This window comes from Ischnura elegans (genome assembly GCF_921293095.1).
Source record: "Ischnura elegans chromosome 13 unlocalized genomic scaffold, ioIscEleg1.1 SUPER_13_unloc_4, whole genome shotgun sequence".
Classification (NCBI taxonomy): domain Eukaryota; kingdom Metazoa; phylum Arthropoda; class Insecta; order Odonata; family Coenagrionidae; genus Ischnura; species Ischnura elegans.
This window is the reverse complement of record NW_025791660.1, coordinates 448,901-520,989: the sequence shown is the minus strand read 5'-3', so window position 1 is coordinate 520,989 and position 72,089 is coordinate 448,901. Positions and strand designations below refer to the sequence as shown.

Here is a 72,089-nt window from a genome sequence, read left to right as displayed (position 1 = left end):
TTATTCTCAGGGTAATTACAATTTAGCATGGTCTTTGCTTTCGCTGGCATAGTGAAAAGAATCCATTCAGACGGTTAAAGTTGAAATATCAGGGTTCTCGCAGTAGAAGCCACTTTGTTAACAGTTCTTTATGACATTAAAACATTAGTCTCAACCTCAATTAACTCACTTACGAAAGATTTTTCTTGAAAATGAGTAACTATTTGGAATATGTCGAAGAATAATAGCAATTAATAAGCTGTTCTAAACATAGCCATCAGTTGAACTCTCTCCTATCATTATAATTTAGCCATTGATTTGTGCTTTAGTACATTTTTTTGCAAATGCCCATGTATACATCGTACATTTCTGCCAGTACATTTTTAACAGACATGTTGCACTCAAGGGCATAAGTAAAACGTTTCTAAGCTATTTCTGTGCAATAAGATTACAATCCTTAAATTTTTTGTTATGTAATCAATTACTCGTGTTTTTTGATAGAAAAATTAGTAGTATATTAAAATCTATTGTTAGCACCTGTTTGATAGCCATGTAGGCAGGATTTATGATGATTAAGTACCAAGTCTGCTAATGTAGTAAGCAAATCAATCGGTATTAGTGTATTTATAACAATTTTATATTTACAGGTTGCAGAAAAATTAAAACTACAGAATAGCCAGCTCCTCATGTGGATGGGAGAAATGGCACCTGGGTTTTCACACTTGGAGAGGAAAGTAGATGCTTTATTGGCTTGTGACCCAAAGCGAAAGGATGCTACTGTGGAGGAGATGAATTTCAGCCAATTGCCTTTGACAGCGGATGAGGATTTCATCAAACTCTGCCATAGGATAGGTGGAGATCCCTCATTTGAGCCAAAGTTGGTCAGTGAATAATGATAATTTGTGTGCTACCATCCTGATTCAAACAATGTATGATTTTTTAATGAAAGAACAATTAAGTTTTTGCAAGAAAGTTTCAAAATCCATGTAAATTTGGAGCTCGCCAGACATTCGTAGGTGTTTGGAATTCAAAGTGCTATAAAAATGGTCAAGTACAACATAATTTTGAAGTGCATATGGATTATTATCCAATGAAATATTAAACAGTTTTGGTATGATTGGATTTTTGTAATTTCATATGCACTTGTGCACACATACTACATGTGCATACTAACCATGACAATTGTGTTAATTATTTTGGTGAATATTTCTTCTGGCTGTAAACATGATTTTTGTTATTCTTGTATTAGCTGTTAACTCTTAATAGATCTGATCTTTATTTATCTCTAGATGCAATGTTTGGTAGCAGTTGGTAGAAGAAATGAATGAGCAATTCTACAAAATATGTTGCGTCGTCTTAGAATGACAATGTAGCAGAGCTGTATTCCCTAACAGGCAAACTTCAGAAGAATTCGGTCAGTATGCACACGTACTACAATTTTATGAATTTTTCTTCTGGCTGTGAACATGATTTTTTTATTCTTGTATTACATGTAAACTCTTCATTGATCTGGTCTTTTTTATCTCTAGATGCAATGTTTGGTAGCAGTTGGTGGGAAAAATGAACGAGCACTGCTTCAAAATATAGTGCGTCGTCTCATAAGTGATGATGTGGCAGAATTGTACTCTCTAACGGGCAAACCGCTGAAGAATTCAGCAAAGAAATCTTTTTACAGCACATCTGTGTGTCCTGTTATTTTTCGTGAGTGCATTCAATAAGATATTCTAAGATTATTATAATAATTGATCATTGAAATGAACTTTTAACATATTACATTAAGTGACATTAAGTATGTTTTTTATTATTTCATAGGTGTATGCAGAAGGATCTACCCTGAGGCGTCGGATGTGTCGCTGAAGGGTTGTTTAAGTGATTGGCTGAACCAGGCTAAAGTGAGGAAAATGAGAAAGTAAGTTGTTGCTTCTCATTTCTCTGCCACATTAATTCGATCATCATCAGACATTTTCTTCATATTTTCCATTCCCTCTTATGTTAGGTATACACTAATCTATAATGTTCCATGGAAGTTGAATCATATACAGCCATTATGAGAATGTGGGGGTACAATTGGCATCTTAAATATTAAATTTGATTGCTTATTCATTTTGGAATATCAGTTAATAATTTCTCAATGTACTATCATTTGCAAAAGTCTTGCAACAAAGCGAGCGGCGCCACTTTTGCACCACAAAGATTGTGCCCGGAAAATGTATGGTTTTAGGGTGTGTGCAGCAATCCAACACTAGTCTTCATGGTTCAATGTATGGAGAACGGGTCATTGTGTGGGTGAGGTTTTTTAAAATCCTTTTCAGTCTCGAGATTTGATCGCTTCCATTTAAGTGAATTAATGTTCATGATATTCCCCCAAACACATTATAGCATTTTATGCAGGAGAAAAGATCGAGGGTAATTCCTCGGAGAGATTTTGAAAAGTTTGTAGCTTGGCTCTTTTTGAGTGATCTTAGCTCTTTTCAGAGAGCTGGAAATCACGAGTGGCTCACTGTGAACATGGCGGACTTTTGTTAACATTTATTGACTCGAGTTGATTTTTAAAATACTATATCTATGACATAAGATATGAGGAAGCTTTGATATTCCAAATGTTTCATCGTATAAATATCTGAGCAAACACGAAAAATATGAAATTAGTGAAGCTAATGGGCTTTAATCGTTGCATAAATAACAACAGAGTTCTCGACCGTGACGTGCATAAATAACAGAGTTCTCGAGAGTGACGTCCGTCAACCGGTAGAGAGGTACTCCTTTCCACGTATTCAAGATATGACGACGAAAGCTTAATTCCTGCTGAAAGTCTTTTTCAATGATTTTCGGATTTCAACAGGTATTGTTTGATAATATGTTGCGCTGCTAAATAAGTGTGAATGCATATAATAATTCTAAGCTGCTATATCGTTGATGATTAAGTTATTACGTTAACCTGCAATCTTTTAAATAATGCTCTGATGAATTAGGGATAATTATGATACTTACTTAGCATCATTAATTAACTTCTCTACATGTATTAAGTAGGTTATATGGTATTAGGAAATGTGTTTGTTGGCAATACGTTTTATGTTTAGGGCAGGATTGAAATCGGTGGAACGGCAGCTCATTTCATAAAACCTTTCAAGTAGGACGTAAGCAAATCTTAACAGAATTTCTGTTTGAAATGAATGTATAAGCTTGTTCATTAGATTTACAAATACCGATTTAGAAACATAATAACGAATAATAATAACTTATAAGGACGATACCATGATACCGAAGCCGCAGGCGACTCGAGCAACAACATCATAATATTCCTATACTAACCAGCGGAAACGTAAAGTATGTGAAAGCCTCCGTATTCAGGCTATAAAGACATAAACAAATGATAGACTGAAATACTGAGAAAGTGATTATTTTGTTCAAAAATCTTTCAATTGGGAAGCATATGACAGCAGCTCATGTTACTATTAAGATAAATTATCAGAATCACCATCCTCAACAATTGAAGTCTGAATAGCGCAGTGGAAGAGTTCTCGGCTTGTAATCGGAGGAGGAGCGTTTGATTCCCTCCAATTCCCAAATTTTTTTGTCCTCCTCAAAGCTGTATTTTGTTTTAAAGTTTTTTTTATTTTTTACATGTGTGTTAAGAGAATACCAAATATTGAATTTGAGCATTTTTTAATTACAATTTCTAATTTAAATGATCGTTCGACGGGAATCCTACGTTGTTAGCACGGTAGGACGAATCATTGCGTTTCCCTTGAGGGAACTCCAATCAGAATCAGTGGTGAATATGATTCCCAGTGTTATAAAGTTTCCTTTACAGGTCCGTAACTGCTCATCATTATTAACGTTTGGGATGAGAACTATCGTAGTAATCTATGGTTCCATATACGTAATTTCTTCAATATTTTCACTTCTCTAATCCAGTCAAATACGAGTATAAAAATAATCTCAAACTTTCCTACGTCTCCCTCCCGTGTCACGATGACCTGTTTGTGAGTCCTTCTGAGCTACCATTAAGGTTTATACCCAGATAGTGGTCATTCAAATTTAATGGTGGCCAGAAATCGACAATTAATAATTCAATTTGAGAGGAAATAATCTCAAAAACTAATGTCACAACTTGGCTTGCCCCCCTCCCTCAAGACCATGGCTTGACCCCCACCCCCCTCAGTTATGATCCTGAGTATGCCCTTGGCGAAGTGGGCTAGTCTCATATCCCTCGCTTCATGTTACATTTGACAATGCTCTCGAAGCGAAGAATTATTCTGGATTCCGTACGATGTCATCATGAATAACTGCTAGCATTCACACGCGCGATTAACACGATGCATCACTATACCGGTTGTATTTGATTCATTGTTTGGAGAATAAACAAGTTGGGAGTTGCGGTCATGTAGGTACTAACTGCAGGAAGAGTTCGTGTCTTTAGACGTTCGGCATGACGTAATTAATAGTTGAAGGTGGAGAAAATTTCGGATCAGTGCGAAGCCACCATGAATATAGTTCAGTTGCTGGATAGCCCTGTGATGACAGTGTTGAATTTCATTTCTGAGAGGTGTGCCTTTTCCATTTCGTCAAGTAATATTTCTCGATATCCGATAACATGAAGGAAGTGATTTATGCATCTAAATCATATAAATTGTTCTGTGTGCATAGTGAAGAATTGTATTTGTGTATGTCATGTACATAATAATAATCTGAAATTGAAAATCCCTAGACCAGCGCATGTCATAGTGCTAAGTGTGTTCCATTGTGTATGTGCGGAAGAATCTTGTGCTGATTGGGTTGCATTGTGTAGCTTATTGTGTTACCATGGAATATACGGAAGATGAGTGACATATCAAATGACACTCGGATCTTAGGATTTGGCTTCAATCTTGTGGAAAGAGTCATAAGGGTCTAAATCCAATAAGATAACCATGTAACGAATGGAGCGAAAGTGGTGCCACTCGATTTGTTGCAAGACTTTTGCAAATGATAGTACCTCCCTGCTTTTGTCAAATGACACATTATACCTCATTTCACGTGGAGTAATTACTATTTTCTCTTCAAGGATTGGCAGGATGAACAAACACGCCGAGGTTCAGGCTGATGAAGATATTTAATAAATCTCTAAATATGTAATTATATGTGTAAATAAACAGGAATTCAAGAAAATGATTTTTTAATTTTACATCCTCAAAGCCAATTTGCATCCTTGTTTTTTTTTAATTTTATCAAAACATTAACAAGTTTGATGTGACAATATGCTGCAAGTTTGATACGACAAGTTTGAGGCAACAAGTTTGCTGCAAGTTTCATGGGACAAGTTTGCGGTAAGTTTGATGCGACAAGTTTGCCGCAAGTTTGATGCTGCAAGTTTGATGCGACAAGGTTGATGTGACAAGTTTGCTGCAAGTTTGATGCGACAAGTTTGCTGCAAGTTTGATGCGACAAGTTTGCTCCGACAGGTTTGCTGCAAGTTTGTTGCGACAAGTTTGCTGCAAGTTTGAAAAAGCGTAACTAGGAGGTTTGATTCAAGCTTGCCGCAAGCTTGCAGGCTTGTCATGACAAGCTTGCTGCAACCTTGCAACTTTGTCGTGACAAGCTTGCAGCAAGCTTGCTGCAAGTTTAGCATGCTATCTGGGCAATAGCCAATACTTTCCAAAGCCAATACTTTCAATTCACCGCCTTGCTGGCTAAGGCAACCAACGGAAATTAACAAGTCCCTCATACACTCTCCCTGCGTGGCACAGCCGCTATTCGTTGTTGCCCCTAGGTATCTAAATACCTCTTCATAACCAAGAAAAATCTTCCTCGATATATTTCAATTGATACAGCGGGATGCCTCGACGATACTTCCTACCACAGAGTTGTGCTCCTACTACGCCTATGGTATATTCAGAACACTAACCTCGCTGCGTCGGCCATATTGTCAGCGCCTGCAGCGCCGCCAGCGGTGATTTGAGTCTCGAATTGGTGAAATTAAGCGAGTTTTTATAAGGGCTTAACAATTGATAACAGATTTTCCCGTAAATAGAAAAAAATTAATAACTGCCAGCGACCGGCTAATGAAAAAATAAAGCATAATACAAGTACTGTATCCATGCGGCGGAAAGAAAAAAAAAATAACATCAGGGTAGATCCGAACGTACGACCTCCGTAACCGAAGTGCTACACGTTAACCACTACACCACGGCAGTTGTTAAATAAGAGTGGCGTAGTTACCAATTAAATATCCAATTATGTAAAAAAAACTTGTGTGGCATGTGCATGAAAAACTGAAATTATTCAAGGTCCATACATTTTAACATTTATGAATTTTAAATTATGGCTTGATAACCCGATGACTACAGTACGTATATTAGATGTTCCTTCCGGCATTTTTATATTATTCTACGTCGGTATTCCTGTGAAATTGTGTTTTTCTTACGACCTTCGTTTCGCTATCAGTTCATAAATGTGAATGATTTTCAAATTATGGTGGTATGATGTTATTTCTCCTCATAATATAGAAGCGCCAATAATAAAAACATTGTTTTAATGCATAAAGGCCTTAATTAACACTCTGAAACGATGGGATAATAACAGCATCTACGGAAGTGCTGCAAGTTTGGCATCCATTTTGCCATTACTCTGGATGTTTGTCGCCCTGGCCGTAAGAAACCCATAACAAGCTTACTTGAGAAGTGACTTCCTTATTTCTTCCTTTCACCTTATCTCAATGACTTATAATGTGCTAGCTGGGATACAGGTAGATCGTGAGTGAAGGTATGGGTTTGGACGTCATGGGGATGTTTAACTTTAACAAAGGTTGGTGGGTACAAAGTAAAACATCATTACAAAGACCATCCGGGCTATTATCAATTTTTAAATTTTCCATTAAGTCTTATTTGAGCCCTTAGTCAATACCATGTAAAATATCGGTCAAAATTGCCAAAATGTTTATTCAGGCATAAATAGTTAGTAAAACAAGTTTCCACCTTTATGTATGCATAAAACTTCTTCAGTGTTTCTTCACTCCACCTGTAAACCTTCTACCATTCTGGAAAACATAACGAATACCACAGCCTTTACACATTATTTTTCACACTCCACTTTTGCTCATTCGATCACATTTGTCCTTAGAATTAAATAAAATCTTGTCAAGCATCAATAGGTAATGAAACGAAATAGTGCAATTATTTTTAGGGGAGACATTCTAGAGTTTATAGGCAATGACCATTTGTGTGCTTTCATAATGGGTATTACGAATTCCCCGGAGAAGTCATGCCAGAAACGATTTTATATATTTAGTGGCATAGTTTTCGGTAAATTGGGTCACTTATGGTCGCCGCCATCTTGGTCACATGACTACCAACTTGGCTACCATATTGTGGCGTAATGATGATGCTATTAGGTCTAGTCGGCCATTTTACTTCACCATTTTGAATCGTATCCACATACATCATTCTCCCCTTTTTCAGCCAAGGCTAAACCCCCACACCCTCTGCCAACCGAAGTCACCTAACTAAGCCCCTCACCAAACCCTAGCTCCGGCCAGAACGAGACCCTTTCAAGAACCTCGCAACTCAGTTTTCGCTGCGCATTGATTGAACGATTGAAAAAAACTAGCATACACTTTTAGAAAGAAATGTTTATTTCTGCATTTCATTACAATCACTGGTCGTCATCTTTGATTTTCACTAATGATACATCATTTTTATAGTTAGCATACGATTTCATCCACTTCACCACAAAAAAACCTCCTGACAACCATGATCAATTAACTTGATGGAAAATTAACCCTCTTATGGCCGGTTGCAAGAAACTTTCGCTATCGGTTCGATAGCTATGGGTCTCATAAAGTTATGGAACTCATAACTTATTTTGGGTTGCAAGAAACAATCGGTCTCATAACCTAGCTCCCGATAGTTATTGCTTCGAGCACGTAGTTATTATGAAATCCAACAGATGGCGTTACCGTCGCAACTATAGCAACGTAAACAAATTTGAAGAGCGAATTTTGAAAGGTAATAAATAAACACGCGAAGAAGCCACTGAAGCCTGCTCAAATCAACTGAAATGGCAAAGCGAGGGAAAAACTTTAACGATTTTGAGAGAAATCTAGTTATTGAACTGGTCGGTGAAAAGAAAGACATAGTGGAAAATAAGAGGACAGACGCCGTTTTTCTGAAGGAAAAAATCGCGGCTTGGGAGGAAATAACAAGGCAATACAATGCCGTAAGCCAAACGGGGTTAAGGACAACCAAACAGCTGCATGCCCTTTATGATTTTTTGAAGAAGGCACGAAGTGATCAGCACGATGACCGGGTTATTATCAATTTCCTTATACTTGAAATTGTATGCTATTCTATGCTAAGTTATCCTCATTACTAATGTTATTGTTCCTCAGTAGATTGAACTATATAAAACTGGAGGAGGAAGTTTTACAAGAAAACTCGACAATACAGGAGAGAAAATTATATCAATACTGGCACTCGAATTCAAACCATTGGAAAATGCATATGATTCGAAAGCAACTTTTTATGGAGAAGGTGATTCATAAATTTTCCATTCATGATTAAATTGTTTTAGTATGAATATTTACACCTCATAAAATCTAACTTGCCAGATGCTCATTGTATACCAAATTATGTCTCTACTTAACATAAACCATAGCACACAACCTGCAATCATAAAATTCTAATATTTTAGATGGTGCAGGGACTTCTCAAGAAATTACCGAGGAAAGTGACCAAGTTTTGGAAAATGAAAATTGTCAACAAGACTTCCAAGAGCCATGCACGCATGAGTTGATCCAAAATAAAAATAATTCTGCTTCACATTCAACTTCAATAGGAAACCCTACAACTCAAAAGAAAGCACAAAATAAGACAAAGAAAGGAGCAAACACTTCAGCTGCAAGCTTAAAATTAATAAGTACTAGTATTAAAAAGAGAAAAATAATCAAATCTTCATTTGATAAAGAATTACATACCAAAAAATGCAAAATTCTAGACACAGAACAGAGGATGAAAGACGATATATCGAGAAGAACATTAGTAATCATGGAGAAGGAGGAAAAATTGAAGGACTTGGAAATTGAAATAAAGCGTGTTGAACTGAAGTGCAAAGAAATTGAGCTGGAAAAGAAAATTTTGGAATTGAATAGAACAAAAAGTTTACATGAATTCTGTGAGCATGAAGAGAGTTAAGCATTGTGATATATGTAACATTTTTATTCCAAATTTTGCATTGATATAGGGTTGATATTTAAAAGTATTAAATGAAATTGTTTGTGCTAAATTATTTGATTTTAATTAATAGAAAAGCCACTAATCATTATCTACAAATTTTTCAATTGAATTCCTACTGAATTTCATTCAATATCACAAGTGCCCAACTCTTTTAAGGGGTGGCCCATGTGAGTTATAACTTGAATCATTGTTCCAAGGACTAATCTAGTGACATACACTTTGAGTGGAGGATATTTCCTACCTGCTTCAATGTTTATGGGCCAAGCAGAGTCAATTCATGAAAGTTTCCTATTCTTGAGCTAGAACATAGGGCTGTGAGTGGATCACCTCATTAAGCATGCATTACATTCTTTTGGAGCAATGTTTTAGAATAGATTTCAAAAATAAAATACTATCAGTCATTTTCAATTGCAAATTAGAATAGCCTAATCCATGATAAATCGTGACTATTCCAACCCAATTTCTCCTTAACATTATTTGCCAACCAATTGCAATGCATTTTGAATGCTAATGAGGGCTTTCATATCGCTTTGGTACCTATATGTTGCATTATAACTTTAGCGTGAATCGTTGGGGCTCCAATACAAAGATGCTGCACTCCTAAACACAAATTTAGCAATCGTTTTAGTCATTGCTTGGTCCTTTCTGCCAGGCAATTAGCCCAGTGTACATCTTGGCACACAACCCATGTAATTTTATCATTGATTTTAATTTTTTTCTTCATATGGCAAAAGTAAACTTCATGTATTTTCAGTCATTTATTTTACTGAAAATGAGTATGTAACTCAAACAGTAGTGATATAATTAATTCAAAGCAATATAAGCAAACATAAAATACAATATACTGGGCTGTTAAAATTTATTTATGAAAGTAAGTTCGGGCTGTCCGACCAAAGTTTAATTAAAATAGGTATCAATTATTGTATTTCTGATAGCATTCCCAAGAGCATTTGGGTTTTCTTCATTAGCTTGATCTTCTGCCTCCCCAAAGTCATCCACATCATCAATATGATCATCAGGAATTATAGCCAAATTATTCAGAATGGCTGTTGCAACTATTACAGACAATGTTGTATTTATAGTAGTCCTTAGACCAAGTGATAAGCAGGGGAACCTCCTTTTCCATACCCCTATTGCCCTCTCAACAATGTTCCTTGTTTTTATATGGGAAGAATTATATCGATGCTCTGCAGCTGTGGCTGGATTAACTACGGGTGTCATTAGGTAGGGCCTGCAAGGATAGGCACTGTCTCCCAAAAGATAACCACTACCTAACTCTTTAGCTTCCAATTGAGCACGAATAAAGGAAGCATTGAAAATTGTACTATCATGGGTGGACCCAGGCCATCGGGAAACAATATCGATGATTTTTAGGTCTGCATCACAAAAAACCTGCACGTTGATGGAGAAATAGCCTTTTCTATTGCGGAACAGTTCTGCATTATCTCCCCCTGGAGACTGAATTGGTATGTGTGTACCATCGATGCAACCAATCACAGAAGGAAACCCAGCAACATTAAAAAACTTTGTTTTCACATTAACTAAATTTTCATTTTTAGGGAAACAAATGTACTATGGACGGAGGAGGGCCAATTGATGTGTTACTTTCTTAATAATCCTGCAAACTGTTGATTTATGCACTCTAAATGTATCTCCTACAACTATTTGAAAAGTTCCTGTGGCAAAAAATCTTAGGGTAATGAGTAAATGATTGAGAGGTGTGATTGACTTGCTTCTTCTAGTCAGTGGCTTTAAATTATTTTCAATTTTTTGTAGAATGTCCATAACCAAATTTTTATTTAATCTGAATCTTTCACAAAATTCTTCATCATTGTAGAGGTGATTTGGATTTTGTCGCTCCCTTATGAATCTCATTCTTAGTGCAACTCTCAATATATCAAGTACTTCTTCATCAGAGGATGTTGAGGATGCTTCACTCTCCTCCATTCTATGAAATTATAAGATATTTAGGAAGTGAATATTCCAATAAAATTCAATGCATGGTAGCATGAAAACATGTTACCATATACTATTATATGAACATAGGTCACAATATGTAGGTGCTAAAACAGCTTAAATTCACATTTTAAATTAAATTAAAAAAAGCTTATATTAAAAATTTTTCGAATGTCTATATTCAATGAGAAAAAAACTTGTCCATTAGTGTTAAATTATCTCATTGAAGAAACTTGTTCATTTTTTCTGATCCAATATGTGTAGTATCCATGACTAAAAAATTCTAGTAATACCCCAGTTGTCTACCACATTAGGCCGATGTTGGACCAAGATGGCAATGCTGGCTTTCAATGGTCATGGAATGCCAATGAAAGTCCATAATAGCCCAATGTTGGCTACTCCTTGTAACCCCAAATTGGCTACCCCACGAAACACAATATGGGCTACCCCATCTGGTTACATTGGTTTCCGCATGAAACACAGCATTGGCTCCCCATTACATCTATGATGATGGATCATTGAGTTCATTATAATACATTACGTCTCAGCACTTATGGTTCCATGATAGCTTTCCTACTTACATATTCACAGCCCACTTATTTGAGGCTATGTATGTAAATTTATACTTAAGGACTCTTCTCAGGGAAAAATTTCTGCTGTGTAAGTCATTTGGAACTGTCATCTTTCTGCTTTGTACCACTGATTTGTATGTGCTTTTGAACTGCTGTGGAATTGAAACACGGTACACAGCAGTTCATGACGTCATAGCGTCCTACCATGTCATCAACTCATTTGTAACATATTTTGAACTGCCTTGGATTTCCCTTGGAAACTGCTATGGTACTCATTTGGATTTAAATTTGGAACTCGTTTGTACCACTCGTTCATCCGTTATGAAACTGATTTGTACCACTTGGACACCCATTTGGAACTCATTTGTACACCATGCCACCTGCTTTGTAGCAGTTCAAGATGGCGTACTCAAATTTCTTGAAGTTTATTTTAGTCTGTTTCGGATATTTAGGCAAGATGAATATTACGAATTGAAGTGCGGCAGTGCCGCCATTTCACTATAGCTCCAATGCTTTGCAAAGCATTAGTCATAAACGAAAGACCTTCAAGCTCGACAAGCTGAACACAAGTTTTATGTTTTCACATTGCGGAGTGAGGGGTAAGTCACTTTGGTGGTCAAGAAAGTCCTTATCGAGAGCTTAATTCCGATCTTACGTGGTTGGTGTGGATCATTCAGTGTCCATTTTTGAGTGAAATGCCTTCGTTTCTGGATATTTTTTCTTGAAAACCGTCATGTTAAATATCTGAAAATGCAATGGGAAATGCGAAACAAGGCCTTTCCGGGTAATCGAACTTGTCAACCTCGACATTGAAATATATTTTCGAAGGAGGGATTCATGGCGAAAAAATTCAGCCCTTAAATACGGATCCAAATATGGACATAAACCATTTCCAAGGGATCGCGAAGACAATACATCGGTATGTTTTATCATAGAGTAAGCATATTATATACTTACTCTATGGTTTTATGTATATTAATCTATGCAAAATACTACTTTTCCGGTAATATCAAAGAACGAAAGCAATGAAAGAAAAGGTTGCAAATATGCCGTAAAAATCGCAATATTTATAATTGCGAATTATACTTTGAAAGTATAGACATTGAATTTTTACGATAATAATATACTTGGAAACGCAAAAAAACGCGAGCGCTATGTATTTGTTATTGAATACCTTTATTATACGCAACCAAAATTCTCGGTACGTAGTGAAGATAATCTTGTCGCATTTCAAATCGGACCCAAAGATACGATTTAAGCCACAAGGAAAATAGAATAATTTTTAAACTAATTCGAGTGATTATTTGGGAGTTCCGTTTCTATTAACTGACTTGCGATTATTTCTTATTAAACCACTAATGCATTTTTATTGCATACATTAAAGAATTTTCGTTTTCTCGACCAAACGTATCAGACTGAACCTGGCCATGGTATGTTGGCTCGTAGAAGACAGTTCCAAAACAAATGATGACGTATATAAATCGCATGGATTTGTTCACAAAGAATTACAAACGTATGGAAAGCCGTTATACATGAATCTTCTCAGTACACAACAGTTACAATACGAATGATGACGCAGGGAAATCCTGTCATCTCGTTCAAAGGGAGTTCCAAATGACATTTCTCCGTACACAGCAGTTACAATACGAATGATGACGTCTGGAAATCCTGCCGAATCGTTCAAAAGTAGTTCCAAACGAACACACTCTGTACAAAGGAGTTCCAAAGGGGATCACAAATGAGTTACAAACGTCTTCATATTTCTAATTTTTGGTACAAATGAGTGAAAATGAGTTTCACAGCAGTTCCAATGCAGATTTTGGTGTTCCAAAGCAGTTTCAATAGGGTTCCAAAGCAGTTGCAAAGCAAACATTTTTCCCTGAGTTACACCGTTGCACATAGGTATATAGGGATAACAATAGTTAACGGTGTTTTTATGGCAGTGGAGATATTTTAATTTTTTAAAAATCAGCATTACAAGCTATAAGGGAAAATATTTGGAAATGAAATCCTGTAACTGAGGTGACATGTTCCGACCAGAAAATTCATGAAGCATATCCATAAACTATCACAGCAATTTCAAGAGGCATTAACGTGGTTTATCACTGATATTCTCTCCAAAATTGAAATTATAAAAAGTTATCACAATATTTACTCTTAAAAATATTAAGAAAGTCCACAGGCATAAGCAAAATTGCAGCAGTTGTAGCTACAACTCAAAAGAATGAATACTAATGTCCTCATAGTAGTACACCAACTTCTATGCACACTTTTTTTCCTTCAATCATAAATGCTAAATGCAAGACATATAATTGTATGATCATCTTTAGAAGACCATGAAAAAGTGCTGATAAATTCTAAGGAACATTACAAACCAAATGTGATTTTACCAGTCATCATGAGTATTTTTTAAATATGTTTGACTTTCTTTTAAGGAAGATGAAAACAGAATGCACAACAATTCGGCATGGTGTTAGAAAATACCTCTCAACATTACTATAACTTACACAGAAAATCAATTATTCAATAATAATTGCTATTTTATTCTGAAGAGAATAAGTTCCATGCATCCATGGCATTGGTATATTACGCTAAATTGAAAGTGAAATGCTGATTTAAGGACCTCCAACATTTGTGATAATTTCATCAATGGATAGTATGAAACAAGGTTACTTTCTAATTATGTAATGATCATTTTTTTATTAAGCACAGGAGCTATAGAAATCAAATGAATTCCGATTAGCTGAAAATCACCATATACACCTTCAGCACTCTGTCCTCACAGGTTCTCTAACAACAGAATTATTGTAGCTGCTCCGTCAAACACTTATGAATTTATTACTATTGAAGATACTTCAGATAAGTATATGATTGCTTGGATCTTAGCACTTGCCACTGCCCAAACAAAATACTTTATTATTGTGTAGCTGAGGCAATTACTGTTAGGACTAAATATTGTCACATTTCATGCCAATTGTAACGTGTTTTACAGGTTAATCACTCTTTCATTATTTTATTATTAATTCCATACTCTGCTATTGTAAACTTTATCGGTCAAAAAAGAATTTGAGACAACCCAAATTTAAATAATAAAGGAAGTTTTCAGTGTTGTCCTCAATGCTTCTATCAAAGTTAAGTAATCCCGCAATTACACACAGCTATCACAAAATTCTGCTCCAGGAACATTCTAAAATACACTTTTTCAAGTTTACTCGAGATGACCCGAATAATTTATGTTCAATGTTCGTAAAATAAACGACAACTTTCATACCACAAAGTTTACACTCTGACTGAATTTTACTATTTGCCCTCCTTCATAGTAAAACTTACAGTCGATAAAGTGAACATAAAACACTGCGACTATCTCAAGGATATGTAATATCAATACAAATAGAAGATGAGTGACATCATAATCTTTAAAATATAAAAATGATGGAATGCTAGCTAAATACTGCAACCTTGCCTTGCCCATACCTGATAACTGACGAAGTACAATAAAAAAATAACTCAATTCCACAGGATGAATTTACAATTCAGGACACAGATTACCCCTGTTTCTCAAATTAATGGAAATTACATCCCTTCACGGACGACAAAGACGACAAATAACAGGCGATGCTCGTTGATACGTTCTTGGACACGTCGATTATGTTTTTTTCATAGCGCGGCAGATTCAAGTGTAATATTGCAAGTTACAAGAAGTTCTCACAGTATTTATTTCAAACTGTACGCCACACGCCTTCTATTATGACAAAACTCATTCAAAAGCAAAAACACTGCAATATAATGATAGTTAGAGGTTTTATGAGCATGGTAAAAATCAGTTTCTCTTGCTAAATTCTACTCTTACCTCAGAAATCATCCAACCATCTGATTAGTCGTCCGCCATTTTCAAGAGTTATGGAACTCATAACTATTTAACCCCGCTCATTCGGCCCGATAAGTTATGAAACGGTTTATGGGACTCATAAAGTTATTGAACGTTCCTGCAACGCAAATTGTTTGGTTGCTATGGCTTATGAGTCCCATAACTTTATTGAATACATATGTATCGTTCCTGCAACCGGCCCTTAGAAAACCAACAGATCAGAGTTTTGAGTTCACATTTGACTGCCAAGGCTAAATCTCAGTGAAAAAGCTTCCAATAAATGTATCATGAAGAGAAATGCGAGAAAATCGCAAATGCGATAAATACTATATAGATGCGATGTGCGCAAATAAATGCGTCGTCGATGGGAAGATTGGACTTTTATGATATTTTTACGGAAAATTTGCCTTTTGGACGGCAAAATTCGTACATTTTGTACCAAGCGTAGTTTAAATGCTCCGTCGACACTCACTGCTTAAAGCATGTGAGCGACTGGCCAGCTGCTTTTAGTTGGCTGGGACTCTACGTGGCCTAGAACTACAATTGGACGCGGGCAAGCTACACCTCCGCCACTACGTGTCTTATTCCTTAATTTGTTATTGTTCTACAACATAATCCAACGACCTGATCGCTGGATTATTCTTCCTCATAGAATGATCCTCCAAGGTCGTTAGAACATTAATGGCTTTGCCTGGTTTCGCTGATGGTAGGACCCGCCCGCCTCTGTGACGGCGCGGGATTCCTCGTCCCTTCCTACCCTATTCGCGGGATTCCTCGACCCTTCCTACCCTATTCACTCCCAGGAGGCGTCGTCGGGTTCCTATCGCGGCGGCGCCTCCTTCCTTTCTCCTTCCCGTCCTCCCCCTTCTGGGTGGAGAGGTGACCTTCAATGACCTTTAAACCTCCTGCCAGTCATTATAAAAAAAACTTGAGGGAAAATAAATACTCAATACAGATTACCGAAATTGAGTTCAAATTTGACTTTCAAGGCAAAATCTCAGGGAGAAAGCTTCTAATAAATGCATTATGAATAGAGATGCGTCAAAAATCGCACTTTCATTTTTATTTTATCGCACTTTTAATAACAGTTTATCGCATTTTGTAGCGTGTTTTTTTAATTTTCATAATGAGGTAGGTGACGATAAAATGCAGTGAAATATTTAAAATTATTATCTTGTAGAACAATAACAAATTGAGGAATAAGACACGTAGTGGCGGAGGTGTAGCTTGTCCGCGCCCACTTGTAGTTCCAGGCCACGTAGAGTCCCAGCCAACTACAAGCATCTGGCCAGTCGCTCACATGCTTTAAACAGCGAGTGTCGGCGGAGCATTTAAACTGCGCTCGGTACAAAATGTACGAATTTTGCCGTCCAAAAGGCAAATTTGCGTAAAAATATCACAAAAGTCCAGTCATCGCATATATATCGCATTTATTTGCGCACATCGCATCCATACCGTATCTGTCGCATTTGCGATTTTCACGCATTTCTCATCATGAATCACGTTCCACTCCTGTGCGTGCGCTTGTGCCTGTTGAGGGTGGACTTTAGAGAGAAGCATTTGCCGCAGACGATGCACGAGTAAGGCTTTTCCCCGGTGTGACTACGCTTGTGTTTGGTGAGGTCGGAACTCTGATTGAAGGACCTGCAGCAAATGCTGCATGAATAGGGTCTCTCTCCGCTGTGAGTGCGACAGTGTATGACGAGGTGATTCTTTGTAGAGAAAGACTTGTCGCAAACGTCACATGAGTAGGGTTTCTCCCTCGTGTGGACTCGCTTGTGCACGTCCAGGTTGCTTCCGAGCGTGAAAGACTTACCGCAGATATTGCACGAATACGGCCTCTCACCAGTGTGTCTCCTCATGTGTTTGGAGAGGCTGTTACTCAGAGAAAAACGATCGGAGCATATGCTGCACGCATAAGGCTTTTCGCCCGTGTGCGTCAGCACGTGATCACCGAGGGTTCTAATCTGGGTGAAAGTCTCTGCGCACACGCAGCACGAGTAAACTCTCTCCATTGAGCTTCCACGTGCCTCATCGCGGTTGATTCCAACACCAGAGTATGACTTTGAGGTTAAATTTTGTGCGCACGTTTCACTATCTGCAGTGCCAAATTTCCTATTTCTTTCCTCATTTCCCCCCTTCCCCACTCCTAAAGAATTCTCTTCAACAGGCCCTTTACCCTTTCGTCTTATGCATTTTCTTGTCATATTCAGCCCTTTGACAGTCTTGGAGGTTGTAGGCGGACCAGAAGTATTCAGTGATTCAGCATCACCATCTAAATTTCTGGCACCGAGATGAGTTTCAAGGCCTTTGCTGAATTTGCTTTCGTTGCCCATTCCATCTATGGTATTTAAGCAGTGATATGAACTGTCGTTTGCTACGCAACTAATCCCTGGATTTTTTACTAAGCAATTACTAGTCTCCTCCTTTTCTCTCATGAACGCCTCTGTGCCACTTTCTATTTTTTCCCTGCTTTCGACACAGCAAAGGGTATCCACAGTATCTTCCGCATCACGATTACCCCTACCCCCAACAAAACTCATTCTGCTTCCATCTCCACTGATTGTAGATGCTTTAATATATTTCGTATAATACTGTCCATCATCAGGAAATAGGCACGATGTTAACTTATCAGTACCACATTTTTGCAAGTCATATTCAATTACATTCCTTCCTTCCTCTGCATGAGATGCTCCAGACTCGGATCCAATGAGTGTTCCAGAGGTTGAGTGAGCAAGAAAGTCATAACTTCCATCAATCTTTACATCTCTTTCTCCCTGCAGGTATGAAGCTGATGGTGTTTTCACGTGCAATCTGTTAGGAGCTGCGAGCCCTGCAGGAGAATTTCATATTAACATTATCACAGTCGAATATGAAATCTATAACTAGTTGACATGTTTCTTAGAAGATGTTAGGAGGAATACATAAGATATTTAATTGACAGTGAGGTAGCTACTTTAATGGATCATAAACTTAGTTGGTACGTAGACAAAATATAAATAGAAGTAAAAATGATGCATATACTTTCTGCTCATTCGATACAATTCTGACACATATCTGATATCTGGCTAGTGATTGCTAAAGTAAAATGGAATTCCGGCCCTTTGAAGATTTGCTCATTTACTAGGGAAAAATGTAAGGAAATGATGGTCTTATTTTTTATACTCCAAAAGTGGGATTGAAAATGGCAAATGATACATATTTAACCCTTAACCGGTACATACGGTCTGAGAGACCACTGCATTTCTAAAAATATGGCAGAGTTAATTGCTTTCTATTTAGTCCACCGATATTCAATTTAACACGTTGTGTACCAGGGTATTTAAACTCCTAGGAACGCTGATTCTGGATGGAGGTGTTGAGATTGGAAAAATGTCTTTGGCTTAAACATGGTTAAAAAGCTAATATTTAGAATATAACTTTACACAATCAAACGTAATGATGTATCAATTCATTATGAATAGCGAAAAACAACAGAAAACATACATAAGAATACGTATTGTATGCTTTAAAAATATTTAGGTTGATGCACCTAAATGATGAGAATCCTCGTCATCCGCTGGGAACGTTTGGGAAAAAAATTACGAGAATTCTCGCCATCCGTACGCAATGTGTTAACCGATTTTTCCCATACAATTTACTCATTTCCTGAAGCTGCCCTCACATATCAATTCATCATTGGAATTTTGAATATCTACAGAAAAAATTTCATAAAGCTCAGAACACATTTAAAGTTTCTGGCAATCACAAATTGTTACATTGAAAAATTGCTGATTTGGAAAATAAACAAAATTACTGCTCAAAAACAGATAATTCAATGAATTTTTTTTAACATAAAACATAATCTGTTGCAGTAGAACATGGTGCAGTCTTCATACCTTCAACAATGTATCACAAATCTTACTGTTGACGTATATTCTATCCTTATCACATCATATCAGAGACTGCACAAGCACCTAGTGCACAAATATAAAATCAATTACTGTTACCCATGAAATTGAAATTTGCAATCACTAACACCCTGCAATCATTACACAATCAGCACTGTCGATGATTCTTTCCTTAATATCCATGACAATCAAGGATGTTTTGATTTACATGACAAACACCTAAATATGCCTGTACATTCTGGCATAGCCCACATCAAACCCAAAGACACAACAAAGCTTGAGCTTCATTATAATGTTAACTACTACTGCATAGACAAAAAACTATGGTTTTTACTCACAAACACAAATATACACACCTAAATATATTTCAACACAAAGCCACTAATGTACAAGTAGTTAATGGTAATTGAGAATGTAAGCATTCCTACGCAGACAATTTTGGCAATATGATGCAATAAAAGTCCCACTCCAAAGCTTAAAATCGTATAAAAAGGGTCATTGAACAAGGCGGATAAGCTTAGTCTCAAAATATCTGATCTTTCCACGGATAAGGTCAAATCAAAGCTAGCTTGGAAAGCTACAAGAATATCCAAATTAAAGAATACACGACAGCCAAAAGATGCACTATCAGCCAAATTATTCACACATAATTTCTACCCTCAAATGGGATTGGGTTCCAGAACAATAATATTTTAAGTCATACAATGTTTGCTGTATGTGGGGTGTGGCAAGGAGGATTAAACTAGCTTAAAGCCTTAGCTTACAAGAAAATATTTGTTTGGAACGGACACGCACCATAATTCTGTACAACAGCAAACTGGTGCAACAAAGTTATTGAAATTAAGTTGAGCTCTTTCTTAATTGCACTGATTAATTTTCCAGTGTGTACTTCTCAATTCCAAATTACATCTCCCTCGTTTTTAATGCCAAGGTGGTGACTTCCGCCTTTCACTGTTAGACCTAATAAAGCACAGTTGCCAAGTGCTCAAAAAACAGAATAACACAATGTGCACTTCAGAGTTTCACACAAATTCTCCCATAAATTAAAAGTTGACCAAATCGTAAGACAATATTTGCAGCCATTTGAACTAGTTCCCCAATTTTTTATGATCTGCCATTCACATATGGGTACTGGACTCTCGTTCTAAATGTTCTACATGGATGATATCCAGACAATTTTTTGTGTAAAACCAGCCCCAAAGGCAAAAAATTCGCCATAGTAAGGCGAAAATAATAATTTTTAACAGCCATAATCGTTGCAATTCACAAAACTACAAACAAAATTTTCCAGTCCTTTGCAAAGTGTAGTTAATTACACTGTTGAGGAAATTTCTTAGATATCATTTGAAACGCAATGGACAGCAAAGCATGAGCAAATAAAAATATATCTTATTCCATTTTCATTTGGAAAGTCAGAGAAAAGCAGACAGTATGGATGGATGACTGATTCAGGACCTTCATCCTTCACCATCAGTTACAACAAACCCTCTATCTTAAGAATTATGTATTAGCTAGCCACAGAGAGAGGTATTGTACATTTTTCTTTTGTACTTCACATGGATTTATTTCAGAGAAAAATGAGAGGGACAAGGCTTTCTGGGAAAACCTTATGGCAGAGAAGTTAAAAACATTTTACCTTCTTCTAGAAATATTTAAATTAGAAAAAGTAAGAAATTAATATTTTTATGCATTGGGAGCTATATTTATCATTGACAATTCTACAAGAAATTTTTTCATGCTGAAACAATATAAAGAACTAATGATATTCTCAAAAATGTCAAGGAAGGCACTGGCAATTGACATATTACAAATAAAATTGTACCTTTCAATTCTTACTTGCTGGATCTCGCTACAACATGAAATTGCTTTAATTACTAACCACATCAATTTTCAAAAATTATTTGAATACTTTCGGGTTTTTGATAGCGAAATCTCATTACCCTCTGTGCTCCACATCTCCATAAATAATATCCATTTCCAAAGCTCGAAGACTGCCATGTTGCCTTGAGATACTTCTACTTCCATGCAGCAAAGAAACTATGTATGGTGACACTCGACTGCCTGTTCAACAGTCACAACCCCAAGTTGGTGAGAGGGTTTCCAAAGTTTCAGTCTAACTAATGAAAATAAGATGTCTTTTTGCTATGAAAATATATGAGTGTGTTGGAAGCCAAGGGGAAAAGTGATTTTGTTTTCAACAGAGATAGGTAAGTTATTTGTTAGAATAAATACACACACCTGGTTGCCCAGGGAAAAGAGTGAGTCTCTGTTCTGTGCTGACATCGAGTGGAAAATCAAATGCACTTATAAGTATCTAATTGATCTCGTTTGTTTTCTGCCTTATTTCTGTACCTAACTCGGTATAGAAAAGAGAAATCACTTGTATCCCTTGGCTTCTTACCCACTCATATTCACTTTGGGAAACACGCGGACTTAAATCCTACTTCGATGAAATATATCAAAATTAACTTACTTTTTTTGACATCCTTACAGAATTTAATCTTATTCCTTTCTTATAAACTCGAGAGGAAATTAATTTCTATTTTAACGTTCCCAAAAATAATATAATTTCTCCATCTTCAAGGGGTGTTATAACGACAGTAAGTTTTAGAAATAACCCCTCCCCCTCCACTTTGCCTCCCTATCTTCCCTAAATACTGCCCCCATGTGCCCTCCCTCGAGTCCAAGGCCACTTGCTAGTCGGCTAGGCTCACTAGCCATTAGGCCGAGTTTTTGAGGTGTGGGGGAAGGATCCACAACTCGAAAGTGTCCGAGGCATCCTTAAGAGTTACTGACTAGCCCTAAAGAAAGCTCACCTGATGCTTCCACAGTAGACTCATGGGCAATTGTCCAATTCTCAATGAACTCTCCATTATCAGTAGAAGTAGGCTGAAAGTAAGCAATGGGATTCCCAAAATTCAGTAATGAACAGAGAAGGAACTGGCAATTAACATATTACAATCCGCTAAAATGGTTTCATTTCCTAATAGCAACATACAAAGGCAAAAGTATGCAACTCTGTAACCTTTTTGAAAGTAACATCATAGTCAGCAGAGTAAATATTTTCCACATATTTTCATATTTTTACTGTAACAAAGTAAATTGATGCCTTTTTTACATGGTATACTTGGAGGTTAACATTCCCCTTAGTATTACCTAAAAAATACTTTACGAAACAAATTCCAATTCAAACACTCATTTCCTTTTTGGGACAAATAAAAAAATATGGCAACAAGAGGATTCTCCGGAGCCTCTAGTTACATATGGCTTGTATGCAGTTGAGTGACCGCTTGCTGAAAAGATGGATGACAGCCTGAAACTCACAAAATCCATGGATCACAGCAGAAGTCTTTGATTTTATTGAAGACAGATGGAAGTGCAAGATTAGAAAAACTGAAGAATGACAACTAGACTACAAATAAACAAGGAATAAATTACATTTCAAAGCAAAAAAAGCCCAAATGTAGATGAGAAAGACCTGCACAATATAGTCTCATGAAAAAAATTATAGGCTGTGAGTAGGATAGTTAGGAAACAAGTCAATCAGCAGACCCCCAAATGCAAAGCCAGCAAGAGCGACACCTCTTGATTAAAAGAGAAGATAAATTAAAGACATTGAAGGTGTATTCAGAAGAGAAGTACAGCAGAAATAATCTTGCACGAAAATTAATTGAGAGAGTTAGTCAAGTCAAAAAGTGTGATGGGAATCTCCAATCATAGGATCATAATTTGATGATACAATAAAGGAAGAATCTGGATTTTGCAATGTTCACACAGCTTACAAAAATTGCAATGGAAGAGACACCAGCTCCACTCTTGACTTGGGAGCATGGAGCTCTTGTTGAGTCGATGAAATGCAGAGCTATGAAGGCACCCTTATTCTTATTATTTCTTCAGGTCATCAACGGAAATTGTTACATAGTCAAAGTTTCTTTCATTTACTAAACTTAACATTGGAATTTCCATTAAGCATCACTTCATGTATTAATTTCATGGGTTTTTATTAACTACAATCATACCTTTGCAGCATCACTCTCCTCAGCAGATGGTTCCTTTTTGGCCTCAATGAGCTTCCAGTCGAGGTCTTTCAGGACAGCTCCCCTGGCATCAGCATCCATCTCTTCACCTCGGGAAGCAGTGGAGGTGCGGGGCTGCAAGAGAATCCACAACCAGCATTATTAATATGAGAGAATGAAATATAAAAACAATAAATATTAGTAGTAAGTCAAAAGTATAAATTTGATGTTCGTTTTTTTAAATATGCATCTACACACTACACCACATGCTGCCTTAAATCTTTCCTGCCGGAGCCAACAAAAGGGAAATGTTTTCTATGCTATGAGTAACATAAGAGTACTTGAAACCTCACTATGCGGAGCTCTTTTTTGGGGTGAAGTCACCCTGCTATTTACCTTCCTCGGATTTGGGCCCAACTGAACGTGGTGCCTGGTCCTTGCCTTCGCTACTAGACTAAACCTTCTAACTCTATCTAAGCACCAATCCATACACTACTAATTACATATATTACCAGCATTTTTTATAACCAAATATTGCATTTCCTTTTCAATAATTTACTCTTTTAAAAGAATTACTTCAATTTTTTACGCAATGTGGAATTTTAAATGGATCTCTAGCATTAATAACAAGAAATTTAGCTAACACCAGGTAAAAAGTCAAGAAGTCAGTTGTTTATAACATTAAAATTTCGTTTAAAACTTGCTTACGCACACAAAAAAATAAAGAATTCATTTCAATGTATGAAGTACATTGCAGTATGCAATAAAATATTAACTGAAACAACTTTTGAAAATACAACCACTTACCAACAGATTCCTCCATTGACGATGGTCATTAGGCCGGCCCTTATTTTTCAGAATTGCGAAAAGTTATGTTTTCCTGGTCTTAAAATAATCCAAATGAGGTCTATATTCAAGTGTTAAAATTTGGTTACTTTAAAATAACGGCAACCCGTGCCCCAAGGGCCCTAAGTACTAAGGACCCTCAATTGAGTTTTTTGGGGTCGAAAAAGTGCTATTTCCATGTAAAACGTAAAAGTAAAGCCCTTTAGGGCCAATTTTCTGTTTCTTTTGACCTATCTCTGAGCGTTCAGGAGATATCGTCCGTCGTAATCTAATCCTCCCCAGGGCGCTTCCCCGCACCGCGGCACCGCTGAGGTACGGCCCGCACCACTTACTACAGACTTCCCCTCAACCCCCTCCCTCGGCAAAGACTTCGCTCCTGATGACAAGATTTACATGCTAGTGGTGCAGTATTGAATAGGTTGTTCCTCTTGTGTCATGATTAATGTTATTAAAGCCTATAATGTCAATATTAACCCCTCAACGCCGTCCTATGTACTGGGTACCGACCCCTTAAAGCTTGATTTTTTGCCGCCATACGGCCGCGAACCATTCCAGCAGGCTATGTTCCAAAGTGCTCTTTATGTACAAAATATTATAAGCATGTGATACAATTGTGTCTATGAATTATAATGGAATGAAGGGAATGAGCAGGGCTTCCAGGGCTCCAACAGTAGATAGAAATATTCAAGGAAGACGAAACGAGGTAGCCAGTTCACGGATGTAGATCACTGTAGAGAGATAGTTCTTGTGTATAGTGTGCAAGGGATAGAAAGTGCTAAGTTTTTTAGGATGTAAGGAGAAAAGTGGTGAAATAAATACTTTATCATGAAAGTGATGTTCATTTTAAGAATAGGCCAACAAGGAGAGGCGTGTAATCAAGACTACATCCAGGCATTGAACTGGTTGGAAAAGAAAGTGAAGAAATACTCGGCTCAAATTTACCTACAGTGACAGAAGTACTGTGTGTTTTCTATATCACCTAGTGGGTTCGAAATTTGTAAGACTAGAAAAACCGTGAGAAATGCGTCTCATCCATGGTACAAAACTAGAATTCCTGTTATTACGGTAAATAAGGCGATTGAAAAGTTAGAAAAATGACGCAAAGAATCGATGAACGCAGTTATTGGTGGAATAGATTTCAATATATTCAAGAAGAAAGTAAAAGGTGTGGTTCTCCGCTCCTAACAGTGTCAGAAGAATTAGAAATACAATAAATATGTATTTTATTTTGGTTAATGTACAGAAATTCATGGACAGAGTGAAAATAAATTGATCTCTTGGATTGGAAGTATTGTTATGGCAATTAAATTCTTTCTAAGGTAAGCACATTTCTTCAGAGGCTAGATCTTGCCAGTGGGAGCATATTCTTTGCCGAGGGAGGGGAGGGGGTTGAGGGGAAGTCTGTAGTAAGTGGTGCGGGCAGTACCTCAGCGGTGCCGCGGTGCGGGGAAGCGCCCTGGGGAGGATTAGATTACGACGGACGATATCTCCTGAACGCTCAGAGATAGGTCAAAAGAAACAGAAAATTGGCCCTAAAGGGCTTTACTTTTACGTTTTACATGGAAATAGCACTTTTTCGACCCCAAAAAACTCAATTGAGGGTCCTTAGTACTTAGGGCCCTTGGGGCACGGGTTGCCGTTATTTTAAAGTAACCAAATTTTAACACTTGAATATAGACCTCATTTGGATCATTTTAAGACCAGGAAAACAACTTTTCGCAATTCAGAAAAATAAGGGCCGGCCTAATGGTCATAAATAATAATAATATTTATTTACATGGAGATCTTGGTTTCAATGCAAATGCAAACGACCTGACGTCGGCTCTGGCCGATGCAAGGGAAGGGAATTGACTGCTGAGGTAGCAATTGTCCGATGTTTTCAGGCCCGGCCTAAGACCCAACTTAGCATGTCCTAAGACCCACTCCTCAGCAATTAAGCCCGACTCTCCCACTCATTTATTAATCTAAAATTACTGGATTCCCAAGGTGACATACTTGAGGTTAGTTCTGAAATTGCCATAGCTTTTAATGACTTTTTCACACCACATCAGTTTTTCAATGTGGCTCAACAAATCACTTGTAGACAATCATCAATCGATGTATTTCTCTATTTCTTCACCCATGCTATGAAAATTAATTAGCTAATATAATAATAATATATAATAATATATAATTTATTCCATTTACAATCAAATATTACATTTTAGAACATACTTAAAGAATTTTGGAATATATAGGTACCCCTTTGAGTAGTTTTGGGGCTACCATCTTAAACTTTTTACATAGGTCTGGTGCTATCACACATGAGAAGTAAAATTTCTTTGTATACAGTTATTTGTTCTATTACCGATTGCATTCATTATTACAAAACATATTTCAAATATTTGGACAAGGATAACTATTTTTCTTATATAAACGCATAATTACATACATAGAATATACAATATACCTTTTATTGTAAACTTTTTAACCCACCTTTCTTAGTAGAAACTCTACTTCCTCACACCTCATAAGCCATTTTTTTACAGCAGATGCATATCCCCATCTTTTTTCCGAGTTTGCTACATTATTCGGCAACATGCTAAACAATTTAGGCCCTAAGTAATTGTATGACTGTCGATAAATTTCAGTCCTTGGCCTAGGTATATGGAAGTTTCTCCAAGCTCTAATGTCATAGTTTTGTGGTCGGGCCTTTTCACCACTACGGTTATAGAATATTCTAAGGACTTTATAAATGAATAAATGCCTTAGTGGGAGGACATCTAATTTTTTGAATAGAGGAAATGAGTGGCTTTTCCTATACGATCGTGTTATAACCCTGATAACCCTTTTTTGCGCCACTATCAATGGTTTAATGTTGATAAAATATGCTCCACCCCAGCAGGCTATTCCGTATTGCAATCTTGAATTAACGAGAGCATAATATACCATTTTTAACACTGATTCAGGGCATATGTATCTGAGGAAGTAGAATTTTCTTACAATAGAAATCATTTCTGATTTTAATTTATTTATGTGAGACTTCCATTTACAATTTTGGTCAAAATATATACCTAAATATTTTATGTGACTAACCTGTTCGATCAAAATACATTATCACAGGAGGTAACGTTATCTTTTATACAAGTTGCACATTGATAGTATAGTTTACTTTTGTTTGAGGTAGATTTACTCATGCTAAACATAATATATTTCGTTTTTTCACTTAACAACATAAAATTAGCCGAAAACCACACATTGAGTGTTAATAGATCACTTTGTATGCGTTCATATAGATCAACAACACTATTAACAGAGTAACTTAGTGCAGTGTCATCTGCGAATGACGTTAATTGACCTTTAAACCTGCCAGCACATAAATTGTTTACATATATTAAAAACAGTATGGGTCCCAACACAGAACCCTGTGGCACACCACAGGTGAGTCGAATCTTTTCACTGTAGCAATTTTTGAGACGCACACATTGATCTCGATCACAAAGATAACTTTGAAACCAATCATATGCTGTTCCACCTATACCCGCTTCCCATAATCGATTCATTAGTATGTTATGATTAATGGAGTCGAAGGCTTTGGTAATGTCTACAAATAAGCCAGCAACTCTACAGTTCTTATTCAGTCCGTCGTTCAGCTCTGAACAGAATTTTAATAATGCATCCTCTGTACTCTTACCACTCATAAATCCAAATTGGTTTTTATTGAAAAAACTATGCTGATTTAGAAATTTAAGAAGTCTGACTTTAACAACTTTTTCTATTATTTTAGCAAATACAGGTAATAGGGATATTGGTCTGTAATTATTTACGTTCATTTTATCACCTTTTTTAAAAATTGGTATCACTATTGCAGTTTTTAATTGTTTAGGAAATATTCCAGTACACATACTTAGATTAGCAATATGGGCAAGGACCTCCGAAATATTTGCATTTACTTCTTTTATAACTTGTGTAGAAATATTATCAACACCTTTAGATTTTTTAGACTTTAATTCCTTAATAATGCTGCTTATTTCTTTCGCATCAGTAGGAACAAAAACAGTGAGTCAACTGAATTGGAGGTTGGGAACATTTCTTTGTATTTATTCGTATTACTTTCAAAATAATTGTTCTGGGTCAATGCTTGAATTACTTTACCATAATGTGAACTAAATTCGTTTACAATGTCCTGGCACTTAGTGACAACGATACCATTACTAGTTCTAATTTTTACACAATTCTCATTTCCTTGCTTTCCTCCCGTGAGTGAATCTAAAATGTGCCATTGAGCAGCGGTATTATTGACATTACTATCAAATAGGTCCCTGTAATACTTTTCTTTGCGCTTTTTAATATCACATTCTAATCTTTGCGTGTACGATATGTAGTACCTATTTAGCTTTTCATTTTCAGGGTGTTTCCTCATTTTTTTGTACAGAAAATTTCGCCTAGAAATTCTCCCGAACAAAGCGTAAGTCATCCATGGCCTCTTCATTCCTCCCGATCTGTTGCTGTCTGACACGTATTCAGCTTTTTCAATGCAGCATTTCAATTTATTTATAAATATTTCATAGCCTTCATTGACATTTTGTTGTGAATAAACATCATTCCAGTCGCATCTTAGCAAACTATTATTTAGATGGCTAAAGTTTATCCGGCAATGGCTTCGATAAACTCGTTCGTATATATCAATGGGTACATTAATATTTAAAGAACATAATACAGCATGATGGTCTGTTAAACCCCAATCGTCCGCTCTTCCCTCATACTTATAGTTATCTCTACTTCTGCAAAAAATGTGATCTATACATGTACATCTACCCGTTTTGCTAATTCTAGTTGGTACTCGAATAAGCTGGTCCAGTCCATGACTAGCCATAAGGGTTTGATATTCAAAGGAAATATCGTTGGGTTGTAATATACATAAATTAATATCACCAATTACAATTAAATTCCTCTCACGAGAGATGGATAATACATTCTCCAATTCACTCAAAAAATGTTCAACAGGGTTAAAATTAAGTCTATATACACCAATAATGCTTATCCAAGAAGAATCATTTATCCCTACTGATATTTTAACCATATCAGCAGTTTTTAATTCACCCAGATCAATAGAAAAACACTCATAAGTATCTGCTACATATGCAATAACTCCTCCAGCCCTGTAGTTATTATTACACACATCAAAACTCCGATAGCCAGTTATTTGATACATAGATACTTCAGTGTCATTGACCCAAATTTCTGTCAAAACTATTACAGCGGGTTTTATATCGAGATTAATTAGTTGAAATACAAATTTATCAAAATAAGCTCTAAGACTTCTTATATTTTGGTGCAAGACAAGGAACCTGCCACCATTAAATCCACAATCATTAACAGTACTCTGCATTTTGTTAGTAAAGATAGGTTGAAGACATACATAACTCACTCACATAATGCTTACAGTTTCTTATCCTTATCCACCGCTGAATATCCTTCACAAATTGGCGAAGAAATACACCACTGGTCCAGATGGCATTCCTCTCATCATCATTAAAAAAATCATTTGATGTCATTTAACACCCTCTTTTATTCTTACAACACCTTATATTACACCTTTTTATTCTTGTTAATTAATAAATCTCTAAGGCTTGTCCAATTTCCATCACCCCTTAAAAGTACCAAAGTCATCCCCCTCTATAAAGGTAAAGGCAATAAACAGAATATGAGCTCATATAGACCAATATATATACTGAATCAATTTGGTAAAATATCTGAAACAGATTTTTGTGCTCATTTGATAACATACTTGGAATATCCCAAACTATTATCCACATAACAGCAGGGATTTAGAAAATCCATGTCCAATGCCACCGCTACCTACCATAGCATCAACAACATATTGACTGACTTAGTAAACTAGAATCTCTTGTTTTATTATTCGATTTCTCCAAGTCCCTTGATTGTATCTATCACCACATATCATAGTTGAAACTTCAGCAACTTGGCATAACAGGTACTCCATGTAATTGGATAAAATCTTTTCTAAATAACAGGCAACAGAGCGTTTATGTTAAAAAATAAGGAATAACTCATTTATCACATCAAGAGTGGGGACTCAAACTTAATCTGAGTAAATGCATAATGGCACATTTCTTGCTGAATTTGTCCACCTACAACAAAGTTTATGCAGTGGATAGCATTAACATAAAACCAACAGATGAAGTGAAGCACCTGGGAGTTATGATAACCTCAGACTTCTCATGAAGAACACATCAGGAATATTTGCTGAATAGCCCTGAAGAAATTAGGATTTGTCACCCATATTGTGGGAAAATTTTCGAATGAGAAAGTAAAAGAAAGGTGCTATTTCAAACTCGTCTGACCGCACCATGAATATGCAGCTAGCTTAAGGGATCTGGTGCAGAAAGACTTAATCCACAAACTGAACAAAATACTAAGAAAGGCTGCACGGTTCGTCCAAAACCACAACGGGCATACAGAGAGCATTACCCAGATGTTATGCAAATTGGACTGGTAGAAGCTTGACTTGGAGGTTGCATGCCAGGCTTAGATTGCTTGAACAATGGAGAATGGACATCTTTAAGAGCAACACAGAGAACATAATATTACAGCCACACTGTATTTCCAGGTCTGATAGAAGTGATAAATTATGAGAGGTTTTGCTGAACAGTTAGATATGGGAATTTGTTTTTTCCCGAAACCATAAAGGACTTTAATAAATACTAGTCTCAACTTTGTTAGAGCACTTCATTTTTTATGTGTTGTGGCTGCTGTCCAAACACCCCCTGCAACATGCCTTTTAGGCGGCTTGCGGGGTTTTATGTACATGTTGATGTATACAAGGCATAAGTGCACTCACCAGGTCATCAGTGGCCAATGGGTCAGAGGCATAACTTGAAATTCCAGCTGGATCTGACATGTACAGAGCAGGATAATTCTCCTCACTAAGCTGATCTTCATTCTCCTTTTTCACACTGAACTAAAAGAGAATGATGGGCGTCACTCAATAAAAGCAAAACAATAATAATCTTTTTGATTATGAAAACTCCTCTTTTACTTGAGACCACTCCAGCTGGCCAAAATACTCGTGGGATTCTTGCAACTCACAAATCTAACTCCAGAATATTAAAGTTCAACTAGGGAGGGGAGAGCTACGTCACCAAGAGCACGAGGTTTGAATGAGTGTTTTGGCCACTTATACTAGGGACACAACAGATAGAACAATATATCGAGGTTCCTCTGCACATGTCTGTCTGTGAATTGCCTTCATCTTTTCTTTACCCAGGTTTAAAAATAGGTGATGCAACAGTTTTTGCTGGTTCAATAGTTGAAATAAAGGAGGAAGATGGCTTGAACAAATACGTGGCAATCATGAGACACAGCTACACAAGGTGCATGAGAGGTTAGTGGGGAGTGGATGCAATCAGCCTGCTGCTCTTCTATCCACCGTGCTGCTTGGGCGTTGGAATATTTTATTCATGTATACACACTCAAATTCAGCATTTTGTGGCTTAAAAATGGCATATACATGAACATGTATAAAATTCTGGCTCTAAAGAACAGTAACTCCATAAAATCTATAAGGAATGACCACAAAATATTAAATATTTCAATTTTTGACATTACCACCAATAAATAGTAATAGAGCAAAGGGCAGGGAGACAAAGAGGTCACAAATGCTTAGGCCTTATTTTTGATCAGTCACTTGGCTCTTTTTCACTTAGCCACATGGATTTGAAAAAAATTTTCCAATTCGCCCTATTGTACAACTGATATTGACTTGCATGAAAATAGGTTTGTATGGTTAAGCTTTCTGCCTTATGGGTTGCTACTGGAAAAGTAAAGCCACTGAAAGATGCATAACTGTAAACGACATAACGTAAAAATGCTTATATTCACAACAGACACACCCTCTTTTCCCATACAAGTGAGCATTTGTACAACTTAAGGAGATGCTACTTAGTTTCCACTGTGAATGAGTATATAACTTACTGACTTATCATCCCTTGGCAAAAGGCACTCTGGCACAGGTATGTATACTTCAGTCATTTGGGCTGAGCATGCAAACACTGACGTGTTTTCAATAACATCTCGAATGCCGTCTTTTGTCTCCACAGAAGGCCCTGACTTGTCATCAGCTGCCCTATCACCTTCGGCACTCTGCAGAGAAGGTAACAACAATAAACAAGCTTACCTCCTTAAAAATAAAATATATAAACAAACTTAGCTCCTTAAAAATAAAATTTAAGGGATTCTGCTAACTATTACAAAACAGGATTTTAAACACCTTCTCTCTACTTGTCCATAAAAATGTAGTGATGATTGCTTGCCTGTTAATCCATCACTGAAAAGCTGTGGACACACCTGAAACAAAATTTGGCAGGAAGATCCTTGATATGCCGAGATCACATAGTGTCTCTTTTCAATTTCCTTGGGGTGATGGAAGTTTGTACTTCGGTGAAAAATATATGATAGCAATAGGAGTGAATTAACTTTCTCATCTCACACTTAATTTTTAATTTGCTTCTGCATAATTAACTTTTGGAGTATTTGCTTTTAAAGGGCAAAACTCTCTATTTTTTTATTCTCAAACCACTGGATACAGCTCTTATTGGCCATTTTACACCGGAGTGCTCAACAAATGTAACAAGTAAACGTACACAAACGACCATGCCTTGGACTGGGGAAACCTATCCAGGCAGGACTCGAACCCGTGACCTCTTGTTTGGCAAGCGAGAACGTTACCCCTCCGGTACCGAGGCCGGCATTTATTCTTTTATCAGTAGTGGAGTCTTAGAATAGGAACAACTGATGTGTAACATCTTTTCAAAGTATTAATTATGTTTATGACCTATTGCTATAATCCAAATATTTACTCTGGAAGAGAATATGGGGTGAAATACTTATGTAGAGAGAAAAGAAACCTCAACGCCATCTTCAATGCCAAAATTACCAAACAAAAATTGCTATTTAATTACCTATCATCTAATCATAATTACCTATAAAGGATAATTATCATTATCCTTTAAACTAACAAAAACAATCATGCACCAATCATGTATAAGGTGTGAGGATAAATTCTCAGTGTTTATTTCTCAATAGATGCCTACAGCAGTGATTTCTGTAAGATTTTAAAATACCAGAAACATCATGACTCAAACATAGGCATTTCGTAAACAAACTGCTTGACACCACGGTAAGTTTGTGATGGCAAAATATACCCATTGTTGTGTAAAAATTTCTGAGTTTGTGCCAAATAACCAACATTTGTGGGAAGACTTACTCCCCAATTTCAAAGAGAATGGGGGCTTAAGTTCACCGAGAGCTCCAACAAGTTCGTGGAGGTGCTGTTCTAAGGGAAACAACATGGCATGATTGGTTCTATTGCTTCAAAAACAGGCATTTCAATGCTGAAGACTCCCAGTGAAGGAATACCAAAATATTCAAGGCATCCCAATAGGTGGCATTGCTCAACAAAGATCAATGTCCAACTCCAGAAGAGATTGCTTTGTTTTAGAAGTTTTCCTCACATTGCAAAACCTAGGCTGCTATTCTGGATGGAGTTACACCACACTATTTGCTGATATTGCACCAGAAGGTGCAATAATATTGCGTAATGCACACCTGTAGAAATACTATTTTGAACCGGTGTAATCTGTGTTTTATTACACCGGAAGGCATAATTCTCAAAATAGCTGAAGCGCTGGTGCAATTGAAGATTCTGAACAGTGAATCGCACCAGGTAGGGGTGTAATAACATTACACCGTCTCCCAAACTAAGATATTTAGTATTGCAGCCCAGAAAACATGCACATTGTTATGTTAAATTGTTATTCCAAGGTTAAACTAACCTTATCAAGTATTAAAACAAGGTATACAGTGCAACCTCGATATAACGACACCCCACGGTGCACTAATAAACACTCGCTATAGCGAATTGTCGCTTTACCGGAGGTGGAGCAAATAATAGCCAATATACCTGTTGCGAACAGATATACAGGAACAGGAGAGGTGCGGCGACAGATAAACATCTATCCGATAAACGTAAGCATAAATCCAGACGAAAAGCGATGTTTTTTGCATCGCTAAATTTCCTTACTCAAACAACGACTAACTATTCAAACAATTTATAAGCGCCGCACTGAATAAAAATCATGGAAAGCATTGTTTCGTCAATCATTATGCTAATGCACAACCGACGAAGTCATTTTTCTATGCACTTAATTAGTTCATTTACGTGATCATTCTATTATTTTGGTATTTTCCACTGAAAATTCAAAAATTAACTGACAAAACAGTATCGCGGTTATTTAATGCCTCAAAGGTTTCCATTGGTGTATGTTTATTGTTTCTGTACGTTAAGCGGCAGTGAAGTGAAATTACGCATTACATTTCTTTCTACAGGCGAAAACGGTGGAAGGTTGTATAACGTTCCCGCCTTGGAAGACTTTTTCTATCAGATAATGTAATATCTTCATCATCTACGGCAAAAAGTTTGCTAAGCTTGAAAAATGGCGTGATTAAAATTGCCGTTGTTGAAAAAAAGTTTCTTTTTGAGTGTTACTCTCGCGACTTATTTGAAATGATACACCGAGTTTACCACGGCACTGCAAATGAGAGTAAGTTGTTCTGTGAGTTCTTCCAGCGGCCACCAGGGGATGCTCGGCTACCCACGTGACAAAAGAGAGCGCCAGTACGACTCCGACCAGTGACCCGAATAGTTCACCCTTGTAAATCCGCAACGGAGAATAAATACGTTCATCCGGACAATTCACGCTGAGTATCATTGCTTCGTACATCCTACATCATCGCTAAGGCGCACTACCTACCTTTAGAGGCATCATTGCAAGAAATACCTCATACTGCAAGGGTTTTGTCGGGGAGTTGTATGTAAAAAAAGTTCCCTTTCGTCTATGTTATATGACGCGGGGAATACTTCTAAAGATACTTATGATCGGAGTCCTCTCTTCCACGACTTCAGGTTTACACCGCAGGCATTACCAGCAATGGGGAACATGCATGAAATTTGTTCATCTTCCTAGTAAGTCTTATTGAATAGACAATTTTCTCACGATTCCAAATATATAAGCCAAAACTCTCCTAGCACTACACAAACGACATTAAATGCTTATTAAAAGTGATTGAATATCGCTTGATGTCACGTGACCTGAAACGCCCTCTGACGTCATCGCACGGTACACCATTCACATCGTTAAGAGAGTAGAAGGGCAGACTCTTGATTGCATTATATAGAAGTAAAAATCATCAGCAAGCTTTGTAGTAGTTCCTAAAAGGACAAGTTGACTTAATAGGGATTTAGGAAAGCACAATACGACAGTTTACTTTTGGTCGACTTTCATATGGTGGCTGATTTTCTGAAGAATAGCGATTGCTTCCAAATCTCACCAAACAATCCCCTTCATTTGTTTCAATAACGCCTTGGCAATCCAACATATTCACAACCTGCTGTTTGACGTTAAAACAGCAATTATTTTCGCCATAATTGCGTTTGAGCCCCTGCATAGACCGATTTCCTATCCACTTCCTCAGTCTGTCATCAGTGGATTCCGTGCCGTGACGTCACGCTCCGATGACGTCGTGTTTTCAAGCAGCCGATGAAGATTAATTTTCAAAGACTCATAACTCAGCTAAAAAACATTATTCATCCGCGAAATTTTCGGTGAGTATATTTGAGATAGGGATCTTTTTATTCTAGTACTTTGAAAAAATTTTGCATGTTCCCCATTGTGAGGGGAGATAACGCTTTGGTGCTTCGCATTAGTATAATCAACCTTCCGCACTCTTAAAATTCTCGATTCGCAATCTATCCCTAAAATACTCCGCTTCAGGCTTGGGCGTAGCCCCTTTCTCAGAAGTTCCCGCAGATTTGAATGGGCAAAAACACCCGAACAAAGCTCCTTATAACTCTTCATCGTCTGCATTCCTTGGGCGCTTTTGTTTTTTTTTAATTTTGCAGAGCGAATAGGAAGATAAATTAATTTCGACACTCTCATATTACTCCTTTATTTTTATTTTCTCGCTTAGACGTGTTTGGTGTTTTTTTGGCCATGGTGACTGCCATCAAATGCTTTCTATTCACGCAACTCACGGACGTGCGGGTATGCTGCCGACTGCTTTCTGCCGCCCGAGGAACAAAAGAAGATTAAGCATTCGCGAATGCTAATGCCACAATATTTTCACCAAAATTAACTACTTATTTATCGAACGACAGTTTACCACATCAATTTGAGACTGAGCACTCCATTAACTTAATTTCTAACAGATCGCTAGCAATTACAGAGGTTAAGGAGTCTTGATGAAAGTCTTCCGACGGTGAAACCCTCGCTATGGCGAGAGCGAACACCAAAAAGGTCTCGTAAAAACGATTTTTCTATACACTTATTATAGGGTCAATTGACGGTGCATCGGCTATCTCTCGTTATAGCGGGAGTGTCGCTAGAGCCCGTACTCGCTTTAACGAGGTTCCACTGTAATAGCTAAAAATGAAATCTACTTTATTTTAATTAAATAATCGTAGCATAAGTAATAAATATTTAACTAGCTAAACGAATTGGGTAGAAATTAATATTCGAGCTCATATGTGGAGCACAAGCTTGCTTCATCAACAGCACATAAACAATAACAATTAGTGCGAGGAATATCCACAAATAGCTAAAAATGTTTCACAATGCATTCACATGTAGGTTTGAAGATTTTCGCAGCATTGATCAGATGATCACTTCATCCACATTTACAGTGCATAATTTTATTTCAATACTTGAGGTGAGATGAAAACATCCTGAATGTGGGGTATCAGGTTAATTGTCGAAAATTTTCAACCTTGTGCTAACCCACTGACTCGCCAAAGAAAATAATAGTTATAGCTTTCAATGAGTAAGAATAATGCCATATATTTTGATCAGCCATTTCCGTTGGCTCAATATGTACAATATGTACAAACACATGCTTCGCGTCAAAATTATTTTCCTCACTATTTACTGCCTTCTACAATTAAAACTGGAATTTTATTTAGTTATAATATGGACAGTCGACTTTAATTGCTTGCTTGAAAACAAAGGATTTCTCCGAACATCAATAAAGTTTCCAAACAAATAGGATTCACCACAAATGTTTAACACGATTCTATGGACAACATAATTGCAATATTTATCATCTGGAATTCGACACAATTTTTGCCTCTATAGGCAAGAAAGTTTTTCGTACAATTAAGGTTCAGTCACTTAGTTAAAGTTCACTTTCACCTCCCTCCGCTTTTTCCACAACTGCAGCTGAGATATGGAGATTATTCTATCATAATACATGAAAGCACAGCTGCGACATTGCAACTAACTTCATTTCCCGAACAAAGAATAAACACTGAAATTTAGGGAGTCATAAACAGCTCTAATTATAAACAAAAGCTTCTAGTTCATTCACCTAGTAAAGCTATATCGTCACGAGCAAGGCAAGAAAATGTGACACTTCTTTTGACACGCAAAAAACAAACACACATCAAAGCCTACCACAATTATGAAAAAATAAAACATAACTAGCCTACAATGATTATTTTGCATGGCATACAACCTGTGTAGGACTAACACACTTATATAGATAACATGCTCATTATGTATTCCCAATAAATCATTATTATTACTATAAAACAACGACCTAACCCACCTGCATGCAGCTATCGTGAAATTATCCATACCACTAACAACAAAAACAGCTGATTTCCCGAATGAGATTTTCAAAGTGTATTAAATTTATCCAAGGCTGAAATAAAATTTTTAAATGTAAATAAAGCCATTATTTATATTTGCTAGTCAATATTCCATTAATACATAATAATACATACATATTTCTTCTCCCTCATTGGTTGTGAAAACTGTTCAGAAAGTTTTCCGTAGAGGAAGAAGCTGAGCTTCCAAATAGCTCATGCAAGAAATAGCAAGGTGCTATTCTGAAGAATTTATTATGCCCCTTCATTCAAAATATGGGAAATCAAGATATATACGGGATGCAAGAATCAAAATACTCTGCACATGCATAAAGAACTTTATATAAGTCAATATTCTCTAAAAAAAATGTATGCAATATAGCATATCATATCACATGCCACAAGTGTAAAGACCGTTAATCAAGATAAACGCGTATTTTGTAATCAAGGTAATCATAGGTTATTGACTCAAATATAAAAACTAAGTAGTAAAATATTGGAATATAGCACCTTAAAAATAAAGGCAATAGTTAAAGAAAAGATACATCACATCAATATTTGTAATTAGATTCCTAACTTAACATCTATTATTAGTTAAATTTTTCTGGTATAATTGTGCATCACAAAATTATTGATTAATACTTGTCCACTACTGCATTCTAAGTTTCCACCATATATTCATACAAAATACCTTGAAAATGAGCATTGAATTTCCGAAACGTCCACGAGATGCTTTAGTTTATATGAACTGAACTTCACGAGATCCCAGTTAAAGGTAAACTAGAGAACCTGAACAAAAAAATTCCATATGTTTACGTGCACTTCAGACTTTACTTGACAACCCATAAACCAACTTATTTCTGGGTCTCACACATTTCATCCTTTAGCTGCAATTTGCTGGGATTTGCTTGTTCACTTTCATATGCTTTGATCACCCAAAATAATTCTTAAAAAAGGGAGTATAGGTATAGCCTAGTGGGTAGATTGCTTTTTTCAGTTGATCAATGGTGAATTTGAAGCCCCACTTCAGGATATCATTGTTAAGAACACAGAAAGTTTCACCAGAATTCATGTCTTCAGTTGTCACCACTGAAACACCAACGGCAACATGACTATGACCTAGCCAAGGAGAGGGAAAAATAGTTTGCGAGGAATGGGACTGATTTACACTTTTTCGTAGAACAATTACGAGGGCCATTCATGCTCTCTATATTAGTTAATCAACAAAGGGTATGCTAAATTATCTTCGATCGTTAATCGAAGTACCTTTTCAGTTTACATTCTATTTAATGGCCACGGGAAATTATACAACACTCCATTTCTCTAATTGTGTCACCAAGCGATTAACCTTTTACCATATTGAGTCATTCTTTATGAATTATGCTATGCCATTTCGTCCGAAAATTCTCATCCTCCTAGATTTCTACTGTTGTCGACACAAATCACAAAGAATCACTTTAAACTCGCCGAAACTTATGATGTAAGTCTTCAAAAAATTGAAAAAAAAACAAGTACTCACACTGCAGTTATTTTTCGGCAAACTTTTTCTCAGAACTGCGTTTGATTCCAAACAAATCTTTTTAAAAACACTGAATTCCGTGAGTTTCTTCAAACACAGTGGACACACGGTAGTGGGTAGGCCATCTCCCACAGCAACCTGGAGATAGCAATAAACAAGCTATGCGTCAATAGAATTCGGAATTGTATAGGATAGCACGGAATGAACTTAACACAATAGTAAACAAAAATCCATAAAATATAACGCGACACTTACTTGTAAACCGACTAAATCATGTAGGGCATCCTTCGCAGTTATTTTGCATTCTACATTCGAAGTGAATATGCTGTAATAATAATCATGACTCTTCATACAAAGTCTGCAATGGTCAATCTCTGAATTCCTTCCAGAAGAATCCGAGAAAATACCACTGGTGCGACTCATGTTACCGATTCAAAATCTCATTAACTCTTTAAATCAGGTCTAACGTCAAAGAAATCATTCACTCAGCACTGACAAGACAACATAATCACACAAGGAAACTAACAACATTCACTTGAAAATCAATATACTTGAGAATGCTCAACAAGCAAAAACCTACAATTATTGAATCACCTGAAAGATACACCACGAAGCAATTGCATGGTCTATGAATATTTTTCTACAGTATTACATGATTGTAAATTCTCTGGACAAACAAACAGATTGATCCTGCTAATATAAGACCATGCAATCAATCCTCAGCTTAGAATAGTTTCTAGTTGCCATTTTATCCGCCAACAGCGCAACTATAGAACAGGCATAACATACTCGTTTAGAGACAATTTTTCTTTCCCTTTGATAAAATGAAGGGGCATTGCATTTGAAATTCATCAATTTTATATTGATTTCCCTAGAAAATTCATGGTTACGAATTATTAAATATTATTTTTCCAGAAAAAGGAGTGTAAGCCCAACTTCGGCTTCCACACGGCATTTCACGTACGTTCTTTAAATTTGAAAAAGAGTAAAAAAATTCTTTAATGTAGAATTAATAAGCACTTTAAAATATCCATGTTTAAAATGACATAATAAAGCTCTTGATATATCACTCATCGTGGAAAATAACTCATTTTCTGCCTGGTGCATACGTATATCTCGATATCGAAAATCTCGATAGAATCGATTGTAGGCCTTTTAAATACGTTATCCTCTAGCGGCGCATTGCAAAAATAAAGTTCGGTATCTGAACTAAACCCAGCTGTCCTCGTCTGTTACAAGGTAGGTCGTGAGGGTCGTGAGTAAGCATGAAATTTGTGTGCAATATTTGCTATCTTTGCTGTTGAAATGAGATTGATTTTTGACGTTACATTTAAATGTGAGCTTTTTATACCTTTTTTTTAGATCGTTCTCAAGGTTTTGTATTGGCCCACGTGATGGAAATGATCGTAATGTATCAGGAATTTGGAAATCACTGAGTGCCTCGTGGATGATTTGTTTGAGAAGTAAACTGGTGTAGAGATTGAATGAGTTACTGCTGTGGAAACATGAGTATTACCACTGTGAATTTCTCGGAGTCTCTCGAATTCCGAGGGCACCCCGTGCAGAATAAAAATGATGATTGGTACTATATAATCTCTTCAATTGTAGCAAGCTAGATAACTGTAGAAGATGCCTTACATGATTCAGTCGACTTTGAAGTAAGGGACGGGTAATATTGTATCGATTTCCTTAATTCTTGTTTTATTCTGCTATATGAACATATTTTCCACGACAAGTCTGAAATCTGTTGCATATGTTTTCCGTCCTTTCTAAGGTTGCTGTTGGAGATGGCTTGCCTGCCACTTTATGTCAACTGTGCTTGAAGAAAATCATCGAATTCAATGATTTCAGGAATATTTGTCATAAATCGGACGCATAACAGAACATTTTAGTCGAGAAACAACTTCAGGGTGAGTGTTTCTTATTTTCTCATTGTAATCCTAGTGTAACTTTCAAATAATGTGCAATCACTTATGCAAGCAGACATAAACCTGATCATGTTGATACACCTAGTAGCCCGGCCTTAGTAGTTTAAAGTTCATATAGATTAGAATGAAAAATTTAGCAAAATGTTTGTATTTGTGGGTTCAACAGGTTATAGCACAACTTCAAAAAGTAACTTAATCGTGTATTTGATGAAATAACTTGCGACGACGGTCATTGTATAATGCTTGAAGAGACTGCATCAAAGTACAGAATTTACTAAAAACAGCAATTTAATTAGAGATCAAAAGTTAATAGAACATTAAATTTGTTAGCTAACAACATTAAATTGTATGAAAGGACCTCGCCCATGATCGACGGAGCAGTGAAATAATGTTCAGCCTTCAATGTAATACGCGAGTCACTGATTAATATTTACGAATTCAACCCGTATATTGGATCTTTGAATTGAATGAACAATGCAATGAATTATACATTCTCTGAGTATTCACGGACAGTTCGGTATGGTTTTACTTCTACTCATTATAACGTTAATAACCTTATCCCCGACATAAACCTGGATATCAATTTCTTCATGCAGTTACGTCGTACGTTGTTAATTGACAAAATTCCGTGACAAGGACAGCGCCAGGCCATCTATATTCAAACATATGCGTTCATGGACCAATCCTTCGCTGTTGTGGAAGGAATTTTCGTTATTGTAGTTAATATTTTACATTATTACTACACAGAAGAATGGTTGTGTACGCTCAAAAATTTTTATTTGTTTTTGGCTGCAGTTCTCAACCGTTCTTCGTTTATAAATGTTTTATTTTTAGAGTAAGTAGTGACTGGGAGAAAGGCATGTATATGAATTATGCAGGCTTTGTATCCACAACTATGGTAATCTTGTTGATATCTTTGATATCAACGCAAGGCATGGCTTGTTGGATGCAGATGTGATATGTGACTTATTTCAAATTGAAGTAAGTAGATTACTTGTTTATTTTTTATTGTGTTAAGAATGATGGTAATTGTTGGGGGGTTATTGTTGGACAAAATTAGAGATATTGTCGCAGTAGGGCCTGAAACTTGATGGAAGTGTTTTTTGTACTTCAACCCAAATCTAGCCATACTTAGAAATGAAACCTGGTGTTTTAATAGATGTTGAAAATGTCTACTATACATTGGATAAATATCGTCGATAGTCAATGATTTTCATGACTTGGCATCATTGTTCAACAATCGCATTTTCGACTGACAAAAATTTGAAGAATTGATGTCATTGGACCTCATATTATTTAGGAAAATTTCCCTCCTCTTGATTTGTAGGTTTTCCCAGTCAGATGGTTTCCCCAGATGCATCTGTTTTATCTGTCTCGACAAGCTGAGGTAAAACAGTATCTTTGAGGACTACTGTGTCTTCAGGATACCCAGTGTCTCGAGTTACGCTCCACATTCCAGCTATAGTTATGATTGGAGAGTAAGCAGGCCATGGAAAAACAGCTGCTTGATGCTGGAGTTGAGCAAGATTCTCTGGTCAGTGAGTTCTTAACCGGGCATTACTTGGGTGAGATTCCCAATTTAGGTTACTCGCGTGGGGTGCTCGTGACACCCCATAGAACATTTTTTTAAATGGGTTAGACAATATTATATTTGTAAAAATTACTAGGATTAATGTATTTTGAAGGATAGTATCATTGAATCTATGATGGGTCATCGCATAAAAGAGAATACAGTTTAATGAAGGTAATTATCAGTGCTCTTGTGCAATACAATAGAGATGATGAATGGAATTAGATTTTATATAGTGGAGGAACCTAATAGCAGGGAAAATTTTAATTTTTTTTGTCGTTTATTCATCTGAAAGTACTTATTATGATAAAAACCAATTTTTTCTTTTAATTTACCCTTTATTTTCCTTGTTAGTGATCCTTAGAATTTTCCTTGCAATCCTTGCATATATAAATTATATGGCTCGCGCACATCAAATTATTGCTTGATCAGCAGGATAATTTTATTTTAATTTCTTTATTCGGCGGACATACAATTCATCCACTTTTTCCTTTTCTTTGCTTCGTCTTTTTTTCAGTTCATTTGGGATCATTTTCATTTCCGATGTCTTTATAAATGACTTTACCAACTCCCTCGCAATTTCTCACAGGTATTAGATCTACACATCTTGCTTCCTGGATTTATGTTATTGTAAATAACAAATGAGTTAATGCCTACCACATTTATCTACTTGAATTAAAATCACCATTGACCATCTATTTGAGTTTCTTGGAACAGTATATGCTTATCCGGTAACACCTTAATTAAAAAGTTTCTGCAATTTTTGTGGTAATCAAATATTTTTAATACCAATGATATTCTCAGTCATTTGGTGCAAATTTTATTCTTTTAGCACTAATATTTACCGAGATACAGCCTGGTACCATATGGTACCGCTAGGTGTTTAAGGGGTCAAAAAATCGAAATTTGGAAAACATTTCGGAAATCACATTTTTAAGACAAAAATGTTAAATATTTATTGTTTACCGCAAAATACATTCTTTTTCATCCAAACTTACCCTAAAATATCAATAATATTCAATGAATTACTAATTATTAGTGATTATAAAATAGAAGTTATGTATAATTGACATAGAAACCAAGAATAACATGAATTTAGCATTTCACTCAGTCATTGCCACACATGGAGATGTACGCAACAGTCACTGAATTGCATTTCAAGAATTCTGTTCTTATTCTACTGGTTCAGTTTTCAGTAGCACACCGTCCCCACTGGGGCTTGGATTCTATTAGGTGGTTGTGCCTGTTGAACCTATTTCGATAGGGGCACTGGAAAGAAGATAGGCCGCTGTCAGTTGAATGCGTTCTTTGAAACATGGATCAATTACATATCTATTTCTTTAGCCAAGTATCCCATCCAGTCGCACTTCTGGTAAATTGTGCACGCCTTTGATATTTTAGGGGATCCTTGTATCCAGCTGTAATTATACTAGGTCCCATCGGAACTCAAGCTGAGTTATGCTTTTTCAGGATTTCCACATCAGTATCCATGCGTTGTGTGTCATTGCATCTAGAATCCAAGTAAAAATGGGCCAGGACCATTTTGTCCTCCTTTGTTATTTTGTTGCCATCACACTATCTTTCCCAATTCCTTTTTCGTAGGCTTTAATTCCTTAGTTTTACGAAGTAGCTATCTGAGCTATAGCCATTGCAGAGCATGCTTGGAGTGGGGCTGACCACAAAATTGATTTTGATAAAGCGGATATAGTGGGATAAGAGAGGTGGTACTATCTGAGGCATGTGAGGGAAGCCTTGAAAATCCACAAAACATATAATATTGACAGAGGCAATGGCTATCCATTTAAACAACGTCTGGAAGGAGTACCATGAATAAGCCATGAATATTATCTACCGTAAGAAAACCTGGAAAAAGCTGTGAATTTCACCATAAAACCTTAAAAATATCTCAGTCTTGATTATAATACTATGATTGACTGATCAAAATTGATATGTTAATCATGTTTCAAGGTCAGGCATTTGGAGACTGTTATTCTCGCATTTATCTACCCACGAATTTTGAAGTGTAGTAATTAGTCCGTAATATATCATGACCCATTGACTCATATTTTCCATTCTAATGGCAGAAGTCTTATTTTGTCTAAGCATTTCAGTGATAGCTTGGGATGTATTGGTATTCGTAAAAGGATGAATGGGATAACTTGCATTTCTAATGGACCCTGAATGAATCTCATTTGTTACTCAAAGTTCGGTTCCCACACAAAATGAGGGCACATGCCATATCCTTCGAAAAATGAGTTTGCAATTGGAATTTTATGGAAGGAAACATTTCTATGGCAAATAGGCTTTCAATTTATGGGTGTGGAAAGACTGCGCTCACCTAGTTTGAGTTTATGAGAATAAATAAGTGAAAGTGTAATTAACGTGTTTCATCTGGTATTTATTTTGTCCTTGTATATCTCAAATCAAGTGCATTATAACTATATGAAATCGATTTTTTTATTCAGTGTATTCTATGAACAATTTTAACACATTAAGGATAGGATATTTTTTTCGAACTTACCCAAGTGTCCAGGTATTTTTCAAGGCAGGCTGTTTTTTTGCATATAATGCAACTTTTATTTGGTTTACAACTTTTTACTATACCTCTTTCAAATTTTTAGCGTTGTAAGAAAAAATAATGTGATAATGTGAATAAATAATTTTTATAAACAATGTCGTTACAATGTATCATTGCATGTGGCACATAAAGGCAGCATGTAAAAATCACGAGTTATCTCCATGAATGAAAATTGTACTTTGTTTTTCCGCATATATTTATTTATATGCGACAGTGGCTTCGATGCACTGCATCATCATCTGGCGAGGAGTACGATGAAAGGTCGTCTTATATATAAACCAGAGTTGTGGGGAGGGGGTAATCAAGAGGTTGGCAGGGGGAGGGGGGTAGAGAGGTTTCCCTGGTAAAAGCCAATGAGAGGATGGGGAGGTAGGAAGGGTCGATGCACCCTCAAACCATCAACTTCACCAGTTATATCGTGAGCCATCCATAACAGATGGGTCGCAAAACACTAGTATTCTCATTAGCCGTCCGCAATGCGTTAATAAAATATTTTCTGCAAACTTGGAAAGATTGGGTTAGGGAAATTTGGTTACTGTGCACTAACAACAACGTGCACAAAAAACAATCTCTTGGCAAGAAATTAAAAAAGGACTTCCGGGGTCCAGATGGGAGAAGTTCCTAAGGGCATTTGCATATTAAAGGAGGCCATGGTACTCGGCATCTGGGCAAGAGCGCAGTTGGGTGGAGCCTTCCTGAATTTTGCAAGCGATAGGTGATGTCATAACAGATATCACTTTTCATTGCTGAATTTATATTCACGGCATCTATCCTGTACGTTAATTTTTAGTTGATATATGGCCGGTGATTGTCATATTGTTGGCTTAATAACGGACCGTGAATTTGATGACATTGAGACTATGAAAACCCGGAAAAAACCGTGAATTTCATTATGTAGGTAAGGTGGGAACCCTGTAACCTCATTTAAATCACAGGTCTATAGTAATTGTTTTTGCATTTCATTTGTCTGAAGAATGCATTAATTGATGCAAATTAATAAAGAAAGGAAAAACACTATTCAAAATGAAATAAAAGTAAGGGATTGTTTAAATAACAAAAAAAAAGAAAATTATTGCATATTTTTGTAATGCATGATTCTCCATGTTCACCAAAGTTGTTATACAATTAGTTTTTAAAGTTTCATTCCCACACAAACTACACCACAAACCAAGGAGCAACACATCCGATCTTGCATGTGACATCATTACCTTCAAAACGAAGGGGCAAAGGCAAATCGTGTACGCAGTCGGTTTTGCCTGAAGTTTCCAGTTCATCTCGCCTTTTTTGAGTGCACGAATAGTATGCATTTTCTTCCGAAATGGTCCTGTTTGGACTCTGTTGAATATTAGTAGCCTTTTTGTGATTAAAATCTTTGGATTAATAAATAAGAGAACATTTAAATGCTGTCAGATATGTGTCACATTAGGTCTCATTCTTTTCTGAACCTCGTGCATTGCATGCAACCATATCATGCAATTGCTAAAAACTATCGAGATATCTTCGACCTCATTAGGTGACTCTCCTAGCATTTGGCTTCCAGAAACTGGGAGAATTGAATCTGGTAAACCTAAAAGGGTCAGTGGGTGAGGTGGGGTAGGGATGAAACGCATTTCCATTGTTTCCATATAACTTGTTTTTTTACTTGAGGATGACGATTTATGGCCTGTGGTGTCTCAGAATGAAAACAAATCTCCAGAGGCATTGACTGATGGAGGGCTGATTGTGGTCTCATGAACTCTATGACGAGGTTATTGTCCTACTGTGCTGAGATTCCCCCAATTGTTGTTCAATCTCTTGTGAAGGTTCATGCTATGTGCCTTACTTGTTTTGCCTTAAAATTTTCCACAGCTGCAATTCTATTGCAATACTATTACGAGAGCTTTTAACTAAAATGTTTTGTGAGTAGGGCAAGCATAGTAGTCCAGCAGCATATGTGAATAGAGGATTGAAATTCATTCCAACATGCTAATGGGACGTTGCATTCACAAAAGCATTGATTAAAAATTTCAAAGGCAATTTCTGCGATGAATTTGGATCTTAGGTATCCGATCCAACCATCCGTAGTAAGCATCATAAGGTTAAGACTACAAATCTCCGAGCACCATACATGTCATGTAAATTTTTGACTGAAAAAATGCTGCTTAAATTTTTAGTATTGAAAGAGGAAATGTAGATAACTGTCGAAAGTCCAGGCATACATCTGCAACGTTGCAGGATAGGAATTAAAAAGTGGCGTAATTTTTTTTCCTTTAGCTTCCATGGTCAGGATAGGGGTGCAGCTCTTACGCGCACTTATATGGAAACATGGAAGACTTTTCTGACTAAAACGTTTTCGCTTTTGTTCAGTATTTCTGAATGTTTTAGAAGCATGAAATTCCCTTGATGGAAAGTACATGTTTTGACTTATTTTTAAAATTTGCTATGCTTTTCTTATGAGTCTAACCTCGGAATTTTTTCGACCAACTTGCAATAATCGTAGGGGTAATACTTTACAAAATTAAGGGAAGCAACATACCTTATGAAAGCATAAATTATGATTGCCAGTAATCCTAAATTGAGAAGATACGTAGATATGGATAACGAAGGAATTTGTTCCTAGGCCATTGAACATAGGTCCGTCAGAAATTTTTAGTGTGTTACCTGGTTCCACGTTAAGTTATTTGAAATAAACTTAACATTGCTTTGCATACCATTTTAATCAAATATTCGTAGTGGTAGTCAACGTGATGGCATGTTTCTTGATGGCTGATAAGCATTTTTAACCCTTTCGAGATGGTGGAGTTTTTGTCTTAGCATGACTGCTGTACTGAGCCGCAAGAGACTCTTCTTTCCTCTGGTACGGAGAATTTTTGCAAGAAATTTGTTGAGAAGGATCTTGCTGATAATCACAATCTCTCACCTCCAACCTTTTTTGACCCCTCCCATTCTGTATACATTTTGTTTACTATCCAAGTGTCCCAGTGGGGACACCGCATTATCTCGGACTCCGAGAGTAGTTGTGTTCCCTCCTTTCTGAGTTTGGGACCCTACCTGCTGCATTGGTTCGCAATCAGCTTATGGATTGCTTATATGTATATGGCACATGGATAATTTTTGCCAGCATATAAATTGCAGACTTATTTGAAATATGAATGCATTTAATTCAGCAACAATTTCAATAATGATATTTGCACCGAACTCAAGATATAAGTTAATATATATCGTAGAATTTTGTTCTAAAATTGTAAACACAGCTCAAAAGGCAAAGAATACAATCCTTTGTTTGTATTTCTTGAGAATAGGAGAAATATTCATTTTGAATCCTAACTGGATAAACAATTGTATGACAGCAGTCCGTTACTGCTAAGAGGGGTAATATAAGACGAGGGGTCCAGGTACCCGCTCATGGATTTTAAGGGTAAAGCCTAAACCCTGCAGTGTTTGGTCCTGAAACAAAGATGTCTTTCACCCCTGACTGTCACGTAAGTGCATGGATGTTCTTGGAGGGGGTGCGCCTTATCCCTTGTAATGGTGGGGAGTGAGGCCATGGGGGTGTGGCCAAATTGCACATTAAGCCCTGTTATCGTGCCGTGCTATAACAAGGAGTCATACGAGGCAAGGACCAATTTTTGCACATTACTCATAAAATAATGACTGAGCATTTTTCATGAATGGTCTAATGAAATTAAGTAGTAGTACATGCCCAGTGAATTAATCAATGCTGGATAAGAGCTGTTGTGACCAGCAGGAAGACAATCAACAATGGACAATGAGGTGTTCAATCAAACATATGTGACTCAATGCTACTTGACAAACAATGGCTGGAAATTTGAAAATTGCATTAATTTGAAGAATCTGAATCTGGAAATGAGAGATCGATTGAATATGTTGCTATGCAACCGTCATTTTTTCTGTGAACATAATTTGAATTTGGTTGTCACCATTGAACTTGTAATAAACTGCTCCTGTAGGATACAAATAATGACATAACCTTAAGTTTAAATAATTTCTTCAAATATATACAGAAATGCCTCAAAACTTTATATAAAATCCATTTTCACTGTCAAAGCCCCTGTTAAAGGGCGGTGCTTCCTCTCGTAATGCAAGTCACTGCTCAACTCAACTAAGCTGAACTAGGGTAAAGGTGGTCATTAACCAGGTATGAGTCCCTGTGGCTTAAATTTTCAGCTCTTCCAAGACATCTAAACTCCGTCCTTCCTCTCGTAATGCAAGACACTGCTCAACTCAACTAAGCTGAACTAGGGTAAAAGTGGAGAATGGTGGGGATGAAGTCATCGTTGTGCCCAATGTCGATAAGGTGTTTTGCAAATTGTGACTGATCTTTCCCCTGTCTATGACACACCTGGCTGCCCAGATAGAAACACTCCTCCCTGTTTGGCTGATGTAAGTCGCACCACAGTTGGTGCAATTTAGGCGATATACTCTGTTCCTCTGGGAAATCCCTGTCCTTTGGTGACCCCAGCATGCTCCTTAATGTGCTGTGGTTGTAAAAGGCTGGCCTTATTATTTCTTTGGGAAGTATTCTTTGCACTCTTAATGACAAATTCCCAAGGAAGGGAATCTGGCACCATTTAGGAGATCCCTCCAGGGAATTATGCATTTTATATATTAGACGTCTTGCCATCTGAGTTCTTTTCCATCGTAAAATGGTATCCAGTAATTTTTCTTCGTAGCCATTGTTGACTGCAATGTCCTTAATGCTGCGGAGTTCATTCGCTATGTTACTTCCTGATGTAGGAATGTTGTATACCCTATGTATCAGAGACTTGAGGGCTGCTGTTTTTTGTTGAATATGGTGTCTGGAGATCTCGTGGATGATGGTGTCAGAATAGCATTGTTTCTTGTAGATGGAAAGGTTGAATTTATGATTCTTATGGAGAGGTCCAAGTAATTCAATACGCCCTTCTCCTCAGCTTCCATGGTGAATTTGATGTGTTTACCCTGAGAAATGAGCACTCAAAAATTGTGATAGCTATCTTAATGTACCTCGCCACACACAAAACGCATCATATACATATCTGTACCAGTTTACTATGTTTTTGAGTAGGGGATTTTCATTACAGAACAGAACTCTTCAAAAATTGTCCATATAAATTTCTGCTATGATGGGGGATAAAGGTGACCCCATAGCAAGGCCATCTAATTGTTTATAGTGCTTGACATTGAAGAAAAAACTGTTTTGATTAGTGCACAAATTCAGGAGATCACGCAATTCACTAGTCACTGGGTACGGTGTGCCTGCCTTAATGAGGGTTAGTTCTGCTAATTCCACAGCTTCCTTTCTTGGGATGCTCGGGAATAGATTAACTATGTCGAACGACACTAATATACACTTATGCTGTAGCACTTGTGGCGAGAGCAGGTTTGCCAGTTCATATGAATTTTTTACACCACACTCTGGGGAAAATTTAGAATAGGTTCTAAAGAGGGTATTTATCTTGTGGGATATTAAATGATTAGGTGCACAAACACTTGACACCATAGGTCTTATCGGGCAATCTTCTGTATGAATTTTTGCAAGTCCGTAAAACTTTGGTGCTTTTGGGTTCATTTGTATTAGCTTATGCACCTCATGACCAGAAAATAGTGCAGTACTTGATGATATTAGCTTCTTACTCTCTTTCTGATATTCTGTTGTGGGATCTTTCTTTAATTCTTCAACCTTACTGGATGAGATGAACTCTTCACACTTATTTATATATGTGTCTTTCCATGACAACCAGTGAGTTGCCTTTATCTGCTTTGCAAGTTATATGGTTGTTTTGTGATAGAGATTTCTTCAAGGAGGATATGATCTTGTACTCACGATTTGATGATTTGTTGGTAGAAGGCCCTGATTGACTGATGTGATCAGATATCATCTAGGCAATCCTTTGTTTGGCACCTGAATTATCATTCCGGAGAGCAATATCACAGTCCACTGCTAGGTTCTTCAATAGGGTAGTTTCCTTCATCAAAGAAAACGATAGGCATTGATTGCGATTCGTTACCCACCATTAGTGTATTCATAATACACAAACTATTTGGTTTTTGAAATACCGGTTTAGACGAATGGCAAGGGTCAAATTTTATCCTCATTTGAAAAAGGCCAGATTGGCGCCCATGCGATTCCACTCCGCATGACGTCACAGGGACCTAGTTTCTACACGAGAGGATAGGAGTTATACATCGTCTGAGGTTACCAATGCATGCATGAGGCACAGAGCTCAGGGAAACATGTCTTAATAATCGCCTATTAAAACTGGCTAAGGTCGGAAAGTTTTCTCCGTTTGATAAGGTATTAATAAACCTTTTTTAAGCGAAGCGCTACCATTCAGCAAGGTACTCAGCTATCCGCTAGCATCCTGCGTCCTATCAGCGCTCAGAGCCTCGATCAAGGTCACTTCACAAGGAGAGAGGGGGAACCAGAAATGCGTCGCACGGACTTTCCTACTTACGCGTCGCGTTTTTGCGCGCTTGAAATTTTTCACTTTTCATTAAATCGCGAAAAATAGATATCGTCATTTAAAAATCTAAAAGCGCGAAATACGTACTCCAGGAGTAATAATCTTTCGATTTAGGCAATAAAAAAATAATAGGAAACCACCCTATTGCTGAATCGATATTGGTACGTTGGGTCCATATTTTAGTCCTATCTCCATGATTTCCAACTCTTTGGTCTTGAATTGATGCTGGGATAAGTTGTGAACCCTTGGATTGAAATGATGCGCAGTAAATACGTTACTGCTCTGGTCCCGAGATAGCTGGGTTAGTTTCTTCATCAAGATTTCTCTTTTCTTGAAGACAATTTTGTTGGCTCTTTGGCGGACATTATCATCCAACCAGGTCCACTCAGCCCAATGAAGCGAAGCTGTCAGTTTGGTGTAGAGTAATAGCAGGTAATTGACATAGCCGCTCTTTTCACATGCCATTCGTGAAGTTCCCATTTGATCCATCTAATGTTGGCAGATTCAATGGCGTAGTTCCCGGCTGAAGATGTTGACTTAGTCTTGACATTCTTTGGAATGGCTCTCAGAGAGAGGCAGCGACTATTGAAGAAGATGTTCAGTGACACAATAGGGAACTTGATTGTCAATTTCCTGTCGAGAATTGCCCTAATTGCGTTGCTGGCGCACTTAACATGATAAATTGTAGCGGGCGTAACTTGGTGGAAATCCATAATCGTAGGAACAGAAGGATCAACAACTTTGCTGTTTCCACATAGTAATTTATTAACACCGACCATGGTTTCGTTACATAGTAACATTATCAAGGTGAAAATTTAGGTACATTGACAGTATGTGATTCAGAATACCGGAAGCCATTAGTTAGGGGGAGGTAAGGGTTGAGGTTTGAGCTGGGTTTGGCATCACTGTGGGCGGAGGGGTGGACAATTAAGGGGGAAAGTGGAGGAGGGGGGAGCGAGAAGGGTGCATAAAATTTGAATCTCTTTGTCCGCAAATTTCATTTTCCATCCTGCGGCTGCCATAGTCCCACCAACCATCTTGTATATGCAATGATTCTCAGTTAGTACATATGTGGTAAATGCTAAGGTGGTGTAGTTGCATTGGAATTTTACCTATATAAACTAGAAAAATCTACCCCCAGTAGGCCTGAACAGTCCCTTGTTTGTCCACTTCCCTTCCTACCACTCCCATTCATAAGAGACTGCAAAATGCTGTAACATCTCTAGGCAATGGCTGGAAGTGGTTAGTGGCTATGTAGTCTCATCAATGCCAGTTGAAGAATTGCCTCTAGGATCTTAACTTGTTTCAACTATGGTATACCCACATTATAATAATATTAAATTTCCTAATGAGCTTAATAGGTATTATTATCTTAATCGTTATTCCAATACATATAATTTTATGATGCAGTTTTTAAGTTTATCCAGTTTGTTTGTCCAATTATTGTCATGTCGGTATTATTTACTTGACTGTTCCAGATGGATTTCTTAAGATATGTAAAAGGCAGAGCAGAGGTGAACTAGGACAACAGAATATCTCTTCCCTCTGTGTATCCAAACAAGATATAGATACTCTGAAGAGAGCTATGCCACAATAGACCCAGAGGCTCAACTCAAGGCTGTGTAGTGATGTATAGATGTTAACCCTGAAGTACTTAAGCATGAGGCATTCATCTCAATCCAGGCACAGCAGAGGCTGGCTCTAATGGCAAGAAAGCAGTGCTGATCTTCCTGCATACAACTGAGCATCAACAGGTGAAACCCATGGTATCCACCTGTGTCTTTCACTGCTGAAGTATCTTACCTCACAAATCTCTTGTCGGGAATAGAAAAGCAATAAATCAAATAACTGTCAAAGGGAATAAATAAAATAAATTGAAGTATTTTACCCAAATCACTAAATTATGTGAAACAACCATTGGTAAATGTTGCTGACAAAATTTCGACTGATTGTATTGAATAAAGATTATTCTCTTCTTTATTTCTCCTTGTACAAAATAATCTTACTGTCCTTAAATTGCTTGTAACTGTGTTGTGATACAGGTATGTCAACTACTTGATTTTACTGGATGACTTCTACCAAAAGTATTATCACAGATGTTTGAAGGTGTACAATTAAGAATTTTATTAATTCATAAAATCACATTAGAAATAGGTTGTATAGGTATCATCATGTCATCTTTTTCTATGGTACAAGTGCATATTTTCTATAATTGCACCACAGTGGGCCATTAAATCACTTTCCTTGAAATATTAATTTCTGTACAATCTTCATGTACCCACTTCTACATTGCTATCAAACTTCTTTACCTATAACTGGAAGAGCAATCATGCGACTACATTGCATATTGTTGAAATACAAATCTTGGTTAAGAATTAGCGACTTGAAAATTATCCTTTTTTTTAAGTTTCATAATGGAAGACCCAGGTTACTGATATGATTCTTGAAAAATAAAACGTCAGAATTACTCTTCAGTGTAACAAGTGTTTTATAGTAGCCGTTTAGGAAAACATTCCCTGCGGATGGGGGATTAGAGAATACCTCCGCAGTATCCCTGCTTGTCGTAAGAGGCGACTAAAAGGGTTGGTGTTGCAATAACTATTAAAGTTATTGTTCCCGAATAATGAAAATGGGAAATAATAGTAAAAATTTGTTCCATCCTGGAGACGTTACAAGAATGTAATGGACAGGTCAAAAATTAAGATGAAACTGGTACACATAAAATTAACAGATTAAAACTACAAGAAGTTCTCTTCTGAACTGTAAAAATACTTCGAGGGTAGGAATGTTCTTAGGTGGCATTTCAATTAAGACATTGTTGGAGTGTTTTTAGATGCACTGGAAGGGCATTGCACAATTAAATACGTATCACTTGGTCCCAAAGAAGGGACTTCACAATTTTTTCGAACATATAGTTCAGTAAGCAACTCCTTGAATAAGGTAAGGTAAGGCTCCTGAACTTGGCATTATGCATAGATGTTACTATCTTCTTTTGAATTTTAAAAGTTAAAAAATGAAATGCTTCATAGTCATGAAAACAAAAAGCACAGTAAACTATTCAACTCGATGCTAACACATGCAGTGTAGCACTGAATTACAATGCGTAGAGATAGTATATACTTAAGTAAGCCGGGACCTCGCGTATCCTATGCACCTCGTAATTTTTTGTGCTAACTCATGAAGAAAATATTAAAAACAAAAATTCAATTTTTAGCCCTTAATGTTGTGTCATTTTTCCATGGCATAAATGTACAATCTATTAGTCAATATTATTCGCTTAAGTTGAGTGTTCCTGTATATCTTTTGCATGAATTTATTGCCTTATGCATCAATATCGCCATCCTGATATCCAACCAAAAGGTTCAGGAATGTTTGCAATTTCAATCCATTATTATTCAATTACGGAAGTCCTTAGGCAAGTTAAATGAAAACAGAATGCCCTTAGTGCCTTCTAGATGCCTGATAGCATTAGTTTGGTCTGCTTTATGAGCTGAAGGTGTGGGCAAGGGCAAAACTGAACATCTTGGTATCACATGGGAAAAGTTAATGTGATAGCAATTTTTACATTGTGAAATTAAGTAAAACTCTCAAGGAAATGAAACCATGAATCACTGATGAATATCTTTATCATAACAGTTATTTTAAATTTTTGTCGCTATCGCCTAGATCTGAGAAAAATCATTTCACTTACTCTGCCCCACACCTGTCTTTTTTGCAGTGCATTTCATTAGCATGCTATGTTTTTAATGCCTTATCAATGCCATCACTGATTCAAAATTTGTCGTGGGCAGTCGTAAGATATTATAGTGATGAAGGTGAATATTCTTTGTTCAAGTAGAGTGCTGGTGGTGGTTGAACTTTGTGGAAGGAATATGTATTACTAAGGTGTAGCATTGGGTGACACAAATGAGTTACATGATTGGATATAGTGCTTTGAACATGGGTCTTCTAGGCTGTCCGGTGGATGCTGTAGCAATGGTTGAACTTCTATCACAACTTAGTGGCACAGCAACGGAATATACCCTATAATGGTTGAATTGTTAATGAAATAGCTATTGGGTGTACACTGCTTCTCATACCCTCCTATAGGCACATCAGTTTTTTACACTGCTCTAACCTGTGGCAAAACAATTTGGTATTCAGTATGCCACTTGGTGAAAGAATTTTTAAATTGGTATGTATGGGTTGCTGAAAAGAAAACATTATGGAAGCACAATGGACTTAGTTCTGATTGTTGCCAGTTCTTGTTCGTTCTCATTAGGAAAGCATTTCCTGGGAATTGGGGACTCAAGGAAGTCCTACAGTATCCCTGCTTGTCGTGGAAGGCGACTAAAAGGGTGATGGTGCTACAAAGATATATTCCCTACAGCAAGTCAACTGAAAATAGTAGGCATATACTTTTCCAGGGATAACGTGAATGTAATATAAAAGACCACAACATATTAGCAATAGAAATAGTCACTAAAGTCAACTACTAAGCAAATGGTTGAGGCTGTTCTAAAATGAGATTATTTATTCCTGTAGTTGTTCAAATATTGAGTAGAATAAAAACCCCTGAAAGAGATAACACTGAACGTTATTATATTCACAAAGTTATGGACTTTTTATTTGATTAGGTAATTCGAAAGGTGAATGCCCATTGCCTTTCGTGTATAGATAGATGCTCTGCCCTTTACATTAATGCTGATGATGTTATATTGCCCTAACAACATGGACATCCGACGGATATCCAAGGCGGACGTTATGATAATAACAATTTCGTCTTTATATTTCAAGCGAATTTAGGACATCATTGTCCTCTCACAATTAACTTGATTGACAATAACAAACATCCATGCCCTGCCTTCACCGGCCGCCATCAGCGAGATACTCGGACGGCTGCTAGCTAACATAAGCGGCAATGCCAATTATGAGGACTCCTTCCTATCCTTGAAGAGACACTGTGAATCGCTCATACTTTCGTTCGCTGAGAGGGGGACTCTGGCGGACTACAATGTCCCATTTTCCCTTTGGGAACTAAAATCAGCAATCGCAGCTTCGCGCGACACGTCGCCAGGGATGGATGAGATCAATAATGCCTTTCTCCGCAATCTTCCTGAGAGAGCTTTATTGGAAGTTCTTTTATGTTTTAATCAACTTTGGGCGGAGAGAAGCTTTCCACCGTCCTGGCACGAACCTATAATTGTTCCAATTTTAAAAGAGGGCAAGGATAAATCTGATCCAAATAAGTATCGTCCAATATCCCTCACCAGCTGTCTGTGTAAGGTAATGGAAAGAATGGTGAACCCACGACTTGTTTGGTGGCTGGAGCGTCGAAACCTTCTTTCCAATGTCCAATGTGGCTTCCGACGCGGCCGATCGACAGTTGACCACCTTGTCAGGACGGAGAACTACATCCAGGAGGCCTTTGTCCTTCGTCAGCACGTTGTTGGTATTTTCTTCGATCTAGAGAAGGCTTTTGACCGGGTCTGGCGCCGAAAAATACTCTTGACGCTACACAAATTGGGTTTTAGAGGCCATCTGCCAATATTTATTGAAAAATTTTTAATCCCAATTTTTGTCCCAATCTTATACCCTGGAAAATGGGGTACCACAGGGCTCCGTATTGAGCGTAACACTTTTTGCGATAGCCGTTAATGACGTGGCAGACTGTGTCAAAGCCCCAACTATGAGCTCGCTGTTCGTGGATGGCCTGGCAATCTTTTGCCGGTCGTCCAAACTTGTATCTGTAGCCAGACAACTACAGATAGCATTAAACAACCTCGGCAACTGGTCGCGGAAGAATGGTTTTAAAATTTCAGCGGAAAAGACCAAATGTGTGCATTTTCACCGGAAGAGAGGTTACTTTGCCCATCCAGTTTTGAAACTGGATGGCAGACGCCTTCCGTACGTGGAGTCGGCTCGGTTCCTAGGTATGACCCTAGACCACCGATTAAATTGGCGGGAACATGTTCAGTTTTTAAGAAATAATTGTCTAAGGACCCTAAATATTTTTAAGTTTTTAACCCACTCCTCATGGGGCGCCGGCCGAAGCATGATGCTTTTCCTCCACACTACCACCTCCCGTCTCACTGACTGACGCGGAGTTTTTTATCCCAGTATCCTCTCCCACAAGTTTCTCTTGCGCATGGCATACTTCCATTTCATCCTCCTCCTCAACTGGCATCGCCCTTGCCGCGTCCTTATAGCCTCTTTTCAAAATTACAGTCGAGTTGGGGCATTTCACTCGCAATTGATCGGTCCCCCCCCCCCGCATTTAGAACATGTTTGAATTTGTCCATCGTAATGGATCAATGCTCTTTCACCAGCCACGCCGAGGTAGCTGGGGATGTTTTATTTACGATCATTTTCACTGACCTATTACCGTTTTTTAATTTTAAATCGATGCTCCCCTCCCCACTTCGTCTCCGTGTAATCAATAATTTTCCCATAGTCCTTAAGCACTTCACATACCTCATATTTGATCACCTCGAAGGGCAGCATGCAGACCCTCATAAAGGTAGTGTTCCCTTTTAGTAGCCGGTTCAACTCTCACGTGACCTCTTCGGTTACGCTTCGATGGAAAGGGCACGAGTCCCTCACCTTCCAATTTTATCCTCTGGACTGCCTCTTCTGAAGTCGTCTTCAGGTATGCAGTCTTCTTAAACGGGCCAAACTGCAAGCCGATCAGTTCTTCCTCTTTCACTCCGAGTTCCTCTTCAATGAACTGCATTAGTTCATAGCTGGTTAAATCTGCTACCACGTCATTAAGAGTGATCTTAATGGTTGACACACGTTCCTTTGGCATTATAGTACGAAATGCCGTCGCGTTTCCGCGCTCTAGCTCTCAGAAAAACCGTTAAATTAGCACTAAACTGCGCCGCGAAAAGTTTGAAACGAAGCATAATCGCTTTCGCCCCGAGTTACGGGCCCGGGCGAGTGCCGAGGCAAACGCTGGGCAGTGAAACCTCGTCTCGCGGTCGAATTCACTCAACCGTAACGGCCGGAGCTCCGCTTGCGCACTTACCGCTCTGACTTCTTTGCCTGCCATGTGAAATACAAGATTAAGTATCATCTGCCTATGGTTCCCCACATTTTTTCCCAAAAAACTTAACTGACACATATACATAAGAAATAATTAAATCCTAAAGAAGCACACGGCCATGCGTTAATTAGTGAAAATATACATACAATAAAAACAAAGTGAAAGGACCGCTTCCTCCGACTGCATTTTGAGACACGCAGTCCTGGTTGCCGGCTATATTCTCACCAGTCCTCTCCGTTGACGTCTCGAAGGAAAAGGCACCAATCCCTCATTTGCCAGAAGTTGTAGAAGAGTTCCAGAAGAATTCCAAGAGTTGTTCCAGAAGAGTAGCCTCTGGATCGCTTCCTCCGACTGCATTTGGAGATACGCAGTCTTTTTGAAAGGCCTGAACTGCATGCCGACCAACTCCTATTCTTTCATCTCTAACTCTTCCTCTAGAAACTGCATTAGCTCGTAACTCGTCAATTCTGCAACCACTTCGTGTAAATTTATTTTCACAGTTGTTTCTCGTTCATGGGCATTTTTAATCGGTTCGCCGGTCGCGTTTCCGCGCTCAAGCCCTTGCCAAAATTCAGTTTATTTAGCGCTACGAATGCGCCGCAAACAATTTAAGACAAAACACGGTCTACTTTGCCCGAAACTCGGGCCCGGGCAAATGCCGAGGCAAACGCCGGGAAAGTAACGCTCCCTTCCCGGTCGAAACCAGTCAAGCGGGACCGACGGAGCTCCTCGCAAACACGTCCCTCCCGGCCGCTGGCGAAGATAAATATAACTTCTTTGCTGGCCGTATGAAATACAAGATTAAGTATCATCTGCCTAGGGTTCCCCACATTTTTCCCAATAAATTTAACTGACACATAAGGAATAAATGAAATCCTAAAGATGCTCGCGGCCATGCGTTAATAAGTGAAAATATACATACAATAAACACCAAGTGAACTCTATACCTTAATAGCAACATGTTTTCACTATCTCTGGGATCGAATCCCCGACCATATCAATGAATACCCATTTGTAGTCGGTCGCTCTACCACTGAGCCAGCCTGCCCTGGTGTGTGGACCAGGAGTAATGCACTTTAGGACGTTTGTCCTTTGGGTATCTGACATTTCAATCACACAAATACAATCATACAAATGCAATCCGTTGATTTGATGAGCCGGATGGCGGCTAATCTCAACTGACCGACGGTAGGCCGCTACTTTGGCGAGGGTTCTGTCCTCCATTCGCAGCAAAGACTCTTGAACGCCCTTGTCCCCGATGCCTTGCCTTGAATCACTCGGAAGATCATCATATTTTCTTCCTGAGGGGCTGGACTATCATAACAGCAATTCTTAAAAAGTCGCCGAAAATCAGTCAGAGAGCGATCAAATGTCTCTCCTTCCTGTTGGAACCGAAGATGAAACACGAACTGTTCGTAAATTGGGTCTTGCTTTGGATATACAAACTCTTCGTAAGCTTCCTTAACTTCGGCGTAAACTAGCTTATCTCCATTAGCTAAATCAAAAGTTTGAAATAGAGCTCAACCCTGCGATCCCAACATATTTTTTAAGTAGCTTCCCGCCTCAATTTGCAAACATTGTGGAGGTCGCAGGCTGCCATCACATGAAAAGGAATGAGGGAGACATTCCTCATGTCCAATTCATTTAGCAAACTCCTCCATCTCCCTTTCAATAGGCCGAAGGTCCTCTAAATTACCATCCTTGCTGACGAATGGCAGAAATTAAAGTTCTTCTGCCGACGCGTCAAATGCCCATTGTCAGCGAAGGGGGTGAGGAGGTTAGTATGTAAGAGTTACGTAGAATCCCCAATGATATGAGAATCATTGGGGAACTTTAGATCATCTCCAAGGCAATCAGATACCCTGGAGAGTCTAAATACGCGGGCATCATGCAATGACCCCACATGACCCACAAAACAATGGGTAAATATTCCTCTATGGTCACAAAAAGCCTGCAAAGAATCAAATGGAAAATCAAAGGATCAGCACATCACATTCAAACAATAATTATGACCTATGGCCAGATGAATTGACTTATGGCTTTTGACTGACCTGCAGATGCATACTATGGTACCCCTTCCTGTTTATGTATGCCTCAGGATTTTTGTGAGGAGCCCTTGTTTGGGTGTGGGTGCCAGATATGGCCCCAATGGTGCCAGGGAATGCACTCGTATTCAAAAAGCCTCTTGTGACCTCATCGGTTTTCTCCCCCTGAGGCCAAACAATGAATAGAGGGCACAACTGTGCCATGGCACGTGTCACCCCCTGGACAGCCCGGACACCCGTTGCGTGGCACAACCCAAAGCGTTGAGTTATTATTGACCTAAAAATGAGAAAATGCATTTCTGAATAACAAAATAGAACAACAAACTATTCCCAAAGTAATCCATATACAGGTAGAAATGAAACCAATACCTAAATTGCTAATGAATGAAAGTCCATTAAACATGGATATTGAATACCTATACGCATGCATATAATGCCAATGTTCCTATTTTTCTAAAGTTTCACTGTATCCACTGTGAGGAATTTCAAAAAACTTTGGTGATGAATGCTTTTAGAAAGTAGGCAACAAGAGCATTATTAATAGTTTCAAATGGTTTAGCAAAACATTCAGACAAATCAAGAGCATCATTAGTGCCAACTACATTCAAAAGCTATAAACACGCAAATACACGACTCACTGACAGCATGTTTAAAGTCTGGCACATTGAAATCACTTACTGTGAGTTCTGAGGGGGGACTGAAGCCGGGATGGCATCAGACTCCAGTGTCATTACCGCAGCCACCCAAGGCTTCTCAGCGAACAGGCCATCCATTGGCTGAAAGAAACATTTGGATAGTCATAAGATAAGATGAGATTTATTCATCCAAGAGACACATTACACAGTGGCTACTGGTATATACATAGGATAAGTCAATATGCAAGAAATCTTACATAAATTACAAAAAGAAAGTATGTACTACAAATTTGGCACCAAGTATTCTTTAACGCTATAAAAATATTTATCAACCAGATATTCATGGACCATTTTTTTAAAAACAGGTATCCTCATTTCTTTTTTAATGTGTTCTAGTAGGTTATTGTATTATTTCACACACATAGACCTTGGACCATTGGATGCCATAGACAGATTATTTGGCTTAACATGTAGGACATGATGATGGATACCGAAATAGATAAGCATGTGAGTGCAAAGTAGTCATGAATAGTCAAAGGAATTCTCCAAGACTTGCATCAAAGTAGGCCCACGTCGGCCTCCCACTACCACTGCGGCCATTGGAATCTTTAATAATTTTACCAGTCTTTTTTAAGCCATTCACTTTATTCTTGCACTGAGCCCCTGATACGTTGATGCCCAGAGCCCGCATCGCTGATGCTATCCTTTCCCACATTTTCTTGGCGGAAACCTTCTTAGTTTGAAATAATTTTTCCTCTTCCCGGAAGGTCTCCACCAAAAGTTAATAGTTTCCAATGGTTACCAATGGTTGTTTCACATTGTTTTAGTGATTTGGGTAAAGTAGTTCAAATTCTGGCCACTTTATTTCCTTCAACAGCTATTTCATTATTGCTTTCCTATTCCTGAGGGGAGATGAACTCCTCCATCTCCCTTTCTTAATACTGGTAGGATAGCGTCATGGCCCCGGCGAAAGCCATCTGTAAAGAAATGAAGTCATTGCGGACTTCATCCACACAAATCCCCATGAGCCAACATAGGGAGTTGGGAAAAATACAACTTGTGCCTCCCTCCCCCCCCCCCTGAGAGGGGATCACCACCCAAGGCCATCCCATTCCCCCCCCAGAGCATATTCCTAGTTAGTCCACTGACTTAACCTGTTTCAGGACGCAACGTATATCCCCAATGTAAATGCATGTACTTACCATCGCCCAGGGGCTCAGGAGCAGCTCGTCTGCAGCCTTCTCCATTACGAACGTCCTGAAGTGCCACGGACCCCTATGGATGCTCTGAAATGAGAAATGCCGGGATTAGTTAAGCAACATTAAAATGCTTAAAAATCATTGAATTCTTAATTACTTCTATTTCTTTAACTCTATCATGTTGAGCCCTAAATTATAATGGGCGACCAAACCTCGATCACAAAAATATATAACCATTGATGTTTAATACAACCTCTCCTCGTACAATTAAGAGTATGAATACATTGCAATAGTACAACACTATAGTGGTAAATAAAATGAAGTACTGGTGTATTAATGAATAGAATATGTAGTAGCACGTGGGTAGAAATTCCTCCCATTTTTCTCGTCTCGCCGGCGGCGAGTATTTCTTCTAATTTTCCTTCTGTCTTCAATTTCGGAAACAGTTCTCCTTTTGTTTGTAATTACAACAGCTACAGAATCCTCAGACTTCACCCCGAGCTCACACATGATAAATTCATGGATCTCCAAAGGGTGAGGTGGATCCGCGTTTCTCTCAAATTCCAGGCATAAAGTGTTAACCTTGGGGTATTCCATGGTTAGACACCCTTCGCACTAGAAATTAAACTTGTTAAGCACACCTAAGTGTGCCAAAACGTTGAAAAGATCCTGGTTTTCGTGCCGAAGCACGAAACCCGAAAACAAAACACTTGCGAGGGCGCACACTCGAGCGTACGCTCTCTCAACGGAGCCCGATTAGATCGAGGCTCCCGGCGGTCGCTGGGGGTAGGTCCGCGTTCGCACTCGGAACTGGTTTTCACGGAGCTCGCTAGAACACGTCCGCTCTGTCCGAGTATTTTTTTTTAATATTTTTTATTGACAAATCATGTCACAATCATTGAAAGTAATACATTACATTGGACATTTAACAGAGTTTTTTTTTCCGAAATCTTGGTTTTGAGAAAAAAAAATCCCAGCTATATTTCGGAAGCCTGTGGATTGATTCAAATATTTTTTTGTTTCTTTTTTTCAACATATTTTACAAAGGTATTTACATAAGAGCATGATTTTCATCCATGGTCTGAACGTATTTCTTATTTAGGTTGGTTTCACATATAAGATAACCAGTACATAAGATATAGAATGTTCTGATCGTAATCCTAGGTATTAATTACAGCATACTTTTCAAACAATTAGAGTTGTTATTAATACAAAGCATTAACAAATCAAATAAAATAAAAATATAACCATACAGTTTAGCCTGTGAAAATCATCAAAAGTGTAAGATAAAAAAAGAGGGAAAGGACCAAAATAAATTTTGCTCTCCGCTTCGGGAATCGAACACTGAAACTTCCCTTCTGCAGCCACATGCGCTAACCTCTGGGCTGATATCTGCATACGGAGTTGTCTCGGAGGTTAGCAATCATATCATATTTTTGAGTTTATAACATGCATTTTAAGAAATTACGACAGCGTGAAACAAACTGTCTTCAAAGGTAAAATTAACATGTTCAAAATGGAAAGAAACAGTCATACATTTAAAAAAATTTATTTAGATTTAAATTCCCTCCAAGAAAGGGATACAGTGTTTACAAAATAAAAAGTCTAGAGCAATGGTAAAAACTCTTGTTTCAATTCTTGTTTTATGTCTTTGTTTCGTATGTTGTCTATGTATTCTGTTATTCGGACTATGTAATTACTTTTTCTAATCTGCTCTTCTAAACTTACTTTTATAAATGTGGCAATTAATCTAACCAGGGCATCTCTCTTCGAGGACGGGAAGATGTGGAAGTTTAACTCCATCAGGTCTTTGTTGGTGATGTTTCCTCCTCCGAAGGTGTCCCATTTTTTGTGAATGTTCTTGATTTTATGCCAGAAGATATTTTTCCTCGCACATCCTAAAATTTTGTGTTCTATGTCTTCCGTGGATTTGCATTTTTCACAGTTTGGTGTTTTTGCGATCCCGCACTTGTATTTCATTTCGTTGGTCACTATTGTCTTACTCATGATGCAGAAGAGATGGCTTCTCTGTTCTGTTGTTATTTTTGTTTTCCCGAAATTTCCCCAGGCTCTGGCTCCTGGCAGTGGGGGTCCCCAGTGTTTTGCTTCTTTCTTCTATTTCTCGTGCGTATTCTTCTTTGACCGTCCTGTAGACATATCCTGTTTTTTCACGGTGATTTTTGTACTCCGCCTTGACGTTTTTCAGGTGGGAGTATCTGCTGCCATGTTCTATTGCACTATCCAACAGGTTAATTCCTGGTCTGTTTCCGGAGTTGTATATTTTGTGTAAGTTGTTGAGATAAATAATTTTTGCTTTAGTGTTGGCATCCTCTAATCTTAGGCCTCCTTTTTCATATGGTATGTAGAGTCTCGGTCTTGCTGCTTTTATTACGAAGCCTTTCCAGATGAAATAGTTGGTGGTTTTTATTATTATTGCATGGTGCTTGTTGGGGAGCGGCCAAGTGCTAGTATAAAACCACAGAATGGGATATATCTGCTGGTTTATGATTCTTACTCTCGCTGCAATCGGGAGTTGTTCCAAGTGTAGGATTCCACACTGCCACTTTATTATGTTTGTTGCTATATTACAGTTTTTGTTGATTGTTGTATTTACGTGTTTCTCCCAAGTCATGCCCAAGATTTTTAAAGAGTGTGCAATGGTCCAGTTGTAGGTGTTTTCTATTGTTTTCAAGGGGAGTAGTTTTGATTTCGTTCTGTTAATCTTGATTCCTATTGATTGGTATTTTTCGAAAATTTCATTTGTTTTTTGCAATTCTTCCTCGGATTTTGTAAGGATAGTAATATCATCTGCATAAACAATGGTGGAGAAAAGTTCTCCTCTTCTGTATGTTCCAATTTTCTTGTGGTTTATCTCTCTGATGATAGGGTCTAGTGCTATAGCATATAGTAACATAGACAGTGGGCATCCTTGTCGCACGGGGTTTTTAATTGCAAATTTTTTTGGAGTATATGTCCCCAGTGGGGAAAAGTTAGTTCAAAAGATATGCAAAGAATATTCTCCAGCGAAGCAACTTTAGTGCAAAGAATGTTCTTCATGAACGTCCAAAGAATCAACAAATGGCGCACTATCCGAGTTCAAAGAACATTCTCCTGCAGTAGTGCAAAGGATGTTCTTTGGTTATTCATCTTGCACTACCTATGGCCAGATCGTGCGATAAGAAGGTTCAATGTTGCTTCATAGAACATTCATTGTGCACTACCCCTAGCTAGATGCTACATTGAGAAGGTTCAAAGTTGCTTCATAGGATATGCATCGTGTTCTACCCCCAGCTTGATGCTACATTGAGAAGGTTCAAAGTTGCTTCATAGGATATTATTAGCATTTTGCACTACCCCTGGCTAGATGCTACATTGAGAAGGTTCAAAGTTGCTTCATATGACATGCATTTTGCACTACCCCTGGCTAGATGCTACATTGAGGAGGTTCAAAATTGCTTCATAGGATATGCATCGTGCACTACCCCAGGCTAGAAACTACATTGAGAAGGTTCAAAGTTGCTCCATAGGATATTCACCGTGCCCTACCCCTTGCCAGACCCTACATTGAGAAGGTTCAAAGTTTCTTTATAAGATATGTATCGAGCACCACTTCTTAGCAGATCCTACATTGAGAAGGTTCAACGTTCCTTTATAGGATATGTATCGAGCACCACCTCTTAGCAGATACTACATTGTGAAGGTTCATAGTTGCTTCTTAGGATACGCATCGTGAACTACACCCGGCGAAATCCTACAGCGAGCAGGAACAAAGGTGATCCATAGAATAGGATATAATAGGATCCATAGGATAGGATGCCTGACGCACTGCCTCTGGCTATGTGAATCCTCAAGAATGATCAAAGCTGCTTCAAGTTCAGTGCTAAACAAAATAGGGACAGGCGAAGGAGGAATCTTATGTACATTCATTTTGGAAATAAATCCAAGAAGAAGGGAAGGAGAGTATAAAATAATAATATAATAGAGGTATATAATGTAAAAATTTATGTTCATAAAAAATGAAATTCATATTAAATGGCAAATATTATAGAAACAATGTGAAAGGAAGCGAATATAAGTAATTGAGGAATGATTGATGATGTAGACACATAGCATGAAAAGAATACATATATACTAATTGTTCCACATAAAAATTATTCCACGGCAATAGGCAAATAGGCAAAGCACGCATATGTTGAAGGGTTTCTTCATTGACCTCTTCCCCCATTGGCTCTGCCTGTCTGTACGTCCGTGGAATGATGACTGGAGCACTGTAAGCCTACTTGGAAGCTGGTAACTCAAATTCTGTAACAAGAAAACATTGAAAAATCCTTGAGTTTCAAATGAGATGAAAGAAAGTAATACGTTAATGATTAATTCCCAGTATAAAGTGCATTGACTCAAAATAATATAGAACTTCTAATGTATACATATAAATGACTTATATATTATAAATTACAGGCATAATTCGTAGAGTATTTATTGCATGATGTCCACTAAAAAACGGTAAGGCTTTCCCAATATTTCAACTCTTACTGCCATACCCGATACTGTTGAGACTGCTAAAATAAATTCGCCCCCGACCTCGCGGTCGGGGTTATCCCATTTCCCGGTTTCTCGGAGGTCTTCTTGATGGGGCAATCGAGCGGGCGATGGCCGATTTCTTTACAAATTCCACAACACTGAAGTGGACATTCCTTGGAGAAGTGTGATTTTTCCCCCGCAATTGTAACAGCGTTGAGGTTGCGAGTGACAGTATTTAGAAATATGACCTGTCTTTCCGCAAGAATAGCAGCTTCGGTTGGCATTTGGTGGGCGATCTTGAACGACAGGTTTATGAACAGGAGAGGGTATAGGAGTAGGGTGTGGGCGAAGACCTTGTCTTTCAGGGATGTGGTTCACTTGAGGAAAGCTAGAGGAGGAAAGGGAAAGTGAGGGTATTCTTGTGATTCTCCCAGCTTGGGGTGGAGGGATGTGGAAGGCAGGGTCATAGGGAGAGATATCCAACATGTACACATACTCAGCGTCTATTTTTTTGGTGGCGTAACTCTTCACACTTGCTTCCTCTTGCAGAGCATACTCTTCGGCCGCTAACGTACTCTTTGGCTGTCTGACTTGTACGAAGCGCCCTATTTCCTCTCGTAATCCCGACAAAAATTGCAAAAGAAAGCCTGTTTTCTAGCATCGCCGTGGCTACTTCCGAGGATGGATCCGCGAGTATTTCAAGCAATTGCCTTGCAGTTTTCCGAAGCCGTTTTGCGTAGTTTGCTACTGTTTCCAGAGGCTGCTGAGTGCAGCTGGAAAACAAGCACTCGAGTGACAGAGGTGAAATGCGGGCAGAAAATCTCTGTTTTAAGTACCTAAGAAAATCTCTGAAGTTTTTGACTACGTGTGGATTAGCCGACACATATTCAGCAGCGGAACCTGCCAAGCGTAAGCGCGCGACACATAGCGTTTGATGTTCCGTCCAAGCACTTAACTTACGAATTACATTTAATTTTTCGAAAAAGGTTTCTATCGATACGTCATCATCCCCACTGAATAACGGAATAAAATATACTTGTCCCCCAAGAGTGTGAGGGATTGCGGAGTTAGGTGTAGGGAATGGCGGATGAGGTAAATTCTCTGAATCATTTGGGGTTATGGGGTATTAACGGATGGACAAAAATCAATTAAATCCGAGCTATGCTCCTGCCGAAATAATGGATTCGAGTTTCGTTCGAAAGGAAATTTGTCCTGTGGCCAGGCCATACTAAAGTAATATCAAAATTAAAACACACAAAAATAAAACAAAATAACGAAAATAACAAAAAAATCGGAGTAAATGTCCTGTAGATTATTCACTGCAAAGTAAGCCCCCGAAAAGTAAAATGAATTTTGGATAAATTAATTTTTCACCTGACACCAAAATGTCGCGACGGGACGACACTGCTACCTACTTGTAGGTCTTCTGCCTGGATAAGGTCCCGAAGGGAGAGCGAATCAAATGCTCATTGGGAGTAACTAACTCAGCTTTTATTGTTCGCTGTTATTCCGTTCGTGCACTTTCACGGGGGGGATTTGAGGCTGGAGCGCACGGAGGTGGAATGCTTCGGTATAGAACTTACGTGGCGGCGAGTAGGGAGAGGCGGTGCTGATGGTCGTGGACTTGGTCGTACCCGGTTCCATTCCCACTCGAGTTGTTGTTCGAGAACTACCGCAGCTCCCGCGTGAAGGTCGCGAAGAGTCCCCGGATGGAGATTCGCAGTAGGCCTCGAACGACGAACTCGTCCAACCCAGGCACCAGCAAACGCACTCACTGTACTGCCAAGAAAAACTGTCCACGCGGGGCAGAATTTCTGCCCTATATGTCCACTTCCCGGAGGTGCGCGTGAGGGGGAAGGGGTCGCAGTGGGAAAGGGTAGTGTACCCCAGTGCATGGTCCAAATTCTCGGAAATGCCCCTTGGACCTACGCACCCTAGGGCGGGAAAAGTAGCGTCACGCCTCCTTTCCCGCCACGCAGAGTATCCTCCGATCACCACAAACCGAATATGCAACAAGGGAGCTTATGTGTGAAGTCTCACAAAATTCATACGTCTAATCTGAGAACTAAAAATCGTAATAATAATAATAATAATATTAACTAATGAAACAAATTTAGTAATATGGTAAATACTACGTACTCACCTAGAATAAATCGGCGTTAGTGGTCGCAATTGATAGCTGCCTCTTCCACTCCAGTTCCTGGGGTCCCTTCTCAGCTCACAACAGCATTCACCACGAGTTCACGAAAGAGTGGCGGCGTTGCAATTCAGAGTAGGTGGTGTCAGTTGAAGCCGCTAAAACAACTCCTGGGGAATGCTTCCGCGAACGTTATCATTTCTTTACAAACTTGAGATTCTCCCGTCTTCATTCTCCTCCCCTCCTTCCCCTTCCCCGAACTCTTGTTACTTTCACCCGTAAGCTCTGCAGAGCCGTTAAATCGCAACATATACATTTTGGCTCTTATAATAAGAAGAAAGTTTTTTTCCCTATTATAAAACCTAGCTTATTGCTTTGCGTGCCAAATTTTTAAAATTCAGAATTTCCGTGAATTTTAAATTATATAAAGGCTTGCGTAATCAAGTGACCATCGCTCGCACCTTGTGTAGACATTTGGGGGGAAATATGAAATAATCTTCGAGCTCCATGTGAATTGGGAGGTGTTCAGTAGAATCCGTTGGCATCTGAGATCGTACAACCCGCGGACATCAGTGAAATAATGTACAAAATGAACAATCTTTGAATTAGTTCCCTAATTTAGTTCAAAGAATGTGCTGAGAACGTTCACCTTGCACATGTTCAAAGTTAGTGCAGCGGGAAACGATCTTTGCATGTTCTAAGCACGTTCTATGCACATTCATTCTGAATTAATTCAACTCTGCACATACTTTGATATAATTTAAACTTAATTCTGGACAAACTTTCCCCACTGGGTCACGGTAGCGGATCTGCGCGGAGATGTTTGAGTATATGTTTTTAACTGACTTGATTAGTGCGGAGGGCAGGTTCATTTTTTCCATATTGTAGAGGATCCATTCTATTCGTATGTTATCAAATGCTTTTTCCAAGTCCACTGCAAGAATGCCTGGTCTGATATCTGTGACCCCTGGGGCTGAGATTGGTATGTCTCTGAGGGTGTTGATGGTTTCTGCTGCTTTTCGGTTCTTGATTCCTGCATATTGGTTTTGGTGAAGTAGCTGGGTGGTTAGACGTTCTATTCTATTTTTTACTATGTGGGCGTATATTTTATAGTCAGCGTTCAGGAGTGATATTGGCCTATAGTCTTGTATCTTTTTCGGGTTTCTTGTCTTCGGTAGTAGAGTTATTATTGCAGATCTCATATTTTCCGTTGGGCCGTTCTCTTGCACGTGGTTTAGTACTTTGGTGAGGGCTGGTTTGAGCTTTCTCCAGAATGTTATGTAAAATTCATAGGGAATGCCGTCCGGACCAGGGGATCTTCCTTTCTTCAACTTGTCTTTTATATCTTCTATATCTTGTTCGGTTATGGTGTGGTTGTAGTTATTTTTTTCTTCTGGGATTAATTGTTTATGCATTGTGTCGGACGGAATGTGGTTCGTATTCCATGGATTGTATTTGTTGTATTGTTGTCGAAAGTGTTTTTCGGCTGCTTCCACGAAGTCTTTTTGCGGTCATGTCTCTTCCGTCTTCGAGGATGGGTTGGGTATTGTTTTTTAGCTCGATGCTCTTCTTTAACGTGGCGAGAGTTATAGGCCCCCAGTCGTCCTTTGCAATTTCTTTCTGCCATCCTCTAGCTGAATATTTTCTTATCTCCAATGCCTGTATTTGTTGTTTTAAATTCTTTATTTCATCGTATTCGGTGTTTTTGTTATTAATTTTGTTTGTCAGTATTTCCCGGTAGAAGTTTAGTGTATTTTTTTCTGACTCGTACATTTCTCTTGTGATCCTCTGCAAGAATTTGGTGATGCTGTGTTTGAAAGTTTTTCCCACCAGATTGCCGTGTCACCGTCTACTGTTGGATGGTTTAGGAGCTTCAAAATTTCGCTGCTTATTTTTTGTCGGGCCTCTGGTGAATCCAGTATCCTGTCGTCCATTTTCCAAGCTCTTGTACTTTTCCTCCCGGCAGCTGTGGTTTGGATGTTTAAGGTGAGTATCAGAGCAGCATGATCCGATGTGGACATTGGGTGGGTTTGCAGGTTTAAGACGTTCTGCTTTAGCTGCTTTGAGGCAAAAATATAGTCTAGTCTGTTTTTAGATGTGTCCCGCTCTCGTGTAGCCGGGGTTGTCTCCGTTTATATGAATTGCGGTATCAATTGCCTGTATACTGTTTATTAGGGTTTTAAGGGGTTGAGAAATTTGGTACTTGATGTGTTCTGTGTTCTCGCTGCTACCGTTTTTCCTGTAGATGGCGTTTAGATCACCTCCCAAAATTGCTTTTTTATGGAAACATTGTACATATGGGGTTAATGTTTTCATGAAAAAGGCCTCCCTTTCTTTTCGTTTTTCGCATCCTGGTGGTGCGTATGCATTTATTATAGTAATGTCTTTGTGCATGATGCTCAGGATCCTTCCGGATTCATGAAGTCTGATATTTGTTCCTGGTAAA

The 72,089-nt window shown here is 38.0% G+C and overlaps 3 protein-coding genes and 2 long non-coding RNA genes across 5 annotated transcripts; 2 read left to right on the top strand and 3 right to left on the bottom strand.

Moving 5' to 3' along the window:
- Nucleotides 1-1,153: 1,153 nt before the first annotated feature.
- Nucleotides 1,154-5,439, top strand: LOC124173121. The gene is made up of 4 exons (XR_006868390.1): nucleotides 1,154-1,393; nucleotides 1,509-1,680; nucleotides 1,792-1,888; nucleotides 5,027-5,439. It is a non-coding gene; the product is annotated as an uncharacterized LOC124173121 (long non-coding RNA).
- An 11,589-nt stretch (nucleotides 5,440-17,028) lies between these two features.
- On the bottom strand, nucleotides 17,029-23,636 carry LOC124173115 (zinc finger protein 479-like). The gene is made up of 3 exons (XM_046552625.1): nucleotides 23,497-23,636; nucleotides 22,294-22,366; nucleotides 17,029-18,420 (listed from the first exon to the last, which is right to left on the bottom strand). The coding sequence occupies exons 1-3, from the start codon at nucleotides 23,593-23,595 to the stop codon at nucleotides 17,087-17,089; spliced, it is 1,506 nt and encodes a 501-aa protein (XP_046408581.1). The 5' UTR covers nucleotides 23,596-23,636; the 3' UTR covers nucleotides 17,029-17,086.
- Nucleotides 23,637-30,809: 7,173 nt separating this feature from the next.
- Nucleotides 30,810-39,983, bottom strand: LOC124173259. Its single transcript, XM_046552778.1, has 5 exons — nucleotides 39,816-39,983; nucleotides 39,561-39,698; nucleotides 32,317-32,484; nucleotides 31,184-31,303; nucleotides 30,810-30,878 (listed from the first exon to the last, which is right to left on the bottom strand). Exons 1-5 carry the CDS (start codon nucleotides 39,981-39,983, stop codon nucleotides 30,810-30,812), a joined length of 663 nt encoding a protein of 220 aa, XP_046408734.1.
- Nucleotides 39,984-40,764: 781 nt separating this feature from the next.
- LOC124173122 lies at nucleotides 40,765-54,062 on the top strand. Its single transcript, XR_006868391.1, has 5 exons — nucleotides 40,765-40,799; nucleotides 40,923-41,218; nucleotides 41,335-41,470; nucleotides 42,816-43,022; nucleotides 53,561-54,062. It is a non-coding gene; the product is annotated as an uncharacterized LOC124173122 (long non-coding RNA).
- Nucleotides 54,063-59,327: 5,265 nt separating this feature from the next.
- On the bottom strand, nucleotides 59,328-63,582 carry LOC124173258 (putative nuclease HARBI1). Its single transcript, XM_046552777.1, has 6 exons — nucleotides 63,454-63,582; nucleotides 62,989-63,072; nucleotides 61,830-61,927; nucleotides 61,158-61,428; nucleotides 60,903-61,057; nucleotides 59,328-59,457 (listed from the first exon to the last, which is right to left on the bottom strand). The coding sequence occupies exons 1-6, from the start codon at nucleotides 63,580-63,582 to the stop codon at nucleotides 59,328-59,330; spliced, it is 867 nt and encodes a 288-aa protein (XP_046408733.1).
- Between the last annotated feature and the right edge of the window lie 8,507 nt (nucleotides 63,583-72,089).

Excerpts from the sequence above, each read along its gene's own strand:
- LOC124173115 (XM_046552625.1), bottom strand. The coding sequence starts at position 23,595 with ATGGATGCTGATGCCAGGGGAGCTGTCCTGAAAGACCTCGACTGGAAG. Across the intron at positions 22,367-23,496 it reads AGGAGAGTGATGCTGCAAAG|CCTACTTCTACTGATAATGG; the intron begins GTATGATTGTAG and ends GCTTACTTTCAG. Across the intron at positions 18,421-22,293 it reads GTCTACTGTGGAAGCATCAG|GGCTCGCAGCTCCTAACAGA; the intron begins GTGAGCTTTCTT and ends ATTCTCCTGCAG.
- LOC124173259 (XM_046552778.1), bottom strand. The coding sequence starts at position 39,983 with ATGAGTCGCACCAGTGGTATTTTCTCGGATTCTTCTGGAAGGAATTCA. Across the intron at positions 32,485-39,560 it reads TGCCGAAAAATAACTGCAGT|AGTGCCGAAGGTGATAGGGC; the intron begins GTGAGTACTTGT and ends CCTTCTCTGCAG. Across the intron at positions 31,304-32,316 it reads TGCCAAGGGATGATAAGTCA|TTCAGTGTGAAAAAGGAGAA; the intron begins GTAAGTTATATA and ends ATTCTCTTTTAG.
- LOC124173258 (XM_046552777.1), bottom strand. The coding sequence starts at position 63,582 with ATGGAATACCCCAAGGTTAACACTTTATGCCTGGAATTTGAGAGAAAC. Across the intron at positions 61,928-62,988 it reads TCCTGAGCCCCTGGGCGATG|CCAATGGATGGCCTGTTCGC; the intron begins GTAAGTACATGC and ends TGTTTCTTTCAG. Across the intron at positions 59,458-60,902 it reads CATATCATTGGGGATTCTAC|TCGGAGGAAGCGATCCAGAG; the intron begins GTAACTCTTACA and ends CTCCAAATGCAG.